Source organism: Cucurbita pepo, chromosome LG10 (assembly GCF_002806865.2).
Source record: "Cucurbita pepo subsp. pepo cultivar mu-cu-16 chromosome LG10, ASM280686v2, whole genome shotgun sequence".
Taxonomy (NCBI): domain Eukaryota; kingdom Viridiplantae; phylum Streptophyta; class Magnoliopsida; order Cucurbitales; family Cucurbitaceae; genus Cucurbita; species Cucurbita pepo.
Window position 1 is genome coordinate 8498751 of NC_036647.1, and position 70260 is coordinate 8569010.

Here is a 70260-nt window from a genome sequence, read left to right on the forward strand (position 1 = left end):
TAATAACAAAAAAAAAAAATGAGAATATAAATCGCGTTATGAACTAAACGAGAATTATAACATACACCTTCATCACAACTTACAACTTACAACTTACGACTTACGACAACATCAACCACCTCTAGCTAAACAAACAAAAACAAATCTCAATCTTTCTTTCAAAAGTTGTCATTATGGAGCTTGGGAAGAATTCAAATAAAAGGATGATTTTTCAAATTTATTCAATATTATACTTGACATAAAAGAAGAACAGCTAGAAATGACGAAAACAAGTGTATGTATTCAATAAAGTTTTTTTAAAAAAATTTGATCAACCCGATAACCCGACCCAATCCAATCTGACTCGTACATTCCTATAAAAAAAAAAAACTATTTTTTAAATAAAAAAAATAAATAAAAATGGAAAAAATAATTCTCTCAGCCTATATATTTTTTATTTCACAGTTGCTTTTTAAACTATATTAATTTTTTTAATAACTTAATATTAATAATTAAAAAGATGGAGATGGAGAGGTGATGAGCTGGAGAATTTATTTAAAATGAGCTATTTTTATTTTATTTTAATATTATATTATTATTGAAATTTTTGAAAATTTAAAAATATTTTTTTTAAACAAAATTCATTGGTATTTTTATTAATTTAACCTAAGTATATGAAATTTCAATTTTTTTTTTTAAATACTGTTTTAAATTTTCCTTCAAAATACATAAATTTTGTGTGTATGTTTTTGTTATTATTATTTTTTATTTTTAATGATTGTTATTCATCATTACTTTCCCCGAAAATAGTCCGAGGAAATAGAGATGGTCAATGATATACTGAAACGATCATCATTAGGATAAAAACTGCCAATAACTGTATTTTTTTAACCTTATGTTCTTGTCCCATACAAAAAAAGTCATCGCATGCAAATCTATTTTATATAATTTAATGGTGCCTAGCAATCTTACATATAAAATATTACACAATCTATAAAATTATAATTATACCCCAAATTAAACATCTTAAACCCTTTCGACTCATATTTAGAACCGTCATTGATATTTAGGTTTGTAACAATTCTTACTCAACCCACCGCTAGCAGATATTGTCTTCTTTAAGCTTTTCTTTCAAGAATTTCTCCTCAAGGTTTTAAAACGCGTCCATTAGCGAGAGGTTTTCACACTCTTACAAGTCGTTTCCCTCTCCAACCGACGTGAGATCTCACAATTTACCTCCCTAGAAGGCTCAACGTCTTCGCTGACACTCCACTCGGTGCTTAACTCTAATATCATTTGTAACAGCCCTAACCCACCACTAACATATATTGTACTCTTTTGTCTTTTCCTTCAAGGGTTTCCCCTCAAGGTAATAAAATGTGTCCACTTAGAAGAGATTTTCACACCCTTAAAAGTCGTTCCCCTCTCCAACCGATGTAGAATCTCATAATCCACCCCACTTCGGGGCCCGTTTGACAACCCTAACCCACCACTAATTTGGGCTTTCCCTTCAAGGATTTCTCCTCAAAGTTTTAAAACGAGTCTATTAGAGAAAGGTTTCCACACCCTTACAAATTGTTCCCTTCTCCAACCGATATAGGATCTCACAATCCACCCTTCTTGGGGGCCCAACTTTTTCGTTGGCACACCGTTCAATGTCTAACTCTAATACCATTTGTAACAGCTCTAACCCACTATTAGCAAATATTGTTCTTTTTAGGATTTTCGTTCAAGGGTTTCTCTTCAAAACTTTAAAACGTGATTACTAATAAGTCGTTTCTCTCTCCAACCAATATCCGATCTCACAAAGTTAGTTTATAGTTACAGTTAACAGACAAATTTATAATTAAGGTTAATTTGGGATGACCATAGTTCATAGTCAACTTGAAAGTTATGTAGTTTATCACATGAAAAACAAAATATATTATTAAAAAAAACATTTTTTTTTCTTCTTAAGTAAATGAAGATATTCAGTCAAATTTCTTTTGAAGGGACCAAAATTATTATTTTATATTATTATTTGGGATGATTCTTGAATTATAATAACCATTTATAAGGAATATAAATAATAAGATTAGACCATTGGCCTCTCAAAATAAATAATTTTTTTTAAAAAAATAAATTAAAAAAAAAACACAAAATCAAAAGTTAACCCAATTAGTACTCCCTTTTGGTGCATTCTCTCTCCTCCCAAATATCAACCATTTCTCTCTCTCTCTCTCTCTTCAATTTCATCTTCTTCATTTCCCAATTCCATGTCTCACCCATGTTCCAACTCATTAGCAAGTGTTCCAAAATTCATCTCCTTCCACCACCATTCCTCCCCATCACAACCATCAAATTCCTCCCCAAATATGTCTCACAATTGCTTCTCGTATCCCTACCCGAGCTCGATCCCGAGCCTGAACCCACCTCCACCGTCATCTCCGCCGCTCCGAGAGGCTCTTCCGCTACTCAGGCTAATGTCTCCTCCCGAGCAGAGACAAGAACAAGAAGAAGACGACGATGATGGAGGTAGCAAAGATGACAACGCGTCGGTCACCGTGGCGTTGCACATAGGGCTACCAAACCCTAGCCCAGCTGAAATAGCTTCCTTGATGTGTGGCTCTTCATCTGAGATTGATCAAGAACATGAGTTTGGACAGTCCACCAAAACCCTAATTAAGGGACAGTATTGGATCCCAACTCCTTCTCAAATCCTCATTGGTCCTACTCAATTCTCTTGCCCTGTTTGCTTCAAAACCTTCAATAGATACAACAACATGCAGGTAACTAAATTCATCCATTCATTTGGTAAAAACTTGAGCAAATTTTTTGTTTTTTTGGGTCTTATAATTTTTTAATTAGATCCAATCGAAATCTAGATTCGTTTTTTCGTACAGACTATTGAAGAGATTTAACAAAAAGTAAACCAGATCAAACTGAGAAACGGGTTAGACGGGTCGATGTATATTAACATAAAAAAAATTTGAAAGAATTGTGGTTCTATTCTTTCAAGGTGATCACTTTGTTGCCTGATATGAATCTTCACTTTAGATATCCTTTTGAATTTTTTAATCAAATTTGATAGCTATTTGTTTGCATGATCATGAGTTGAGGGATTTTGAATGCTTCTCTCTCTAGATTTCTCTCTCTTTTTTATATCTTTTAATCAGTTCTTTGGAGTATGTGTTTCAATGAATAATTGTATGCTTTTCTTGGTTGATTTTTGTTCATCCCATGAAATTATCTCATGATTTTACAAGAAATATGCTTAAGATATGATCAAACCAATTATATGAACAATTGGATTAGTTTAGGGTAATCCCTAATTAGTTCTACACGTGATCCTAAATTCTTCTACTCTACCTATATCTGAATACGAGCCTTATTCAGCTACGTTCACGAGAGCGGCATGCCGAAAAAATCAAGAAAATAAGGCGAGGAGAAGATAGGAAGATCGAACCTAAATTTTTGTTTAAATATGAAAGATATGAACAATTGGATTAGCAAATCCTTCTACTCGACTTATATCTGAATACGAGCCTTATTCAGCTTCACCCATCAAAGTGGCATGCCGAAAATATCAAGATCGGAAGAGTTTTAAGCAGATTTAGTGTTATCCCTCGTCAAATTCATCCATTTGTGGAAGGGTTCGGCATCCATCTCCGCAGATATTTTCCGATCTATAAAACATGTTTTGTTACATTTTTCATGTTAATGACAATTTTATGCTGTCATCTCTCATTATAACATGAGCTGAATTCTTATTGTTGTGTTTTTTTTTTTTTTTTACTTCAAAAAAACATCAACCTGTCTCAAATTTTGTCACTCGATCATTTTACACGTGCTTTTTTACAGATGCACATGTGGGGGCATGGATCACAATACAGAAAAGGCCCCGAGTCCCTCCGGGGCACGCAGCCAACGGGCATGCTAAGGCTTCCTTGCTACTGCTGCGCCCCGGGGTGCCGCAACAACATCGACCATCCCCGTGCCAAACCATTGAAAGACTTCAGAACTCTTCAAACACATTACAAGCGCAAGCACGGGCTAAAGCCCTTCATGTGCCGAAAGTGTGGCAAAGCGTTCGCCGTGCGTGGCGACTGGCGAACGCACGAGAAGAATTGTGGTAAGCTTTGGTACTGCATTTGTGGCTCGGATTTTAAGCACAAGCGCTCGCTCAAGGACCATGTCAAGGCCTTCGGTAATGACCACGCTGCCTACGGTGGAGGCGGGATCGATGTGTTCGGAGATGAAGATGATGAGCCTGCTTCTGAAGTCGAGCAAGATAACGATGAACGATGAATGAAGAACTTATTATAGCCAACATTTGAGAATATGATTATTGATTTACAGAATTATTGTTATATTGTATAATGAAACTTACTTGATATATACTGTTATCATATTATATGTGTAATTAATTAGGGGAACTTTGTTTTATTGGTTTGGCTCTCATCGATGAAATGAAAAAGAAAATGTATAAATTAAAATATTTTTATTTTCTGATTATCCAAACATAATTAAGGACACTCATGTGATCTTTAGGATACTTTAAGGTTTATCTTTGTTAGTTTAATGTTTATAGTACCATGTTGATTATATTGTTTGGGATGAGATAATTAAAATGTGTCGGGTGGACTAATTTTCGAAGCCCGCCAAAGTTAAAGACTCAACATTGTCTCGTTAATTAGCTAGCTTCAAATTTAGTTCACGTTGTACTCTTTACCGTTAATATATTGATGAAAATTATTGATTCTTAATACTATATCACCTCTAAGAGAAGATTATCATAATTCTTACGAGACTAGTTTGAATTTGATTTGATAATTTAGAATTGTTGGGTAAATTAGATTTCGGTATGTTAAATTAAGATCATTAATTTTAGAACATATACAAGTATCGTCAATTTAATTTTGTTCGACTAATCGAATTGATGTCGAGAGAATATTTTGTCCCTATTAATTTAAATTTCGAACGTTTTTCTCTTTTATTCCCATCTTCGCAACCATCCGTCACATCTCTCAACATATCCATCATCTCATAACGTTGTTAGAGGTGTTCATATGACTTGATAATCCGTCATCTCAGACTATTCAACCCAAACTATAAAAATTAGTTTGGGTTATATTTTTTCGATTTAGGTCCGATTGAATTTTTGTAAAACAAATATAATGTTCCGTTTACGAATTGACATTTTATTGGTGAGGTCTATCCAACTAACTCAAAAAAGTAAGGTCGCTACCCAACCCTACTCTTAAAAGATTAAAAATATTTAATAACCATAATCAATGCTAGTGACATACTCTGACTTGTAAATGTTTGATATTTGAATTTTATGAAATTTTAGTTACTAAGATAACATCACATATACAGTGGACAAAAAATGAAAATAAAGGGTTGGGATTGGGTTAAATTGAATACTTTATTTAGGTTGCTCGGGTCACTAATCTAATGAACCCAAAATTTCAGAATGGTCCAAAAGATTTTTCTCAACCCATCTACACAGCTAAGTGCTTGTGTCGTCTACTGTATCGCACGTTGACAAAATAGTAAAAAAAACAATCCAACCCAAATTGAAAACAGAGTGTTGGGTTGGGTCGGATTGTATACTTTATTTAGGTTACTCGGATCACTAACCTAATCAACCAAAAATTTCAGGATGGTCCAAAAGATTTTTTTAGCAAATATACACACTTCATTTCTGGTGTCGGTGTCGTCTGTTGTATTGCACGACCACAAAATAGTAAAAGAAAAAGAAAAAAAAACAATCCAACTATCCAACCCAAACTGAAAGTAGAGGAATACATACTTTATTTAGATTGCTCGAGTCACTAACCTAATCAACCCGAAATTTCAAGATGGTCCAAACGATTTTTTCAACCCAATTACACACTCAAGTGCACACGGTGACAAAATAGTTAAAAAGAAAAACAATCTAACAACCTAACACAAACCAAGAATAGAGGGTTTGATTGGTATATTTTATTTAGGTTGCTTGAGATACTAAGCTAATCAACCCGAAATTTCAGGATAGTCCAAAAGATTATTTCAATCGATATACACACCTACGCACTAGCATCGAACAAACAACAACCCAACCTAAATCGAAAATAGAGGGTTGAGTTGGGTCAGATCGTATACTTTATTTAAGTTTCTCGAAAACCTAATCAAACCCGAAAGTACTTGCACCATCGCACACAGACAAAATAGTACATAACACGAACAAATACATTACATTTGAAAGATTTTAGTTTTAATCGATCAAAAAAGGGGAAAATTTCTGAATCAAAGGCTTTATTTTTTGAACAGAGGTGTCATTATTTAGGGCTTTTTTTTGGGGGGGGGAGTTACAAACTGTAGACGAATTGGTGCTTTAATGATGCTCTGAAAATCATATACTTTTGAAGGTGAAGAGACAATGATGATGACAACTTCATGCATATAATAAAACAATTCTTCATTCAAATGAAACTGTGTCTTTGTACAATCTACGAGGTGTATAAAAGGAGAGATTTTGCTGTGAAAAAGTGATCTTTAAAGTGTTTTTCTTTTATGTTATAAATTTTTATAAATGGAAGGGAAAATTATGTCAGTTTTCAGTCTTTCAAGAGGCAGTGAAAGAACTACACTTAGTGTTTGTGGCACCCCACACCCACATTGCTCTCCTCAACTTGCTTGTCTTTGTTGCCTTAAATTGTGACATTTTAATTAGGTCTATACTCCTCAATCTTCTGATACATCCTTTCAATCCCTCTCTTACTAGGGTCTACTATCTCTCCTCTCGAGAAATTATTCGGGTCGTGAAATGATTTGTGGTTTGGTGATTCTACACTGTTGGATGTACCAGGAATTTAAGGGTTCGGTTGAATTAGACCTGGATTGAATAGTTATTAGGGTTAGCTCTCGTGTTCTGTCTTAATTAAGCTTATACTCCTTAGTTCTTGCTACTTCATCCCTTTTTCTTTCTTCTCTCGTTGTATTTGCATGTGAGAATCTTCACCTCATGTTCGAGATTCAGATTAGGATTTGACATCTAGATTTAGCATCTTATGGTCCTGACATTCCTTTAACATAGTCACGTTATCTACTTCATGCTTTTAAGAGTGAAGACCAGTCCCACAACCCAACACGGGTGTTTTCCAACATGTTTTGTTCTAACTCACATGTTTTCTAGAAAATTTTACAGGAGGTCATTCAACAAAGAATTGTTTTAATCAAAACATGCTTAAGTTTTGAGTCAGTATAATTGAAACATAAAAAAGAAAGGTACACCTTATTGGTATAAAGAGTAATTTTCAATTATTTTTTTTCTTAATCATCATATCCTCAGGATTGCTCTCAGTCGGATATAGTCCCGGTTCATTCATGTACTTCCTTTACTCAGGTGTCACACGTTAGTTCTTGTTGCTCAACCGCTCCTTCTTTCTTTCTTCTCTCTCTTTGTATTTTGGTTTGAGAGTCTTACTCCTTTCCAATTGAAAAAATCATTTATGGAGTGAAATACTATAGGATTGACAATTTTATTGTATTAGATATATGAGAGAATTTAAATGTGCACTTCATATTTTGAATATGCAATGACGTTCGTAAGGGTGTGAAAACCTCTTCCTAGGAGACACGTTTTAAAATCGTGAGGTTGAGAACGATATGTAACGGGCCAAAGCAGTCCACTAGCGGTGGGATTTAGGCTATTACAAATGGTATCAGAGCTAGACAAAAAGCGATATGCTACCGATTACGCTGAACTCCCGAGAGAGGTGGATTGTGAGATCCCACATTAGTTGGAGAGGGAAATGAAGCACTCCTTATAAGGGTATATAAGAGTATGAAAACCTCTCCCTAGTAGACGTGTTTTAAAACCATGAGGGTGATGCGCGATACATAATGGGTCAAGACGGACAGTATCTGTTAGCGGTGGACTTGAGCTGTTATAGAAATGCTCTAAAAAGATAAAAAGAAACGACTTACAATTTTACACCGTTTGATAATAAAAAGTAATTTAAAAAGTACTTCGAAGTTATACACAATTAGAAAATAGCTCAGACACTTGATTACGCTGGCCGTGACAGTTTCATTAAATAATTTTTTTCTTCGATTTAATTAAATTAATAATAATAATAATAATATTGGTTAGATGTGGGGCTCTCTCTCATTGAATGTGTGGGTGTGTGCATGTGGGGTTGTGTGTATGTGTGTGGGGGTCTTTTCTCCACTCTCTCTTCCTGTGATGCGTTCGAGCATCTCTATCTCTTTATCTCTACGCTTTCATTTATGATTCTTATATTATATGGAAAAAGTGTCTCTTTGCAGCCTTTTCTCCTATTGATATGATACTATGTGTTCATAACGAGCGGGTGTAAAAATAAAGTTGCTACTACATGTAAAAATTTTTCCGAAGCGTCTCACCGTTTGGTATTTATAAAACTGATCTTGAGGGTAGTTTCGTTATTTTCCTCTTGGTTCATACTCCAATCACGTATCGTTGTCAGCCTCACAGTTATAAGCGTCTCGCCGTTTGGTATTTATAAAACTGATCTTGAGGGTAGTTTCGTTCTTTTCCTCTTGGTTCATACTCCAATCACGTATCGTTGTCAGCCTCACAGTTATAAGCGTCTCGCCGTTTGGTATTTATAAAACTGATCTTGAGGGTAGTTTCGTTCTTTTCCTCTTGGTTCATACTCCAATCACGTATCGTTGTCAGCCTCACAGTTATAAGCGTCTCGCCGTTTGGTATTTATAAAACTGATCTTGAGGGTAGTTTCGTTCTTTTCCTCTTGGTTCATACTCCAATCACGTATCGTTGTCAGCCTCACAGTTATAAGCGTCTCGCCGTTTGGTATTTATAAAACTGATCTTGAGGGTAGTTTCGTTCTTTTCCTCTTGGTTCATACTCCAATCACGTATCGTTGTCAGCCTCACAGTTATCTGCTAAGAAGAGACTTTCACACCCTTCTAAGGAATGTTTTGTTTTCCTCTCCAACTGATTTAAGATCTCACAATCCACTCCCTTGGCAGCTAGCGTCTTCACCAGCACACCGCTCAGTGTTGGACTCTAATACAATTTGTAACCGCTAAAGCCCACTGCTAGCAAATATTGTCTATTTTGGCACGTTTGCATATCATCGTCAGCCTCATGATTTTAAAATGAGTATTTTAGGGAGAAGTTTTCACACGCTTATAAGGAGAGGTTTCCACACGCTTATAAGAAGAGGTCTTCACACCCTTATAAGAAATACTTCATCTCCTCTCCAAACAACGTGGGATCTCACACCTTTATAGCCTTTGAAACATCTTATAATTCTTATAGGGGTATTTTACTCCTTTTAACATCCTAAATTTTGATTTAAGTCTTGAGGTCTTCAAACTTTTATAATCCCTTTGACTATGAAATAAGGCTTTTTTTTCTTTTAAATTTCATATCATTTACTCTTATAGTTTAGAAATTAAGGATAAATTCAAACCATCCAATTTTGTTAATTATTTGCATTTACTCTCAAAATATATATATATATATATATATATATTTTTCGATCTAAACTTTAGAGCTTGTGTTTAAAGGGTTATGAACACTATAAATATTTAATAAAAATATCTAACGGGTTCTTAAACTATTTGAGTTGGGTTGAATTTTTGGTCTAGTTGGACATTTTTTTGGTCAGATAATCTGACCAATTTAAAAATAAGGTTACAACTCAATCCAACCGAACCTACTTTTAAAATTTTATGAAAGTTAAAAATATGAGTTGGGTTGAATTTTTGGTCTAGTTGGACATTTTTTCGGTCAGATAATCTGATCAATTTGAAAATAAGGTTACAACTCAATCCAACCGAACCTACTTTTAAAATTTTATGAAAGTTAAAAATATTTGACGATTTGTAACCGATGTTAGTAGTGTATTGTGACTTATAAATGTTTCATAATTGAATTTTATGAGATTTTATTTACTAATATAACACACACGGTAGATATGTAGAATCTTCTAAATAATTAAAAAAAAACCCGACAAATTAAGATTGGGTTGTAAACTCTGTTTGGATTGCTCATATTCTAATCCAATCAACTTGAAATTTTGAGTTGTCCAAAAGATTTCTTCAATCCAACTCAATTTAACACGTATACGCCTCTAAGATGAATATTTAAAACACTCAATAAATAGCTCTATTAACAGGTCAAATATGCACATACATCATATTAGACAATACGTTGGGACCTCAAAACTTATTTACTTACCCCGTTATTAAGGGCTAAGGACTACAATATTAAATGTAAATGTGACTATCCTAACTTCGTTTTCATAGACTTCACTGTTATTTTGTCATTGATACATGATTGTCTTACCTTTATATGATTGTCTTACCTTTATGACTTAGTATTTAAAAATAATTGGTAAGTAACCTTACTATTGAGGTTAGGAAATACAATTACATGTAATCATGGTGGACCTATCTTTTCATAAAACATCATAGTCTTGGTCTCTATTTTTTAGTCCGAGCAAGATTGGATGTATAGTACTTCTCTATACACGATCCACACACACGCACATGGACCCACCAGGTAGGTTGGTATACACCCCTAAGTCTATTTGTGGGTTAGCGTACATTTACGATGCCGATAACCACGGAGGAAAAAAGAACACACATAATATCGTGCCATTACATACAAAATGCATAATATCATGAAGTATCCCAATGTACATGACACACAAAATGCTAATTTTGCTCCTTGAATCTCAATTTCACCTAAAGAGTTACACGACATCATGTTTCATGTTAACTCATTTAATTCACCTAAGGACATCAATTAACCCAACCTTTTGGTTCAAAGTACTTACCTCAATTGCCTCAAAGTGTCAAAAAAATGGCTCCGAAAGGGTTTAAAAAATATCAAACCCGAGCCAGATCAGTCGAATAGTCGAGCTGGAGCCGTCAAAACATAGATTCTTTGATTGGCTCCAAATTGGCAAAAGTAGATGAAATGAAGTAGTTGTGATTCTCACGTCAAGAAACCTCTCTTTTGTATTAGAGTCCAACTCTATCTCACTTAATTGGATGGACGAGGGACAACTTATAAATAATGCATAATTTTTTTTACCACCGCAAGGATTTCAAAATCAAACAACAACATCCATAGGAAATTAGAGTACAAGTTGCTTAGCTAGCCAAGATGACGGTGCTTAGTCTTCTAATTTACCGAGCACAACATAAATATAGTGGAATTCTATAGAGTCCTCAAACAGTCTCTCACACTTGAGTCACTTTTGACTACATTTTGGAGACTCACAAATTTTCACAATGGTATGATATTGTCCACTTTAAGCACAAGCCCTCATGGTTTTGCTTTCTTTTCCCCATAAGATCTCATATCAATGGAAATGTATTCGTTACTTATAAACTCATGATCTTCCCCTTAATTAGTTAATGTGGGACTCCTTTCTCATCAATCTTCCCCTCGAACAAAGTACATTATAGAGCCTCCCCTGAAGCCTATGGAGCCTTCGAACAAAGTGCACCTTTTGTTCGACACTTAAGTCACTTTTGACTACACTTTCGAGACTCACAACTTTTTTGTTCGACATTGAAGATTATATTGGCATGGCTAAGTTAAGGGCATGAGAGTTTTTGGTCACCTGAGCTAACTTAGTGGTGTAGAAGTCATTAAGCTCTTTTTTAGCCCAATCTAGTTGGTTAGTTCTCATAGTTTGTTCTTGGAATTTTAAGGAATCTTGATTAGATATTCTACTAGTTCCTTTTATCATCATGGTAATCAACTTATATCTTATAAATACTTGATGCGCAGCCCTAGTGCTGGCCCCAATTTTTAGTTTTCATAATACGGCTATGGACATTGTTTTCAAATCTCTTGTAGGGTTTAGTTGACATCTCCCTCGTAGGCTCCATAACATAAACATCATAAAGGTGAGAGCAACCTCCAATCTAGCCAACGCTCATTTATCTATGTGGTCCCTTTCTCTCATTCAGACAAGATCACGATTAGGGAGTGGTTGTAGACCAGCTAACCACACCCATAAGACTGCTCATAAAGTTCTTATAAGATTCATGCATCTAGTTCTACCAACTCATAAAGGTACTATTGTAGACACTTGTGAATTGGGACAAGTTAACTAATAGGAAATGAACGGACAAACCCTAATAGTCTCCATAAGGTATAAGTCAATCATAGCCAGTTCAAAAAAATTTATCCGGACGCTCGATAATCAACCAAGTTCATTTCATTTAATTTCTAATTCGTTTCTATAATGATCCATACCTAAGAATTGAAATCCAAATTTAGCACCTGATGGTCCCGAAATTTCCTTGCATCCCCTACGACATGGTCACACTACTAATTCCTCGCTTCTAAGAGAAAAGAATAACCCCTCAAACCAACACGAATCCTTCCATCATAATTTGTCTTCACTCACATGCATGGTGGGAAATTCCTAAGAGGTCTCCCAATATAGAATTGTTCCATTCAAAACATGCTTAACTATGGAGCTCCTATAATTGTGCTATCGAAAAGGTGCACCCTGTTAGTATAAGTAGTAACTTTCAATTATTTTAAACATTTCTTAGTTATTCTATCCTCAAAATTTCTCTTATTTAGATATGGTCTCGGTTCATTCATGTACCACTCCATTACTTAAGTGTCACATATTGTTTTCTTTAAAATGGAGCATACAATGTTTCAACATGCTTATTATCAATCAAATTAGCTCATTTCAATTCTAAAGTATTATAACATACTTCCATATGTACTACCGCTCGTCTTAATCCAAAGTTTCGAGGTGTTATTTACTTTGTCCGATTGCTAATTTGATGCTTAGTTTGAGTCTTTTAACTTGCTCTATTATTCAAATATCTTAAGTCAATCCTGTGTTAATGGAAAATATTATTACCATCAAAATCAGATGAAAACGCTCCAAATGGCATAAAAATAGACTAGACTAATCGATTTGATTGTATCGAACTTGCTTGTCCAGCTAGACCTGTCTTCTTCAACCTCTAGTCACCCTTCACGCATTTTTGGTCCATTTAACTTTCTCGTTTCCCTTCTCGCTTTCTAGACTTCGATAGCTCTCGATTCCTTCTACAAACCTATAAATCTCTTCGAGCTAAGTTTAAGTCCTCGTTTTCACAAAACCAAGATCAAATAGGGTTGTTTGGATATGACAATATACAATTAATACATTAAATATCTAATTAATACAAAGAAGGCATAAAAATTTCAAACTTTTCACTACAATTATTTATATGAAAAGAAAACAAAGATATAATTTGTTGTCATGTCTACTTTAGGATTTGAATGCAAAGGAGAGGGAGGCCTTTGTTTTGTAGGGCCCTACCCCAAAAAGAAAAGGGAATAAAATTGACCAGAATAACTTTTATGAAAGGAAAATTATTGGAGGAACAAAAGGAAACAAAATCCTTCTTTTTGGATTTATACCAATGGAGTGGAGGGCTGTGCCCTTTGCAATAATTGTGTATAAACACATTCATCCACTATGCTAAACCTATTTTTCTTTATTAATGCTCTCCCTAGGGTAACTTGCCACCAACATTCTCCAACTCGTTGACGGAACCCAATGAATCGAAAAATTTGATCAACCTAATACTTTAAGCTGAATTATGAACTAAATTAGGTTGGATTCAAATAAATCGAAAAATTTGATCAACCTAATACTTTAAGCTGAATTATGAACGGATTTAAACTAGGTTTGATTCAAATAAATGAAAATTTTATAAATCTGATTGATTAATGAGTTCATCTCATCTTTGTTAATTTTAAAATATACATTTTTTTTCTTATAATCAATTATATAAACACATATTATTTTTTATTATATTCACTTAACTGGAAGTTAATTTTTTAAATATACATTGAAATTGAACGGTGAATTTTAATTAAAGATCGGAAAATAAATTAAATAATTTTTTTTTACGAATTAACATTTTACTTTTATTAAAAATAAAAATTTGAATGGATGATTTGAATAACGTGAATGTCTTAACTCAATCCATGAATACCCTAATAAATAAGTGATACCATTAACTTTGGGTTCGTAATAGAGTTCTAAAATTTTCAATGTAATTGCACGAACTTAATAGAAATAGTAGGTATACGTAAGAAATTTTGATAGTATTCTCGTGTAACACTAAACATATTTATGTTTAATTTTTATGTATTTTATTTTTGTATATCTTATCGTAATAATAAAATTGTAAACTTGAGTATAGTTCAATTGATCATCAGATATGAGATTGATAAAGAAATTAGATTTTTTTTTTTNTTTTTTTTTTTTTTTTTTTTTTTTTTTTTTTTTTCTTTTCTTCCTTTTCTCCTAGGTCAAACCCAAAACCCATCAAGAACTAGATTCTCATATTCGTTACATTATTCCCACTACATTCTTCTCAATGAAAATGCTTTTAATTTTAAGAAAAAACTAGCGTTATGATGTATCTTCTCACTCAAATTCTAAAATTTCGATATGGACCTATATGTTAATTGTTTCAATGTTAATTTACCTTTTTGCCCCTCGTACGGGGAGAGTTTTTCTTCAGCCACGACTGGAAGTTTGTTGTTGTACAGGTTAGGTTGGAGAAATCTTGTAGACAAATAGTTGGTGACCCGAACAACTCGAATAAAGTTCACAACTCAACCCAAATATCTATTTTCAAGTTCGTTTCGGTTGAGTNTTTTTTTTTTTTTTTTTTTTTTTTTTTTTTTGTAATGATGTTCAAAAAAAAAAATTATTTATATACAAGGCATGTTAAATTAATAACTAAAATATGTAGAGTTCAAACATCAAACATACATAAGTCACAACATATCACTAACATCGGTTAAAAATACCAAATATTTTTTATGTTCATAATAATATTAAAAGTAGGGTCGGGTTGTAACAATTTTTTTATTTTTGAGTTAGTCGGATTAACCGGATCAAAAAATGTTCCCGCAAATGACCCAAATCTTTTATTTTTCCAAATTCAACCAAAAAAAAAAAAAAAACTTCCTAACCTAATGGCCCCAGCATCCTCTGGGACATTGTCCAATTACTTACTCCTTGCTTCTAAAAGTGATTTATGAGTGAAGACTATCTCCCTCACATCACCCAACATAGAATTGGTCTAGGCAAAACATGCCATGGACTTCCTATGATTAAGCTACCAAAAAAGGAAGGTGCACCTTATTTGTATAGGTAGTGACTTTCAATTTTTTTAAACTTTTCATAGTCATCTATTCTTTGGATCACTCTCATTCAGATGTGATCTCGGTTCATTCATGTACCCCTCCTTTATTCAAATATCACATATGAACTCCTCACTTAAAATGCACAAACTTTAACCTAATTTAGCCGGTCAAAACATCCTCAATCCACAACAAGTGGAGGTGTGAGATTTGAACATTTGACCTCTTGATTAAGAGCACATGCCAAAAGAGAGATATCTTGTTATAATTTCACTTTCTTTTTGTTTTTTTCACTAGGAATCAAGTAAGATAATGCAATATGTACCCATTAATTATTTTAATGTGTTAAGAATTTGACATTTACTAAGGTGTAAGTTATGGAAAAAAGTTAGCTGCCCAAGCTCATCTCTATTGGTTGTCGTTTGATTAAGAAAACATCGTACTCCTAAAATTGATCTAACCTTAATTGCATCAATAATCAAATAAAATATAGATTATGTAACAAAAAAGAATAATATATAGTTTCAAAAAAAAAAGTGAGAAAGGAAATCTAAGTCTTACCTATGATTTCATAATGTAAAGGACAAGTAAACTAAAGAAAAGGTCATCATTGTGTCAAACCAAGCGTGGACAATATGTCTCAACTCGATCAAATAATAATTTAGGGTTTGTTCGAAAAATTCGAGCTATCATATAAAGATAAATTTGTTCGGCCTATAATTCTAAAATAAAAGAGTGATAGAATGTATATATACATTGCCTTTTGTTGTTTCATGATGTACCTATAGTTCTCTTTGTTCGTTAATATTTCCATTCAAATAAAGGCGAAGATTAGGATTTATAAGTGATATTCGAGTAATTGAAAGTACATGAATGAACTGATATCACATTCAAATGAAAACGATTTTAAAGATAGCATAGCTAAGATATTAATAAGGTACATTTTCCTTTTTGGTAATTTAATCATAATAACTCAAAAGTTAAGTGTACTTTGCTTATATCAATTCTATGTTGGGTGATCTCCTGAAATATTTTTTGAGAAAGCACGTGAGTGAAGACAAAGTATTCTAAAAGGATCCGTGTTGGTTTGTGGGGATAATTTTCACTTTAAAAAATGAGTAACGTGACCCTATCGGGGCCATTATGTGCCACAAAGTATGTATAATTTTCACTCTAAAAAATGAGATGTAAGTAGCAGACCATGTCGGGGTGGATTCAAATTTCAAATATATGTTGGATGACTTCCAAATTTTTTTTTTAAGAAAACATGTGAGTGAGGACAAAATATGTTAAAAATGCTCGTGTTGATCTGTGAAAATAGTCTTCAGTCTAAGAAACGAGAAGTAACATGACCATATCGAGACCATCAAGTGTTGGACCTAAATTTTGAATCCTGATCCACGACATGAAGCTTGCATATAAACTTTCGTATTATAATTTGTAATTTTTTACAAATTTCAAAAACTCTCGAACTAGATTATGATTTTGAATATTCACGATAAAATATATATATAATCTAATGTAAAATAAATTAAAAAGTTGGAATTTAAACCTAATATAATTTAGATAGTGCCCATAGAAATAAAATAAAGGAACAAATCTATGAGTGTCACGAAATTCAAGAAACCCTAGTTTTAAGAGAAAGAGCCGACAAAAATACGCTCCCCAATACCCCAAAAAGTCTAACTTTTTTGCTGTCATTTTCATCAGCCCTCCAATTGGATTCAATCATGATTGTACTTAAAAACACACAACCTAAAGTAGAGTTATTTGTATAAAGTTTTAATTTTTATTATATATATAGGTCGAAGAAATTTTTTGGATCAATTCAGAACTATCATGATGTCTCACAATCCACCTCTTTTGGGTACACACCGCCTGGTGTCTATAACAGCTGAAGGTCACTTCTAGCAGACATTCGTCTGCTTTGACCTGTTGTATCGTCGTCAACCTCACGGTTTTAGAACGTGTCTACTACGGAGAGGCTTCCACACACTTGTAAGGAATGTTTTGTTCCCCTTTCTAACCGATGTGGGATCTCACAGTTAAATTGGTGGCTCGAGCAATCCGTTCCCACTCCAACTCAACTCTCTATTCTCAAGTTTGGTCATTGAGTTTTTTTTTTTTTTTCTTCTTTTTTTTTATGATTATTTTTTAAAAAAACGCTTACTTATTTACCAGAGATATTACATTAGTTACTAAAATCTCATAAAATTGGAATATCAAACCTTCACAAGTTACCATGTATAAGTGAGATTGCTTACAAAAATTAAATATTATTAATTTTTAAAATAATCTTAAAAATAGGGTAGGATCGAGTATTTTTGAATTGGTTGTGTTGGTCGAGTTGACCTAACAAAAAAAAAACAAAAATGTCAACTTGCAAACGTAATTAATTTTTTGGTTATTCAAAGATTCAGCCCAACCAAATTGAAAAACATCTAAACCAACCTAATTTTTAAGGTTTGAGTTGAGTACTCTAAGTTGATCGGATTTTCGAGTCATATGAACACCCATAATTTTTTCAAAGTCTTCACAAGGTCTTAAACTAAATAAGATTTTGTGTAGCTCTCGAAAATTATTGTTTGTTTAATAGATTATTTTTTGTCAAATTGTAGTTGACGTGGTATTATTAATACTAAATTAATAAAGTTCATATTTCGATGTTCGAAAGCATAATATAATAATATTCATAAGTGAGATGGAGTATATAGACATTTTAAATTTTTTAACAACGGATTAAATTACTAAGCCTCGTTCGCTTATGAAAGAGATTATTGATAAGAATGGGTAACATCGGATATGGATGTTTATGGCTTGATTTCAGTTGGGTTCAGACATTTTTTAGAATCAATCTAATTATTCTAATGGTAAATTTTTTCAACTCAAATAAATCTTTCTCAATAGTAAAAAAAAAAAATTGGGTTGAATTGGTTTTGGGTCGTTTAGTTTTTAGTAGTTTGTTTAAATTTTTATTTTTAATAAAAGTAAAAGTTATCGTGTAAAATATTTAACTAAGATTTGTTGGATGAAAGTCTCACGTCAGCTAATTTAGTGAATGGTCATAAGTTTATAATCAATGAATACTCTCCCCATTGTTACGAGGCCTTTTCGGGAAGTCCAAAGCAAAGCCACAAGAGTTTATGCTCAAAGTGGACAATATCATACTATTGATACAGGTTGAGTTGGGTTGGGTATGCGTCCCGACATAACCCTACGGCATGGTCGCATTATTTACTTCTTGCTTCTAAGAGTGTACCTCAACATTCACTCTATCTTCACAAGCCAACACGAGTTTTTTCAACATGTTTTGTTCTTACTCACATACTTTCTATGAAAATTTCCAAAAGTCACTGAACTTAAAATTGCTCCAAGCGAATCACATTTAAGGTTGGAGTTCGTATGATTGAACCACAGAACAAGAATAGGCACCTTATTGATATAAGAAGTTTTTTTAGCATTCTATCATTAGGATTGCTCTCATTAGGATGTGGTCTCGGTTTATTCATGTACCCTCCCTTTACTCAGGTGTCACAAGTATACATGATATATAATGATAAGATATTACAAAATAGTTGTACAATATCGTAGCTCCAGCCCACCGCTAGTAGATATTGTTCATTTTGGCCTGTTATGTATCGTCATCAACCACCACCCTTATAAGAAATGCTTCGTTACCCTCTCCAACTAATGTGAGATCTCACAATCCACCTTCCTAAGGGGCACAGCGTTCTTGCTGGCACACCGCTTAGTGTCCAATTTGACTCGTTACGTATCGCCTTCAACCTCACGATTTTAAAACCTATCTGCTAAGAAGAAGTTTTCAGACTCTTATAAAAAAATGTTTCGTTCTCATCTCCAACCGATGTGAGATCTCATGGTAAATGTAGCTAGAATTAAAAACCGGTAAAAAAAAAAACTAGTGTTTAATAATCTTCCATGTCAATCATCAATGTGATATCGACATCAACAGTGAATTATAAAACTAACCAATCAATATAAAAGTTTTTCAAATTTTCTTCCAATCACATTCACATTCTAAATTGAGTGGGATTATGAACATTTAGTAAATTAGACACTTTTTATCATTTCAAAAGTAGATATCTGATCTCTCCCGATCAGTTTTGAGCTTTTGAATTACACAAAGTATTATGCTTTGGTAGCCCTTCCTTTCATCTCAAAACATGTTCTTTTCTTCCCCGTGCTGTCTTCTCAACGTGAACGGTTGAAATTCAATCCTACATTATTTGAGTATCGATAGACCATGTTAAAAAATATATATTTATTTTTATTTTATCTTTGACGAATAAAATTTAGAAAAAGAGACGTTAATTCGAATTTTTAGATAATTTGTCTACTTTGAACGAATCTAATTCTATTTATGTTATTCTATCAATCATATAAAGGTACACTACGAACGATAAAGCTATATAGGGGCCGAGGTAGTACGTGTCCCCTTCCTCGACCCTAAGTTTTTTATTTTATTTCTTGAAGAAAGAATTATTAGTGAATGTTTTTCTTTAAAAAAAATTAAAAATTTATGTATAAATGAATATGTTTCTGTTTTGGTAATTCGATTTTGATTCATAACTTTCATTAACTATATATTTAGGTAAATAGGTGCTCGTGGCCGTGGAACTCCAGCATTTCTGTCGCATGCATTCTTTTTATGTGTAACAACCCAAGCCCACCGCTAGTAGATGTTTTTCTTTTTGAGCTTTTCCGTCCAAACTCATCGCTAGTAGATATTGTCCTCTTTGGGTTTTTACGGGGTTTCCCCGCCCAAGCCCACCGCTAGCCGATATAATCTCTTTGGGCTTTCTCAGGGTTTTTTTTTTTTTTTTTTTTGTAACAGCCCGAGCTCACAGCTAGCACATATTATCCTCTTCAAGCTTTCCCAGGGCTTCTCGGCCCAAGCTCACCGCTAGTAGATGTTGTTCTCTTTGGGCTTTCCCAATGCTTCCCCGTCCAAGCTCACTGCTAGCAGATATTGTCCTTTTTGGGCTTTCCCAGGACTTCTCCGCCCAAGCCCACCGCAAACAGATATTATCTTTTTGGGCTTTCCCAGGACCTCCCTCAAGATCTTAAAACGCGTCTACTAGGGAGAGCTTCGTTCTCTTCTCCATCTGACGTGGGATCTCACAATCCACCCCCTTGAGGGACCAGTGTCCTCGGTGACACATCGCTCGGTGTCTGGCTCTAATACCAGTTATAACAGCCCAAACCCACCACTAGTCGATAGTGTCCTCTTTGGGCTTTCCCTTTTTAGCTTTCCCTCCATGTTTTTAAAATGCGTCTACAATGGAGAGGTTTCCATACCCTTATAAAGACTGTTTTGTTCCCCACTCCAATCGATATGAGATCTCACATTGTATCTGTCCATATCGCAATGGTCGGTCCATGCTACTCGAAGCATTACACCACAAACAAGAATATTCGAGTTTCTGACCAGAATAAATACCTAACAGAACCTACTTCAATAAATCTTTTTTTCTTTCTTTTTCTTAAGTGATAAGGGAGGATGCATATGGAATACAAAGATTATAAAAGGATAATACCCAACTTAAAAGTTGAATCTGACTTAAATTTAAAGGTAAAAGTTGACCCACCATTTTAATGGACAAACATAAGTTTATAAACCTTAGGGTTAAGCAACTCAACTTTGTATGATGTATTTGAATTGCACCGTTAGTAATCACAAATCTCTACAATTGTGCGATATTGTCCACTTTGAGCATAGTGGACAATTCTCCCCTCGAACAAAGTACACTATAGAACCTCCCCTAAGGCCTATGGAGCCCTCGAACAGCCTCCCCTTAATCGAGATTCAACTCCTTTGGAGTCTTCGAACAAAGTACACCCTTTGTTCGACATTTGAGTCACTTTTGACTACACGCTCAAAGTGGACAATCCTACCCTCGAACAAAGTACACTATAGAACCTCCCACTGAGGCCTATGGAGCCCTCGAACAGCCTCCCCTTAATCGAGATTCAACTCCTTTGGAGTCTTCGAACAAAGTACACCCTTTGTTCGACATTTGAGTCACTTTTGACTACACCTTCGAGGTGGAACATTTGAGGATTCTATTGACATGACTAAGTTAAGGACATGACTCTAATACCATATTAGGAATCACGACTCTCCACAATGGTATGATATTGTCCACTTTGAACATAAGCTCTCATGGCTTTGCTTTGGGCTTCCCAAAACGCCTCATACCAATGGAGATATATTCTTTACTTATAAACTCATGATCATTCCCTAAATTAGCCAATGTGGGACTCCCTCCCAACAATCCTCAACAAGGATTGTCGAACAATTTGATCTCATGCAACCTTTAGTTTGTTTTTATATTAAGCTGACTTACAAAAAAAACTAAACCTAGGGGTTAGAGTTTAGGGTTTAGCTTGTAAATTAACAAATTTAAAGTTCGAGATAAGAAACGAACCCACATACTCACATTATACAAAGTTTAGAGACAGTTTTAAAATACTCGATTCTAAATGCAAAAGACCGTAAAACGAAGAACTGAATTAGTAGATTGAACTAGCTTTTTTATCCAGTTGAGGATTATTGAAAGAAGTAGTCACACGTTGGCTAATTAAGAGAAAAATCACGGGTTTATAAGTAAGGAACACTATCTCCATTGACACGAGACCTTTTGAGGAAGCCAAAAGCAAAGCCACGAGAGCTTATACTCAAAGTCGACAATATCATAACATTGTTGAGGAATCGTGATTTTGTTCGGTTCATAATTGGGAGTGAAGGTTGTGAAAAGAAGTGCTTTTTTGGCAACTTTGTGGCATCATAAATTTAGCTTTTCCACATTCTTTGTCCTACACTTTTGTAACTTTGGGATACCCAATCAAAGCTGAGTCTTTAGCTTTGATGAAGGGAACGTGACTCACCAAAATCTTACTTTATTGCCTCCATAAATATCATCTTTTACAATCTCTTGGTTGGACCCTCTGAATTCTTCACTCCATCTCACAAAGATGCATTCCCCAATCAAGTAAGCATACCGTCTAGGATTTTGGTTAGAATTTCAGATGGAGACTTTGACAACTTTTTATCTTTGTCCCGTCTTGACGTTTCTATAGTAAGAATCTTAGTTCTCGAGAATGCTATATGAACCACGTTACTTTCGTAATAACGAATATGTTGATTTATAAACTATTGTGACGTCCTGAGTGAATGAGAAATACATAAATGAACTGAGACTACGTATAAATGAGAGCGATCCTAAACATATGTTGTTAAGAAAAGGTTAAAGGTACACATTCCTACGGGGTAACTTAATCATAGGAATTCTAATGTTAAGTGTATTGTCTAATTTGTATCTTGGACATATGACATTGTCGAGTAGAAATAAGGTTCCATGGGCCTAAGGCTTTATGGGCCCGATGAAAGTAACTTAGACTCGAATTTTCCCAGCATGGGATAAAGTTTTATAACCTGGTTCGAGATCCCCTTTTGAGAGGAGAATTGATAAAATTACTCACGAATGTTGAATTTATGGAAAGACGAGAAGAAATTAAATGTTGTAAGGAAAGACAACGGTTAGTGATGGTTTACTTGTCAAGCCTACCATCAACAAAAATGATGCTCGGGGTCGGACAGGGGACAATTAGTCAGCAAAATATTTGACACTATAACTACTAGAAAAGCAATATTAACCAAATCTATTATAAGAGTGCACGTATAATATCAAATCATTGAACATATTTTTTTAGAAAGATAGGATCATTCAAATGGTATTGATAAAACCTCTTGTGGAGTGATTTGAATCACGATTTTAGAAACGAACTTTCTTTACTCTTGATCTTGATCATCAAATTTGCTCCAAAACTTTCCCTTGGGTTGATTCTTATCGTTTTTTAAATTTTTGGATAATTTAGATTTAAAGGTCTCGTTCTTCAAGAAGGAAGTTTAGATCGAATTCCAAGAGTATCATAACATTTGGTATCTGGGCATTAGGCTATTTGGTCNTTTTTTTTTTTTTTTTTTTTTTTTTTTTTTTTTTTTTTTTTTTTTTTTTTGAGTTTGTGTATCATGGTCATATTTTGTCTAAAAAAATATATTACTTTTGTTCTTTAATTTATATTGACAAATTTTATGAAGTGTTATATCTGGATTTTATCAACACTTTTTTTGTACCTCTTTATGATCTTCTAAATCAATTTTTTTTTATGGTAAATTGATTAGATTTTGACAATCGACATATACTGTAAAGTGTTAGAGGATTATTACAAGGAGATGAATACATTGATGGATCAACCTGATCTCGATGAGGACATGAAGGCTCTCATGGCACGGTTTCTTAATGGGTTAAACACAGAGATTGTAAGACAAAGCTAATTAATAGCCTTATTCTGATATCGAGGAGTTGTTGCACATTGCAATTAATATTTAGTGACTTGACGATCTCTAAACACCCAAATTAAGGAGGAAAGCCTAAACCAAAGAGAACTTATTTCAAACTAGGTGTCTTCTTCAATCCGTACCAATGTTTTGAGTTCCATTCTAGTCAAGAGACTTAATTTGAAGACAAAACAACATTCAACACCCTACCAGCTTCAATGGTTGAGTGATCGTAGGGAAGTAAATGTAACTCAACAAGCTCTTGTTTCTATTACTATTGAAAAAATATATGTTGATGATGTTTTATGTGATGTTATATCCATGCATGTTGGAGATTTACTTCTAGGGAAGCCTTGGCAATTTGATCGTCGGGTAATGTATGATGGGTATGCAAATCGATACTCTTTTACTCGCAATGGTAAAAAAAAATTACTCTAATTCCATTGTCTCCAAAAGATAACAAGAGAGTAATACTCAGTCTCGAGAGAAGAAAAAAAGAGAGAAGCAAAATCATTGAACTTGTATATTAGATCAAGTGAGGCTATGAATGTTTTGCCCTTTCACCGGATCATTATTGTACTTATGTATGTGCAAGGGGTCTTGTTACCTTACAAACACGCTTAACCCTTCTTTGCCTAGTGATTTTGTTGTGCTTTTGCAAGTGTTTGAAGATTTATTTTTCGAGGAGATGCCTAGTTGTCTGCCACCACTTATTAGAGGGATTGAACACAAGATTGACTTCATTCCAGGTGCGCTCGTTCCAAACTAACCAACATATAGGACGAACTCAAAGGAGGCCAAAGAGATACAAAGGCAAGTGAGTGAGCGTGAAAGTTTGAGTCCTTGTCCTGTATCAGTTATTCTTGTGCAAGGTTCTTGGCGTATGTGTGTTGATGGTAGGGCTATAAATAAGATAATATAAAGTATAGGCATCCAAACCCCATATTAGATGATATGCTTAATGAGTTGCATAGATGTAGTGTTTTTACTAAAATTGATTTAAAATCTGAGTTATCATCAAATTAACAAACCTATTGAGAATGAATGGAAAACAACTTTTAAAACATTTTTGGATTAACTATACACATTTATGAGATTAATGAACCATGTCTTACGAAAATACTTAAGTCAGTTTGTGGTTGTTTATTTTGATGACACCCTGTTTAATCTAAATTCTTAGATGATAATGTTACGCATGTACGCAACGTGTTGACAACTTTGAGAAACAAATGTTTGCATGTAAATATAAATAAATGTAGCTTTTGCATGGAAAAAGTTAACTTTCATGAATTCGTAGTTTCATCTGATGGTGTTGAAGTTGATGAGGAGAAAGTAAAGGCTATAAAAGAATGACCTACACCTAAAAGTGTACGATGTGAGAATTTTTCATGGTCGTGCAAGTAAGTTTTTACGGTAGATTCAATAAGGATTTTAGTACAATTGCTTCACCCTCGAATGAACTTACTAAGAAAAATGTATCCTTTGTATTGAAAAATATCAAGAACTTGAACTTTTGAAATTGAATGTGGTGCCCGTGGAGTAAGGATAGGTATTGTACTAATACAAAATCAAAGACATTCAATCTTGTAAACTAATCGATACCTCAATTGAAAAAAGAGAGAACGGGAAGGAATAACCAATCGATGAAGGAACATGAAACCATTCTATTTCTAGTTCCAGAGAAATTGTTACTCCATAGATAAGAAATTAAGCAGTGCAAATAATTCATGAAGTTTTCAGAGCAGCATGCGTTCCATGAATGCAGAAGATACAAAAGCATAGATAGTTCTTGAAAGGAAGCTCACAAAAATAACAAGATGTTCCTCTTTCAAACGCCAACGCTTTGATCATGTGTTTGTGGCTCTAGTGTATATTAGCTGGCTAGCATGAGCAGATACGAGCCTAATAGAGCCTCTCGCCATTAAATCCTTTATCGCCCGACGAGCCAACGATCCATTGATCTGATGAACAGTAATGAACAACGAACAGAGAAAGATTTTTAGCAATTTACCATCTCAACATCGATCCATCCAAGTAGAACCAGCCACAGTTCGGTTTGATTACATGAATGACATGCTAACCAAACGAATACGTCTAAAAAACGGGTCATATGGAGGACATTTGGCACTTTATATTGACTAGAGATATCAGATACTTCACATCAAGGGATAGTTACAAAAGATATCCAACTCTTATGGTTTAAGAATAATTGCTTATACACATGGATTAATAATGAACGCAATACAACACCTTGCTGACATGAAATCAAACCAACAGATATCACTTTGTAATTGTGTTACCCATAGGGATATGTAGTTTAAACATGGGAGTAGTGCAACATCTCAAATAAACGACACATTTGGAATATGGTATGAAAAAACAGAAGACAGAAATTATGAAAGTGTAATACAATGCAACTATTTAAATCATCGCTCGAATGAGTCCGATTATGTTTTAGAAATGGATAGAAACATGATTACATGCTTAATTAAATGAAGATTTAACAAATAAAGGTTGATCTATAACATTATAGTACAAGAAGTTCTTTGACTTGGATGTGATATCATACATTGGAATTCATAAAAGCAGACAAAAAAAAAAAAAAAGCTCAATGTATAATCATCCGCCCCCAACTTCTTTTCCATTTCGTTTTTAGTGGATAGTGGGGATTGGTCTTGTAACAGCCAAAGCTCACAGCTAGCAGATATTTTCTTCTTTGGGCTTTCTTTTTTGGGCCTCTCCTCGAAGTTTTTAAAACGTGTCTACTAGGGAGAGATTTCCACATCCTTATAAAGAAGGTTTTGTTTAGGGTTTATGGTTTAGGGTTTAGCAGCTATTATCTTCTTTGGGCTTTCCCTCAAGGTTTTTGAAACACGTCTGCTATGGAGAGGTTTCAACACTCTTATAAACAATGTTTCGTTCTCCTCCCCAACCGATGTGGGATCTCGCAGGTCTTATTAAAAAAACTGATTGAAGAGAGAAGTATTGTAGGGGACACAAATTTCAAACAAACATTAAGACGCATGGTCCATATTCAACAATCCAAAGACATGCATTTACAACATGTGAAGATACAAGCTTAAATGGAATTAAGCAAGCCATACCCTTAATCTGTCTGAAAGGATGGAAGGAGTAATAAGCTTGTATTTTGGAACTTCTGAAAGAAGCTTGTCATAGCTTCCCTGATCAAACAATACCATGTTGTTCACCTTCTCCTTTTGCTTTCCCTTGCTCCATTTCTATGCAATAAACAACATAAGAAATAAAATAACAGAACCAAAAGTAAGTAACAGGCCTGAAAGAAAGATGTACCTGAATACTCACTAGCCCTAATGACTATGGTCTCATTTGATAACGATTTTGTTATTTGTTTCTTTTTTAATTGTGTTTATTTCCATACCATTTCTTTACTATGATTTCACACTTCTTGAAGAAACACTCGGATGTCAAGTTCCAAAAAAAGAAAACAAGTTTTTAAAAAAAGATGATCTTGTTTGATGACCATTTGATTTTTTATTTTTAGTTTTTGAAAAATGGGCTAATTTTCTCATAATTTATTTACATAGGTTTTCATCATCATTCATGACAAACATTTTGAATTCATAACTAAATTCCAAAACAAAAACAAGTTTATAAAAACTACTTTTTCAGCTTCCAAAACTTGACTTAGATTTTGAAAACATCTGTAAAATGTTTATAAAATGGTTATCAAACAGGCCCTACGTTTTTTAGTTTGCAAATTTTGGCTTAGATTTTGAAAAACATATTTGAAAACAAATTGTTTTATGGGTGGAAGTAGAGTTTATGAGCTTAATTTTCAAAAACCAAAAATTAAATGGTTATCAACAGGCCTAAACATTAAAAACAAAGCAGTCCTCACAAAACAAATTACCTTCTTCTTCTGCTTTCCTCCGCCAGATTTAGCGGGCTTGGAGGACGGAGGAGGAGCCTTATCCTTCTTCGGTGCCTGCCAGATGGATACCAAGTAGGAGAAAGTTTACATCACTCGTGTTCATAAATCAGATAAACACTTAGAACTTCCCAACTGTTCCACACTAAGTAACAACATTACTTGTAATTTTACCATTGGACCTTACGAATAGAAAATTGAAACAGATAAATCGTCTTAAATCATTACACAAACACACAACAATCATATCGCAAACCTAATGTGTCTATTCTGCTTTGTTTTCGAGTAAAATAACAATACTATAGAACGACGAACTCCGACAATGACTTACGCCGCAAATTTTCACAAAACCAGACAAATACCCGGAGATCTAGCATAGCTTAAACTACAGAATGACAATGGAGAAAAATTGCAGCACATCGCAAGATGATTCTACACCAGCCTTACTCGATTCCGTAAGAAAAATGAAGTAATACAAGGAAAAAGAAGATAATTTGTAGGATTTTGAAGCAATAACATACCATGTTGAGGGGTCAGCCGCTGAGAATCTGGTTGGAAGACTACGAAGAACGTTGATTACAGAGGCGAAGAACTCTGGCTGGAGAGCTCAAACCAGAGGAAAATACAGGTACTTAAAAAAGTCTAGGGTTTCCAAAGGGTTAATTTTTTTTTTTTTTTTAAATAATAATAATAATAATAATAAACAATTTTCACCCATTAACTTTTCACTCATTTTTTAGATTTTTACCTTCCTAATTTACACTTAAGTTTTTTATTTAAAAGAAATAAAAAATAATAATAATTTAAAAAAAAAAACTTTTTATTGTATACATTTTTATTTTTCGATATAAACTATTAATTGCTGTTAAGGTTGTACATCTAACCCGACAACCCGAACTAACCCAACCCGAATTATAGAGGTTGGGTTGGGTTGGATTAGTCTTTTGGGTTGGGTTGGGTTAATTTTTCTAAACCTGAAGTAACTCAGTTTGGTTTCCGGTTCATAGGATAAAAAACTCGGGTTGACCCGAAATCGAATAAAACTTATAAATAACACTGAGAACGATGTCGTGTTTTTTATTACTTTATTATTTTGTTTGTTTCTTTTATAATTTTTATTATTATTTTTAAACACATTATTTGCATATCTCACATTATTTGTGTTTGTTTGAAGTTTTAATATTTTTTATTTAGGATTATATCCAATAATTATGAATTGGGAATAAATAAATAAATAATTTAAAACTTAAAAAAAGTTAGCAACCGGAGAACCCAACCCGAAAATAGAGGATTGGGTTTGGTTGGGTTGTGAAATTTTTTAGGTCGGGTTGGATTACCAATCCAACCAATTCGAACTTTTGGATTGGGTCAAAAAAAATCTCTCAATCCAACTCAATCCGGAACATGTATACCCCTAATTGCTGTTGATTTGCTCCTATTATTAAAAGTTTGAGTTAGAACCACCTTATTATAAATTATTATTTGTAAATAAGATCACTTCATAATAAACAAAATATAAAATTAATTTATGTCTAAATTATAAACAAATTTTTTCAATATAAACTATTAATAGAGGTTTGATTCACTCCCTCGTGGTTGGAAATTAAAGTTGAATATCCATGTTGTAAATTATTATTTGTATAGTATAATCATGTTATAGATTATGCTATAATATGATGATGCAAGATGAATGTCGTGATGATTATTATGCATACATGACTCATACGTGTACTATGATATGAACAAAAGGAAGAACGAAATGATTCTTATTATATATTATGATTTTAAACTATGGGAACCTCATGCATTTATGTATGTCATGTGTATTGGGATACTTTCCTGTTATGTTATGTTAATACGGAGGCATACTTTCGATATTTATGTTCATTATAATGTCATGCGATCTTTCCCTTCCATGGTGTACAGCGACGCGTCAGCGTGTTTAGTCCAATGAAGCTAGGCCTAGAGGGTACGTATATGAGCCCACATGGTGGGTCTATGTGTGCATGCGTGGGCTGTGGTGTGGAGAAGTACCACACACACATCCAACCCTGCCCGAAATATGAAAGAGCTCAAGATCATGCTATGTTGTTGCATTACCTGACTCCAACAATGGGGTCAGTTAATGAGTATTTCTTAAAATACTTTAGTCACGTGCTATTCTTAGCTTTCAAGTAAACACAAGACAAGACACTGCTCTATTTTAGTAGAAAAATAAGGTTGTTACAGCTGAACTGATTAAAACATATAACTTCAATCAAGAAAGCTCAAATCTCTCACCCACAGGTTGAACTAAAAACATTTTAACAAAGAAGTATTAATTAACTTGAATATAGTTCAACTAGTTAAAGCATATATCTTTAACTCGAAATCAAGAGGTTAGAGATTCGAATCTCCTGCATCACTCAGACTCAGAGTTGAACTAAAAAAAACAAACAAAATAAAAACTTATTACATACACAAAAGTAGTATGTGCGTGTTGGAATACTATCTTCATTGGTATGAGACATTTTGGGGAAGCCCAAAGCAAAGCCATGAGAACTTATGCTCAAAATGGACAATATCATACCATTGTGGAGAGTCGTGTTCGTCTAACATGGCATTAGAGTCATGCCCTAAACTTAACCATGTCGATAAAATCCTCAAAGGTCGAACAAAGAATTGTGGGTCTCGAAGGTATAGTCAAAAGTGACTAAAGTGTCGAACAAATGGTGTACTTTGTTCGAGGGCTCTAGAGAAAGGAGTCGAGCCTCGATTAAGGGGAGGCTATTCGAGAGCTCCATAAGCCTCAAGGGAGGCTTATAGTATACTTTGTTCGAGGGGAGGAATGTTGAAGATTATTGGGAGTGAGTCCCACGTTGGCTAATTTAGGGATTGATCATGGGTTTATAAGTGAGGAATACTATCTCCATTGGTACGAGGCCTTTTGGAAAAGCCCAAAGGAAAGCCATGAGAACTTATGCTCAAAGTGGACAATATCATACCATTGTGGAGAGTTGTGTTCGTCTAACACGTGTATAGTAGAATGCCCCGTCATAAGTAAGCTTTATTTCATACCATTTCTGTAAAATGCTTTATCGACAAATTCTACTTGGGTTCTGACCTTTTCAAATAAATGCATCACTTGGTGTATGATACAATATTAAATTATGTATACCTGTAGAAATCAATGTATGAATAGGCAGATAAATTGTCAAGTGCCAATATAAGGACCTTGAGTGGCGAGGGGAGGGCCATATGAATATCTCCATTCCCCACAAGCTAAGCATCTATCTGCATCAGTACTGTTGCTGAGAGTACAGAACTTGCAAGCCCAAGTCTTTGTGTTCATTTTGTTCTTACGGTTCCCACAAGCTTCACAAGTCAGAGTCAATGGCTGCAATTCAAGTTTACAAAGACAAAACGAGACATAAATCAACGCAAGTCGTGTTAGTTAATCCATATAGTTTCGAACTTTTAAAGTTGTGTTTACTTACTCCATTACTTTTAAGAAATTTCTAACAGATCTCTGAACTTGCTTATACTAATACCGATTTTATCAACGGTATCCAAAAGGATTAAATCTTTTATTTGAGAACTTAGCCACTCTTGCATCAAAACGTTAGGCATGCTACACGAGATTCCCTTGACTATCTATTTATCTCCCCTACCTGCTGCCCCTATGTTTGAGAGCATAAGAATCACAAATACGCAACTTCAGTAATTGTGTGAGATCCCACGTTGGTTGGAGAGGGGAACGATTCTTATAAGGGTGTGGAAACCTCTTCCTAGTAGACGCGTTTTAAAATCGTAAGACTAATAGTGATATGTAACGGGCCAAAGCGGACAATATCTGCAAGTGGTCGACTTGGGTGGCTACACTTCTTTCCCTTACTCCCATGGGGTATCCTCTTGAAAGGAAAAGAGAACTCTATGGCTAAATCATGTTCGGACTTATTTTTGGTTCTTGTTGGAACGCAATGCATGCATACTCTCTGACAAACAACAGGACCAATCGCTTTATTTAATCAACATCTCTTTTGACTAGTTCTTGGAGTAAACTGTCTTCTCCGTTTTGTGATTATAGCTCATCTACCCTTGTTTTTCATTGGAGGTGTTTTTTGTAATTATTCCCAGATAAGAGCTTCTTCTGTTTCCTAAACAAAAAGGTTGTTGATTTTGTAATGACCCAGATCCACCGCTAGAAGATATTGTCCTCTTTGGGCTTTCCCTTTCGGGCTTCCCCTCAAGACTTTAAAACGCGTCTGCTAGGGGAAGGTTTCCACACCCTTATAAATGGTGATTTGTTCTCCTCCCCAACCAATGTGGGACATCACAGATTTAAACAAGATTCTGAAGGACCTCTCGATTTCTTGATAATTTTGAATCTAACAAGTCTATTTCATTAACTCATGTATATCGATGCATGTCATCAAATGCCTAAACCTACCTGAAATAAACGGAAACAGCCCTAGCAGATATTGTCCTCTTTGGGCTTTCCATTTTGGGATTCCTCTCAAGGTTTTTAAAACGCGTCTCTACTAGAGAGAAGTTTCCACCCCTTAGAAAGAATGCTCCGTTCCTTCCCCAACAGATGTGGGATCTCACATAAACCCACCACGTAATCCATACCGTTCACATGTCATGTGAGCATTAAATTATCAAAGTTTATTAGATACAAAATTAAAAGTTCAGAGATCAATTAAAAACTTCATACTAACCAAATAGACATAATTTTAGAAGTTCAAGAACCTAGGTAAGTAATAACGAGGCTTATTCTCAAATACTCATGGATCGAACTTATAATTTAACCAATATAAGTACGGGAAAAGGAAGCTAGAGAAACTTACCTGGTTTAGAAGGGTACATGCACTGCACTGCCAATTTTCCAGATCAGACATGGCTTCCTGAGGAGTAGCAAAGGAAGCAGCTGATGGAATTTGGGATGTAACAGGAGTGAAAACATTTGAAGTTCTGGAGGGTCCAGTGGAGGAACTCATATTTTTGGCTCTATCTGAGTTGTTCTCCAAGGACTTGGAACCACACCACAAATCATCTTTTAATCTTCTTTCTGCTGCCATGGCAGCTGCTTGTACAGGACTAAGCACTGCCTTCATTTTGCTGTCACCACCTAGGCGCTTAGGTCCTGATGGAGCACCTCGAGCTCGATTTTCAGCAGCAGTTAAGGTAGTTTGCCGGAGGGATGATAGAGGTAATTGGTGAGAGATCCCACCTAAACGTCTCCCACGAACATCGAATCCCTGCCCGGTGCCGGTGATACCTTTACACATAAGTTCTTCACATTCCTGAAGAAACAAAAAGAATGGAAGGTGATTAGCATATATCAGAGTGGCAAAAGGCAGAGCAAATTGAATAAGCAATCCAAATGAGCAAATAATGGCCCATACTTAAGTCAATTCTTAAAGCTTGTCATAGTTTAGCATTGATAAAGTAACAGAGCCTTGTAATATGCATTTATAGCCATGGTTCAAGTTGCAAGGTGAACAATTTAATTAACTGACACACACACTCCAACTCGAACCGTAACAGTTCAAGCCTACCGCTAGTAGATATTGTCCGCTTTATCCCGTTCCATATCGCTGTCAGCCGCATGGTTTTAAAACGTGTCTATTAGAGAGAGGTTTCCACACCCTTATAAAGAATGCTTCGTTCCCCTCTCCAACCGATGTGGGATCTCCCACAAACACTAGTAGAATTATTAGGATTTGTGGTTCCACTGCAAAAATGTTAATTTCCTTGTGTTTTTCTTGAATAATTTATGCATGCTGTTTTTTTCTCTTTCGGGCATTTCTTACGAGTTAAGACATATACGTACCGAAGCCAACCACAATAAAATCAAACTACCAACTGTAAAATGAATTTGGAACGACTCGAAAAGAGACTTTTGAGTGAAAACGCTTCTTCCATAAGCACTTTTAGAAAGAGAAAACACTCTTCACTCTCCCAAGAGCCATTTCAAACTCACCCTTAATCCGTTCATATGAGAAAAGTCCTTTCCAGCCATTTTGAACTGGAATGCTAAATGTGGTATAGTTATTCCAATTGAAGAAACTATTTAAAATAATTCATACCATTTGGGCCACTTACCAACCAAGCAAGCAAAAACTTAATAGCTTTCAACAAACTGCAGGCAGAAAAAGAAAAAATCACCTTTCTGAGTTCATCTAAAAGGTTGTAGAAATCAGCATTATGAGGACCATGAACAATATGGCAAAGCTCATGAAGCATTGTGTCAAGAATCTGCTCATAAGGGAAGAAATCCCACTCACTATTAGGCCTCCGAATTCTAAGTTTTATCTCCTGACCTCCTGCTATGTTCACTCCCATGAGACCCGGATTGTCAGGACTGCAATCCAAATTCAATATTATAAAACACGAAGAACTAAAATCTCAATTAATTGCATATTATAAGAGAATCAAGTGAGTACTAGAACTCCGAAAGAGTTTCCACTTTCCATCTGCGTTTGCGCATGATAGGTTGCACCTGTTTAGCTATTTTTTCAAGCACTTTCCGAGCATCATCTTCCCCAATCTTCTTCAAAGGCTTAATTTCCCAAACCTTGTTGAGATCGTTAAGATCCATAAGCGATAAAAGCTGCAAAGCAATGAAACAGCAAGTTCAAGCAGCTAGGTACACTGTTATCCTGCAATTTTACGGGAACCAGAGGATAAATCGCACTGAATCTAAACACAAAAAAACAAAAAACCAGCTCTAATTCGATTACGAATTGGCAAATTTAAAGAATTAAACTCGAAATCAAGAAAGTTCCAGAGATGATGAGAAGCAATTCAATTTGAACTGATCATCAAAATGAACTCAAGTATTGTTCCGCAATTAGATGAATGAGAGGACTAAGTGACTAATCTCGAATCTAAAATCTCAAATGTCCAATAGTTTTGAGAGAAAGAGAGAAAGAGAGGCACCTTGTCGTCGAAGAAAGATGATTGAAATCCACTGCAATTGNATAATTTAACATTGACGAAGACGAACAAGAATCGCGTTCAAACTAAAATATATATATATATATATATATATATTATAATAACAACTCTGGTATGATATTGTTTTCTTTGAGCTCTTCTCGCTTTATTTTGGACTTTCCAAAAAAGGAGTATATTCTTGGATTATAAACTTAAGATTATTTCGCGATATTTTACATTTTTTAATAGAAATTATATAAAAAAAAAAAAATTGAAATGATCTATTAAAAAGTTGGTTAGAAATGAATCTAACGGACAATTCACAACCTAAGTTTTTCGTTACCAGATATTTTCTACGTCTGTTTTAGTCTGTTACGCATCGTTCTGAATCTCATAGTTTTAAAATGTACGAGAGAGGTTTTCACACCGTTATAAGAAATGTTTTGTTCCCCTCTCCAACGAAGGTAGAATCTCACAATTCACCTTCCTTGGGGGCTAACGTCCTCGTTGACACACTTGATACCATTTAAGTTCAAGTCAACCATTGGCAAATATTATCCGTTTTGACCCGTTACACATCATCGTCAATCTCACGATTTTAAAAACGTGTCAATTAAGACGAAGTTTTAGTTGTAGTTTTTTTTATTTTATTTTAGCATATAAGACATGATAGAAAATTTGAACCAAGTATTGTGTTGCATGCTAGAAGTCTTTTTACTTGCATATACTCAGATTTTTCAAAAGGTTCGATTTTCATATTCTTTAGATCTTTGAAGTTTTCGAGGCTTTTTCATTTCCTAAACTGAAAAAGCATACACATAAGCACCCGAGGATGCCGAGTCATCCATTGAGGAGTCAGATTTTGCTCTTTAAATAACAGGGGTCCCCTTTATTTATAGGATTTTAGACGAGATTGAATTTATTCGATTGTGGGTCTACTACCACGTTACTCGAAACTAGAATACTGGAAAGGACTTTTCGAGAGAGGGAGGAATAGAGAGAATGCAAATTAGGGATTTTAAAGGAATTTTTCTGACGTTAACACAAAACTGTCGGGAAAAGCTACTTTTCCTAATGCCTTTAAGTTAACGATGGGAAAAATTGTCGTTCCTAATAGAATGCATAGTGTTGGGAAAGAGAACTTCTTTCGATGATAAAAACAAACCGTCAAGAAAAGTGAGTTCCCGAATACTTTTAAGTTATGCAATCGAGTTTGAGAAAAGTTAGTCGAAGATTGTGAAGAGTGCTATGGTGGTAGCATGTGACAAAATCTGGAATTTTATACACCAATGCACGGTGTATAAATACGGTTGTTGTCGCTGAGAGTACTTCAAATTCAAGTCTATGACACAATTAGCAAACATAAACAAGTTAGCTGCGGTTGGAAATGATCCATATAGACGTTTGTGGATCATCTCCAGTTCCATCCCTTGGTAGATCAAAATTCTACGTCACCTAAATCTCGAGTGAGTTTAGTAAGAAGCTAGAACGAAAAAAAAAAAAAAAGTGAGCAAAGTTGCAGGTTGACCTAGAGAGAGCCGAAATAGAGATACTAGTCACGATACACGACACAACTCGAACAGTTGAGTGTTCAATTGACTTTTCGCCAAAAAATAGGAGGTCAATAAGATTGTAATAATTCAACTTCTATTATCCTAATAAACGAAAATGATGAAAACTAATTAATTTTATATCATTGTTCTGAGCTTTCATGTCGATTAAATTAATAAAAATATCTTTAAATTTTATCTTTTATCTAAAAATAAGTAAATACTCTTTTTTTTTTTAAAAAAAAATATAAAATATCTTTTAAAATTAAAAGTTTCAAAAATACTTTTAATTTAAATATTTTTTTTATTAATACCCTTAAATAAATAATTAAAATTTTCAAGAAATTCAAAAATATATTTTAATTTTTTTTCAAAAATTAAAAAACATTATTATCGTTAGTAACAAGTTTCGTTAATATATCATGGTAAGAATTTTGTAAAAAATGTTTTTATAAAAATGGGAGGAGTTAATGCTGTTGGAGGATGAAAGTCCCACATCGGCTAATTTAAGAAATGATCATGGGTTTATAAGTGAGTAATACTAACTCCATTGGTATGAGGTTTTTTGGGGAAACCCAAAGCCCAATATCATGGCATTGTGGAGAGTTGTGTTCGTCTAACCGATGCTAGTTTTAAAATTATTATTTTTTTTAATAATATAAAACGCACCGTTTTACAGAAAACCCATCCTCACCAATCTCCCGCTAATCCATTGGAGTAACAAAACTGACCGAAGTCTCTCTCTCTCCCACTCTTAAACCCTCGTTCGCCCTCTTCTCTCTTTCGTGGCTAAGGTCTAAGAGAGGCGCCGATGGGGAGCTGAATTCACTACCCTTGCAGTTCTGAACAAATCTCAAGTCATGTTTACGGCTTCAACTTTTTCTCAGCTTCTTTTCATTCCCAGGTTCTCTGTTTACTCCATTCTGAATTTCCAATTTCGTTCATCTTTAAACGTTTCTAAATTCCCCGTGAAGTAAATGTGATGTGTTTTAGCGTTTCTCAGATTCTTGTTTGGTTGTTTGTTAATTGACATGAACAGAAAATGAGAGGAAATTTAGAATTGCATTCTTAGCTGGGTTTGATTTGTTTGCGGAATGTTGTGGATTTGAGAATGTAAGAATGTTGAATTTGTGCTTTGAACTTAAACAGATTAACTTGCTTTGAATCATCGTAGTTTGTTTGGTTAAGATTGTTTGATATGAATTTTTGCCAATTCAAACTCTTTGTTTTTTGCTTCAAATTTCCACTATGTTTTAGTTACCAAGTTCAAAATTCTTAAGTCGTGTTTGGAATGACTTTTTAAGTTCTTTGAAGAGTTTTGAAGTACGAAAAGAACGTTTTTAAGCACTTTGAATGTCAACTCGAGCACTGAAGTACTTAAAAATTGCTCAAGTTGTGTTTGGAATGACCTTTTAAGTTCTTTTATGTGTTTTGAGGTACGAAAAAAATATTTTTAAGCACTTTGAATATCGACCCGAACACTGTAGTTCATGAGTTCAACATTCTTAAAGTGCTTTTGAAAGGCGGTTCGTTCAAGCACTTTTGAAAGTCGTGTTTGGAATTACTTTTCTAAGTTATTTCAAGTGTTTTGAGGTACGAAAAAAATGTTTTTAAGCACTTTGAATATCGACCTGAACATTTTAGTACATGAGTTTAACATTCTCAAAGTGCTTTTGAAAGGCTGTTTGTTCAAGCACTTTTGAAAGTCATGTTTGGAATGACTTTTTAAGTTCTTGTAAGTGTTTTGAGGTACGAAAAAAATGTTTTTAAGCACTTTGAATATTGACCCGAACATTGTAGTACATGAGTTCAATATTCTTAAAGTGCTTTTGAAAGGCTGTTCGTTCAAGAACTTTTGAAAGTCATGTTTGGAATGACTTTTTAAGTTCTTGTTAGTGTTTTGAGGTACGAAAAAAATGTTTTTAAGCACTTTGAATATAGACCGAACATTGTAGTACATGAGTTCAACATTTTTAAAGTGCTTTTGAAAGGCGGTTCGTTCAAGCACTTTTGAAAGTCGTGTTTGGAATGACTTTTTAAGTTCTTGTTAGTGTTTTGAGGTACGAAAAAAATGTTTTTAAGCACTTTGAATATAGACCGAACATTGTAGTACATGAGTTCAACATTTTTAAAGTGCTTTTGAAAGGCTGTTCGTTCAAGCACTTTTGAAAGTCGTGTTTGGAATGACTTTTTAAGTTCTTTTAAGTGTTTTGAGGTACGAAAAAAAATGTTTTTAAGCACTTTGAATATCGACCCGAACACTGTAGTTCATGAGTTCAACATTCTTAGAGTGCTTTTTAAAGGCCGTTCGTTCAAGCACTTTTAACATAAACACTCTGTATGTACTTTCTTATGTTGTTACTCTCCAACAGCCCTGTAAATCCAAACATAGCTTTGATATCAGTATACTCTTCAATGATGCAGATGCGAGTCAAGTTTGTCATTTCACTGCTACCCATACCTACGCTTAAACCAACATCAGGATCTTAAACTACACAATAAATGGGCTGTTAAAGCTATTTCTAAGAGGAAAGTTTCAGATAGCTTAGCTCAAGATGGACTCAATGACCAAGAGATTGCGAAAAAGAAGAGTCCTAGAACACCTAGAAGCACCACCAAAAGAACTAGAAAGAAAGCTTCAGAAGATGCTCCGAACCGAAACGATGAATTACTATCTTCAGTGAATGAGACCGAAGTTGAGGAAAACGTTGTTAATGCATCTATTGAAGATTCTAAGACAGCCTCGAGAATGTCTCGAAGCAAAGGTACGCTTTTATCCAAGTTTTATTCTCGATGTGTGCCATTGAGATTATTCGTTCCTTTTTATATCTTGTAAGTGCTGAACCAATAATTGAATTCATAGCTGCATCTACTTCAACTAACGTGGACGATGATAAACCTGTGACGAAAAGGCGAGGGAGGAAGCCAAAGAAGAAGGATAACAGTATGGAGCTTCAGTTAAGTGAATCTGAAGTTAGTGATGACGAAAATTCCTCTCTCATTGTTAACGATGTTGATGAGAGTGACGAGGAATTAGATTTCGGTACTGATGAGGGAGATGATGTTAGTATCACGTACGGTTGGCCTCCTCTTGTTTGTTGCTTTGGAGCTGCACAACATGCTTTTGTGCCTTCAGGAAGGCCAGCAAATAGACTTCTCGATTATGAAATTCATGACAGAATGAAAGATGCATTATGGGCCCCGGAAAAGTTCGTTCGGGCACCTGGGGGGTCTGCAGGAACTGTAGCAATTGCCCTTTCAAGCTTAGGTGGAAAAGTTGCTTTTATGGGAAAACTTGGGGATGATGACTATGGTCGGGCAATGTTGTATTATATGAATGTGAACAATGTCCAGACTCGATCAGTTCGAGTTGATAGTAAGCGGGGAACAGCTACGTCACAGATGAAAATTGGCAAGCGGGGTCGCTTGAAAATGACTTGCATCAAACCTAGTGCAGAGGATTCGTTGTCAAAGTCGGAGATTAACATAGATGTGTTAAAGGAGGTAAAAGATACAAAATTTACCGTATTGAAAGGATTACACTAACCTGAATTCCATTCCTTTTTTCCATGAAAAACCTGTGGGCTCTGTGCATATTATATATTGAACCTTTTAATTTAGTAGCTGTAGAGCATAGTCTGCAATATTCTATCTCAGGATTCTGGTCAATATTCTGATATTGTTCATGTAGAATATATTCCTCTTTTATGTTCGAATCTATGGTTTTGGAGAGCGTTAAAATTTAGTCCCTTCGGGAACTATTTATGAGTAATAAAGCATATGGACTAAATTCTAACTTTCTCCATATGTAGGACGAATTTTTTCGTAAATTAATCGATATTACTTATTGTCTCTGGAGGTTGATTATAAACTTATATGTTCTACCTTACCTTTCACATCCTGTTTTGCAGGCTAAAATGTTTTACTTCGGTACACATTCCCTCCTGGATCAGAGTATGAGATCAACTACAATGAAAGCTATTAAAATCTCCAGAAAGTTGGGAGGAGTTATTTTTTATGACTTGAACCTTCCGTTACCGCTCTGGAACTGTCGTGATGAAACAAAAAAGTTCATTGAACGAGTCTGGAATCTTGCAGATATTATTGAGGTCACGAAGCAAGAGCTCGAGTTCCTTTGCGGGATCGAGCCATCAGAGGAATTCGACACCAGAAACAACGATAGTTCGAAATTTATCCACTATGAACCAGAAGTTATTAAGCCACTTTGGCATGAGAATCTCAAGGTCTTGTTTGTTACTAATGGTACTTCTAAAGTACACTACTATACAGAGGAGCATGATGGTGCTATTCTTGGAATGGAGGATGCCCCAGTTACCCCTTTCACTTCTGATATGTCAGCATCTGGAGATGGTATTGTTGCAGGTAAACATTCTTATATATTTCTTTATTTTTTGTTTAAAAGCGAATCAATGTAACTGTAACGATCCTAATTTCCCTCATATGCATGATGTGATCTTTTTATGCGGAAACATTCATATTATACTCTTATGTTACAAATGGTATCAGAGTCATGCACCGGGTGGTGTGCCAGTGAGGATTGTAATAGTCCAAACCCACCGCTAGCTGATATTATAAAACGTGTTTACTAGAAAGAGGTTTCCACGCTCTTATAAAAAATGTTTTGTTTCCCTCTCTAACTAATGTGGGATCCTCCAATCCACCCTCCTTCGAGGACCAGCATTCTAGCTGGCACACCGTTCGCTGTCTGGCTCTGGCTCTGATACCATTGTAACAGCCAAAGCCCCCCGCTAGTAGATATTGTTATCTTTGGACTTCCTCTCAAAGTTTTTAAAACGCGTATGCTAGGGAGAGGTTTCCACACTCTTATAAGGAATGTTTCGTTCCTCTCTCCAACCAATATAGGATATCATAAGGATGCTGGGCTCCGAAGGGGGTGGATTGTGAGATCCTACATCGGTTGGAGAGGGGAACAAAACATTTATTATAAGGGTGTGGACACTTTTGCCTGACATATGCGTTTTAAAAAAATTGAGGGGAAACCCAAAGAGGACAATATTTGCTGGCGGTGGACTTGGGCTGTTATAGTAACGACAAGCTAAATCTCGGATAATCTTATATTTATTGGTTTTTAACCCCTTGCTCGGGCATCATTGCAGCTCTAATGAGAATGTTATCAGTTCAGCCTCATCTGGTTACTGATAAGGGATACTTGGAGCATTCAATAAAGTACGCGATCAATTGTGGCGTAATCGACCAATGGTTACTTGGCCGAACACGTGGCTATCCTCCTGAAGACGACGATACAGAAGAAGTGACCGCCGATGAAAATGGCATACGGTCTATTACCGAAGTCGAATACCGCACAGTTGCCACTGTAAGTTAGCTTTATTGTTGCCACTGATGGATGTAGATTATTTGTTGTATGCCATAGAACAGGAGTATCTGCTTCCTTATCATCAAACTGCTATGAGAAAATATGTGTTTTCCCACTTGACTTGCCTATAACTTAGCTTTATTGCAATAGAAATCTTGTACTCTAGGCTGGGATGTTCTGTTCCCAGTCAATTCTTTCAACAAAGGAGCAATTTTGTTAAACAAACTCAGGTCGGTTTCTCGTTGTGAATTATTTTTCTTCTCGAGTCGCCAGCCAATCACGCTTTCAATATGATTGTTTCGTGTCGTAATGCTATTGCTACAAATCTTAGGAGATGGATTTATCTAGCTTTTTAATAACTTGTGTGTTTGAATCCTCCCGTATCTTTAAAATTGCTTAAATTTAGTTTATATACTTGCATTAAATTTTAAAATTAGTTTAGAAGTTAATTTTGATCAAATTTGGTAAAATATTACAAGTTTAATGTTCGGAGATTTTTATTTATTTTCTCCATGGACCTTTCATGAGAGTTTTATCAAATTATAAATCACATCATAAGGACAAAATTAAAATGATAAAATTAATTTTAATTTTGTAAACTAATTTTGTAATTTAACCTAGTTGGACGTCAAATTTAATTTTAAAATATTCAATTTTTATTCATTTTAGTCTCCGTATTTATTTTATATATATTTAGAGACCAATAAGAAAGGCAGGCTCTATCTCAATGACGGATTATCTCCAAAAAAGAAAAAGCATCGTGAATAATCTATCTGCAATCTTCGTGAACGGACTCCTCCTTTCTATGCTCCACAAGGCTCTGATCAAGACCTTTGCCGGCTCCGGTGTAGTATAAGCTATGTTTTTAATTCTTTCATACTACTTGCGCTCTCTCTCTCTCTCTCTATATATATAGTATATACTGTTAAGATATTATATGACGAAAAAAACACGGTCTTCTAAAATGATAAGTACGAGTGTTCATATGACCTGAGAAATTGACCAATCTGAATTATCCAACCCAAATCATAAAAAGTTATAGTTTGAGTTAAATTTTTGAAAAATCGATAAAATTTCAATNATATTTTGGGATAGAACTGCACACTGAAAAATAAAATAAAAAATTGAGTTAACAACCCAACAACTTTACCCTACTTTTAAAACTATTATAAAAATAAAAAATATTTAACGCTTGTAACCAATCTCATTAATATATCGTGACTTGTGAATATTTGGTATTTAAGCTTTATAAAATTTTAAGATTTTTTTAAATAATTTAAAAAACCCCGACCACCCAATTAAAAAATAAGAGTTGGGTTGAGTTGGGTTGTAAGCTCGAAATTAGGAAGTTTAAACCTAAAAATAATTAAAATAAAATATTTGTTTTTAGCCAATTAAAAAGGAAAATAAAAGTCAACGGTCAATCCTCGTACTAACAAACTCTCCACCATTATTGGAGAAAACTGTTTTAAACCTAAAAATAGTCAAAATTTCACCCTATAAATATGTTCTCCCCATCCTCTTCTTCCTCACCCCTGCATTCAATTACTACTTACCAATAAAACCCAAATAAAAATAAATAAATAAAAAGGGAAATTTCCCTCTTGTTCTTCAGCAACAGGCCTTTCTCTTAACTCCCTTTTACCCCCCCTTTTCATCATGGAAATGAAGAACTTCGCCTCCGCTGCCATCGTCGCCGTCGTCGCCGCCGCCTCCCTGACCATGGCTTTGGCCTCCACTGAAGTTGCAGCCCCAGCACCCGGCCCCTCCAGCGCTGCTGCTGCTGCTACCGTCCCTGTCGTTGGCACGTTGCTAGGTGCCTCTGTTGCCTCTCTTATTGCCTTCTACCTTCACTAACTGAGCTTGGCAGCTTGAGGAAGGGGGAGAATAAATCAATGTGGGGTGATTCTTGTGATTCTTGTGATTCTTGTTCTTGTTTTTAAGTTTTTGATTCGTTTCTTCAAACACATTGTGTAATAAATTGATCCCTTTCAATGAAATGAATTGTTTCAACGGATATATGAATCTCTCGTAACTTCAAATCGTTAATCAATCAATCAATCAAACGAAAGCGTTTGAAAACTCCTTAGGATACTAAGGTCCGTCGTTTGATTTCTGCGACGATATCAGACTCTTTGTTAACCAGATTGCTGTCTCTCTCGACGATACCGCTTCTTCTCCAAATGGACTCAGCACACCAGCAAGTTCTTCGAGCTTGTCTTGCTTGAGTAACCGTGCACATAGCTCGAGTAGAGACTCGAGAGCATCGGCTCTTCTCTGGCTTGGATATTTGGATTCCGACGACATAGAATCTGCCTGTGTTTCTTCTGTTTGTGTACTACGAGCAACTTCTCGATGCCCTTTGAAGCTCTCCTGGTTTAAGCAGCTTCTCGGTTCGACATTGAAGCGTTTATCATCAGAAGATCCGGACTTTTCAGCGCTGCGTACGGAGGATATCGATGATTCCATTGAGTTCCTTTCACTAGTTTCCTCAGCCTTCATTACCGGTTTGTTGCAACTTGTTTTCGGTACGTCCTGGTTTACCGTCTCCAATCGAGGTTGTTTCTGCAAAGAATTCGTACACCGGATGCTGTTTCCACCATTGCAAGTCGATGTCACAGACGCAGAACTCGTTTGCGCATCACTATCAACAGCATTTGATGTGGATATTTCATCAGGAAAGGATGTAGGATCGACCATCTTCGTCTCGAGTATGTCTTCTGAAATAGCTGTTAACGACATGTTTTCATCAGTTGACGAGTTGCTATTATGTATGTCAGCACTTCTGGCCACCAGATCGATATTTTCCAGCAGGTTGAAAACTACGCTCGGTTTGGCTCGGCTCTCATGCCCACTATTCAACTTGTTAGATGGCGATTTTCGCGGTGTTTTATTCTTCGAGTCGGGACATATTGGTAGTATATTAGCCGAAGCGTTGCGGCATTGAAGAACATACGGTTGGATATGTGGATGCCTCAATAATTCAGCAGCCTAAATATAAATTAAGCCATGGATTAGAAGCAAAATGATCATTCAAAGAGTCGAAATCGCATCACTCACCGTCGGTCTGTGTCCGGGATTCTTCCGTAGCATGCTCTTGATGATCTGTTTCCTGCAAGTCGAAACGAACAGTCTCGGAGTCTTAAAATAGCGGAAAATACACTGTTTTTAGCTGAAAAATCAATAGAAATAGCTTACAACGCAGAGGAATAAACAATTGGGAGAGGAGAAATGGAGGATCTGTTAATTTTATTGATAAGACCAGCCATGTCCTGTTGAATTAAGCATAAATCAATCAGGAGTCGAGCAAAACGGATGAAATTCACGAGACCGAAGCTTAAGCTTACCGGAGCTCGAAATGCAGGTTGATGAGCAGAAATTTCAAACATACAGCAACCTGGAAAAAACACGGTTTATTACTATCCAAGAACACGGATATCAACCAAGAATCGTGTCTCCATGAACGCTTACCAAGTGACCATATATCGGACTTGTAGCCATAAGGTATATCTGTGAGGAGCTCGGGGCACATATAATTAGGAGTACCAACAACCTACAAGCGTCGAGTACAATCAAACTATTATTCCTGAACTATTACGTAATTACTTATAAGTGGGAATGAAACATTCTTTATACGTTTGAAACCTCTTCCTAGTGAGGACAATATTTGCTAGCGGGCTTAGGCTTTTACAAATGGGAGGGGGTGGATTGTGAGATCCCACGTCGATTGGAGAGCGAAACGAGTGTCAACGGCAATATTATTTGCTAGCGGTAGGCTTGGGCTTTTACAACTGGTAGGGGGTGGATTGTGAGATCCCACATCGATTGGAGACGGAAACGAGTGCCAGCGAGGACGTTGGGCCCCAAAGGGGGGGTGGGATTGTGACATCCCACATCGATTAGGAAGAAGAACGAAGTATTCTTTATAAGGGTGTGGAAACCTCTCCTCGCTGACGCGTTCCCCTCAAGGGAAAGCCCAAAGAGAACAACATCTGCCAACGGTGTGCTTGGGCCGTTACATTAATAATAGTTTCCTCCATTCTGCTTGCTCCTCCCCTAGGAGACACGTTCCCTTCAAGGGAAAGTCCAAAGCGAACAATATCGGTCAGCGGTGGGCTTGGGCTATGAAACCACGACCCTCCACAATGATGACATTTTCCACTTTGATCCTAAGCTCTCGTGGATTTACTTTTGATGTATTCCTTACTTATAAACTCATGATCATCCTCTTAAATAGCCGATGTGGGACTCCCCCTCAACAATCCTCCCCTCGAACAAAGTACACTATAGAGCCTCCCCTGAGACCTATAAAACCCTCAAACAACCTTCCCTTAATCGAGGCTCGACTCCTCTAGAGCCCTCGAACAAATTACACCATTTGTTCGACACTTACTCGCCTTTAACTATACCTTTGAGACCCAACAACTTATTTGTTCGACACTTGAGAATTTGATTGACATCGCTATACCATGTTAGGAATCACGATCCTTCACAAAGGTATGATATTTATCCACTTCGAGCATAAGCTCTCAACCCATGATCATCCTCTTAATTAGCCAACGTACAACTCCGTAAGTTAAACATTCTAAGTCCTTTGTCAGACCCGATTTTAACAGCATAAATGATACGTTTGTTGATTAAAACGCTTTCTATCGCAAAATAACTACAGACGATGATTACATCCTTACCGATGAAGCAAGATCTTCCGTATTCAGTAGTTTTGCAAGTCCAAAGTCCCCTATACATGCCACCCATTCAAGATATTAGCACTTTTCCAGAAGAAATAGCTATCAAAAAAACATGCCACCCTATACAAATTGGAAGCCATCATACCAAGCCTGATATCATTGCCCTTTGTAAGGAAGATGTTGGAACACTGAAATGAAGAACAAAAGATCAGAATCATTAATGAGATTTTTGTAGGCTAATAATACGGAATAGATACCTTAAGATCTCTATGTAGCACTCGATTCGAGTGGAGGTAGTCCACAGCTAGTAACAACTGCGCTAACCACTTGCAAAGTTTCTGAGGAAAAAAGAATTGGTCATCGGGCATAGATTCGGTAGAGAAAGAATAGTTGAGAACGTGCTCGACTTACTTCCTCGGGAAAGTATGTTCCTTTCGCCTTTTTGATCAGTTCGGACCTGCTCAACAAAAGAAAATGGGGCATACCATTAGTCTTAGAGTTTTCTTCTCATTCCTTTATCCATTCGATGTTAAGTAATAAGATTAACGTTGATTTTTTTTCATCAAAGAATTTTAATTTATGACGTTGGGCCCCGAAGGGGTAGATCGTGAGTTCCCACATCGGTTGGAGAGGGGAATGTAGCATTCTTTATAAGGGTGTGGAAACCTCTCCCTATAGACGCGTTTTAAAAATCTTGAGGGGAAGTCTGAAACGGAAAGCACAAAGAGGACAATATCTGCTAGCAATGGGCTTGGGTTGTTACTCCCTTGTCTGCTTTGGCCCGTTACGTATCGCTGTCAGCCTCACTGTTTTAAAACGCGTCTATTAGTGAGAGGTCTCCACACTCTGATAAGGAATATTTCGTTTTCCTCTCCAACCGATGTGGGATCTCACAATCCACCCCCCTTGAAGGCCAGCGTCCTCGCTGACACACCACTTGGTGTCTAGCTTTGATACCATTTGTAAACAGCCCAAGCCCACCGCTAGCAGATATTGTCCGCTTTGGCCTGTTACGTATTGCCGTCAGTCTCACGATTTTAAAACGCGTCTACTACGGAGAGGACTCCACACTCTTATATGGAATGTTTCGTTTTCCTCTCCAACCGATGTGGGATCTCACAATCCACACCCCTTGAAGGCCAGCGTCCTGACTCTTATATGGAATGTTTCGTTTTCCTCTCCAACCGATGTGGGATCTCACAATCCACACCTCTTGAAGGCCAGCGTCCTGGCTGACACACCACCCGGTGGCTGGCTTTGATACCATTTGTAATAGCCCAAGCCCACCGCTAGCAGATATTGTCCGCTTTGGCCCGTTACGTATCGCCGTCAGTCTCACGATTTTAAAACGCGTTTACTAGGGAGAAGTTTCCACACTCTTATATGGAATGTTTCATTTTCCACTCCAAACGATGTGGGATCTCACAATCCACCCCCCTTGGAGGTAGCATCCTCGCTGGCACACCGCCCGGTGTCTGGCTTTGATACCATTTGTAACAGCCCAAGCCCACCGCTAGCAGATATTGTCCGCTTTGGCCCGTTACGTATCGCCGTCAGTCTCACGATTTTAAAACGCGTTTACTAGGGAGAAGTTTCCACACTCTTATATGGAATGTTTCATTTTCCACTCCAAACGATGTGGGATCTCACAATCCACCCCCCTTGGAGGTAGCATCCTCGCTGGCACACCGCCCGGTGTCTGGCTTTGATACCATTTGTAACAGCCCAAGCCCACCGCTAGCAGATATTGTCCGCTTTGGCCCGTTACGTATCGCCGTCAGCCTCACAATTTTAAAATACATCTACTATGGAGAGGTCTCCACACTCTTATAAGGAATGCTTTGTTCTCCTCTCCAACCGATGTGGGATCTCACAACAGGAAGGGAAAGAGTAAAACGAGAGACAGTGAGAGGTTGAATTTTGTAGCCGTTTTCTTTTGAATTTATACCAATGGGAAGGATTTTTTTAATCAAATTTTTATCCTGTTCATATGCAACAGTGGATGATAGTGGAAGACATGAGAAGGTTCATGTAGTTGGAAAAATAAATTGAACAACTTTTGTTCTCTAATTAAGTCAACAACAAACAATTAAGCTAACGCTTTAAAGGTCGTAATGAAGCACACTCCAAATGGTGTAAAATTAAATGGCTCACTTACATGTCTCCTCCTTCGCAATAGCCCGTTACGATGCATATACAATCACCCTACAAAACAGAACGCCCGAAATATGAAATGTAGAGCAAGTGAAAACGAGAAGGCAGAGAAATCACCGAGGTATAAGTACGGCTCAAGCCCACCGCTAGTAGATATTATCCTTTTTTAGCCCTTTCGGACTTCCCCTCAAGGTTTTTAAAACTCGCTGATGTGTGATCTCACAATCCACACCCATTGGGGGCCCAACGTCCTTGTTGGAACACTGCCCGATGTCTGGCTCTGATACCATTTGTAATAGCCAAAGTCCACTACTAGCGGATATTGTCTTCTTTGGGCTTTCCCTTTCGAGCTTCCCTCAAGGTTTTAAAACGTGTCTACTAGGAAGAGGTTTCCACGCCCTTATAAGAAATGTTCAGCCAATGTGGGATCTCGCAATCCACCCCCCCGGGGCCCAACATCCTCGTTGGCACATTGCCCGATATTTGGCTTTGATACCATTTGTAACCGCCAAAGTCCATGCATATATTGTCCCTTTTGAGCTTTCCATTTTGGGCTCCTCCTCAAGGTTTTTAAAAAAGGTTTCCATACACTTATAAGAATGTCCAACCAACGTGGATCTCACAATCCACCCCTTGGGAGCCCAATGTCCTCGCTGGCACACCTCCCGATATCTAGCTCTGATACCATTTGTAACCATCAAAGTCCATTGCTAGCAGATATTGTCCTTCTTGGGCTTTCCGTTTTGGGCTTTTCCTCAAGGTTTTTAAAACGCATCTACTAAAAAAAGGTTTTTATACTCTTATAAGGAATGTCCAACCGATGTGGGATCTCACAATCCACCCCCTTAGAAGCCTAACGTCCTCGCTGGCACACCGCTCGGTATCTAGTCCACTGCTAGCAAATATTGTCCTCTTTGGGCTTTTCCTTTCGGGCTTCTCTGCAATGTTTTTAAAACGCGTCTACTAGGAAGAGGTTTCCACGCCCTTATAAGGAATATCCAACCGATGTGGAATCTCACAATCCACCCCTCGGGGCCCAACGGAAAAGGTAAAAGAAAGAAAATCTACATATTATACGCAAAAGGTAGGCTAAAAGGAAATCTACATAAGAACTAAGAAAACAAAAGAAAGAGTTCTTAATGTAAAAGAAACAGATTCAGTCCAGATTTGAATAGTAGGAAAAAGAAAGAAAATGTACCTTATCCACCCATGAATCTTTGTAGTCCACAATATATGGGTGATTTAGTGTTGCAATCAAATTCATCTGAAATTGAGAAGATCACATGAATAAATATATATATAGTTACACATCAACTAATTATGTTAATTCCGACAAGAAAATACGCCAAGTTCATGCCGAGGATGAAAACGAGGTATCCATTTCTTTCGATTTCGAGCTAGCTAAGCACACTCGACTTGTCATTCACGACAACCCCCCAATCCAACAAGACATAATATCAAGAAGCTCCTAAGATGTTCAACATCCTCTATGTTAAACACTATAGTTTGAAAAATGAGCTTACTATCTAGGTGTTCAACTTGCCCCTTTAACCATTGTACCAACCCAAGATATCTTATTAGTTACAACTCGAGATAAGTGAGAGAGTTTGCCATGACGGGGGAAGTTTAGGAGAGATGGAGAAACCCAACAGCTGTCGATCGGGGAAAACCAATCCTATAGCTCCTGCGCTTCCCATTCTTTCTATTATCCCATTTTCTTTCGGATAGGCGGCTAATACTAATCTAATAAGTTCAGTGGTCATCGTCTGACCAATTGGCTCGGACACCAGACCGCTCGTGTCAGCCCCCATAACCACACGGGCTCGCCCTAAATGGAATGGCTCTCTTAGTTACGCTACACCCTAACCCAAGTCCCCATGTCCGCTCTTCTCTTAGTTACCAACACAACATATCCTAAACTTGTTCCCTATGCCCACATTTGTAGACATAAACTTTCTTCTTTCTCAACTTTCTATGTGATATATTTTGGATCGTTAATCACTGATGCAGGCTGTAACGCCCACCGCTAGCAAATATTGCCCTCCTTGGGCTTTCCCTTCGGGGCTTTCCCTCAAGGTTTTTAAAACGCGTCTACTAGGGAGAGGTTTCCACACTCTTATAAAGAATGCTTTGTTCTCCTCCCCAACCGATGTGGATCTGTGACTCATAATTCAAACATTTCTCATATAAGTTTTCAATAAACTAACCTCCTGGTGTGCAGTGCGCTTGAACTTCTCCGTTTGTTTAGCCAAGCGAATTTTCTTGAGTACATACCTATTTCAGAAAGAAGGTAAATCTTAAGAGAAGCACTACATACGCCAAACGTTTCGTGGTGCCACAACACCGAACCATTTGCTTCATTTCAACGCTCAGAAAACAAGGTATCGATCTCGAATTACCCTTTTCTCAAGTCTTTCTTCGTTTACAGTGAAAGAACAGAAAGAAAAGATTCGAGACCGAGTTTAGTTCTGAAGATAAGGGTGGTTCCATTTGTTAGGAATCACGAACCTCCACAATGGTACCATATTGTCCACTTTGAGCATAAGCTCTCGTGGGTTTGCTTTAATTAACCGATGTGGGACTCCTCTCCCGACAACCCTCAACACCGTTAACAACAGAGAACGAAACTAACCATGATCTCTCAATTATTACATGGAAATATGAACATCAGGGTATATCACTTACTTTTTCTTCTCAATCTTATGGTAAACAAGAAAAGCTGATCCAAAAGCTCCCCTCCCAATCTGCTCAAGAACTTCATAATCTTCCATCCTGTTCTTCATATCATCATCATCACACTCCATGTCGTCCTTCAAACGCCAAAAAACACAGTGTTAAGGCCAAAAACCCCAAACAAAAACCATTTCGAAATCGAAACCATTATGCAAAACTCTCACATGGCGAAAACTTCTTAACAAAAATGAAAATCCAACACCAAATTGGGTAAGTTTGAACCAAAAACTTCCCCCAAAAGCTATAAGTCTTTCAATTATAAGTGGAATTTCCAGAATCTACAGAGACACAATCAATGAGTAAAGCAACCGTGAAATTATGATGATGTTGTAAAGAATGTGAAGGGAATGACAAACTCAAAAGAGAAAGGGAAAGTGGGAAGTTAGGAAGATGAAAGGGAAAAGCAAACCCAAAAGCGTTGCTTCGATTAGCAGATTCATAAGAGCTTCAAATTGAGGGCAGGCAGATGAGATGTCGACAAACCCATTTGAAAGAAGAACAAAATAATCTTACCCTTTTGGAAGAAATTGATGATGGCCCCAAATTCCCACTTCCGGAATGATTTTTCAACTGTTTTGCTCCACTTTTTGCCTCTTTTTTTATGGAGCTTAGTAAGAGATGCGTAGGAAGCAAGGTTTTGAGAACAAGACCCGGGTTTCTCTCTCCTCTTTCTTATAAACTATTCCCACATCGGAATTGATTAATTTATTTGATTAAACGAAATGGGTTTCCTTTGATTTTCAAGAAATTTTTTTTTGGCACGAGTTAATCATACATGATATGGGTTTATGCTCGATTTTGGTCGGGTGGGTTCATTGTCCTCGAGCAAAGTACACTTAGAATATAGTTGAAGTGCTGTCGAGCTGAGCACAGTACGATTTTGTACCTTTAATGGTTATAGTGTTCTTCGATTTATATTGGGCTCTTCTGACATTCCCTTAGAGCACATGGGGAGATTATGGAATGTTATGGTGAGGTATCAAGGTAGGTCTTTTGTTTAACAGGGGGGACGTCTTTGGCTTGGTCGTTGTAGCCTTTGAGGCGTTCCTTTCCTTTTCTAGACATGTGGGCTTCAAGGACTTGATGTCTCGAGGAAGATTGTCGAAACAAAGAGTTGTGTGGCTATGCATAAGTTGTTGACATTATCGTAACTATTCTCTATGATAATTGTGTCTCTCGAGAGGTGTTATTTCATCTTGGCACTTGTGCTTATATACTGGACTTCTCAAATAGTTGGAATTCCAAGTTTAAGATACTTTCGGGGACGAAAGTTCATTTTAAAGGTGTATTTTGTAATGATCAAATTTTTTATGTATAGTCGACACTTGCTCAAATTTCGGTGACGGGCCGAAATTTTTGCAACCATTCAACCACTTCCCAGATCGCAACCCGTCTCTCACACCTAAACCCCTCAAAATTTCTTTCACAAATCGTATTCTATTAACATATTACAGGAATTCTATCACAATGAGAAAAAAAACTTCGTCCAAAGATTCATCACCTATAAGAGTTCTGAACATTTTCTCCTCTCAAATTACCTTGAATAAGGTTCATAGTTTCCTTTCTAAGTAATATTAGTCGTTGTTATGATATTCTAGTAATTTTTTTGTGATGCATGTACTTCATTTTATTGATCATGTTACACATTCATACGATTATATTTATGCTTAGAGAGACGCTATGATGTACCATGTATGTACGAAGGAAATATCATGAACATGTATTCACGTCTCGTGAGGAATTCATGTCATTATAAATATGGAAATATAATTCACATAATTTCACAGAACCATGATTTTCAATACGACACCTCATTCATGTGGTATCTCACATGAGCATCGTTTACTTCTCTAGTATGTTAAATGCATACACGTACACTATAATATCATACGTGTTCATTATTTTTTGTTGGTTTTCGGAAGCATGCTTTAGCCATAGTCAAACCTAGGGAGTATACATACGAGTCTACCAAGTGAATTCATGCACATGTGTGTGAACCATGTGTAGAGAAGTACTATGCATTCAACCTTACCTAAGAAATAAAGTAGAGTCCAATAAAACAAGAAATATAACAAAGTTTTCGCCAACAATTTAATCATCGAGTTTATTTCGATATATTAGTAAATTACTAGACGTGTTCATGTGATCTAAGAATTCGATCAATTTAGATTATCCAACTCAAATCATAAAGATTAGACTGTATTAGATAATTTTTTTCAGTTTGGTTTATGTTGAATTTTCTAACGACAGAAAATTTCGTTGGTTTGCATGTTGACATGTTCTTGTCAAGTCAACCCGACCAATAAAAAAAATAGGGTTAACCGATTTTAGTGATGGATTCCACTGTCCCTGAATTGGTTATGCCCACGACTTGTATGAGAGAGTGCTCCAACGACATTGGAGGCACAATTGAGATGTCATTTTGGGGGTTATCATAGAGGAACGGTCCAATATAAGACAAGTGATGAGACAGAGGAATTCCCCACGATGAGAGGGATGACCTCGGTCCAATGCCACTCAGAAGCAGAAGTTGTGGGCTTCCGAGAGCCCCAACACAGAGGATCACCTCTCCCTTTTCACGCACCATTGCATGGCCCTCTTTGGTCACGAAAAACAACCTCAATTGCCTATTGCCTCGATCAGCGGAGAAGAGGCTAAATGACTCGTAAATGTTTTGATATTTGAATTTTATGAGATTTTAATTATTAATATAACATGAATAAGTAAGATTTTTTTATATAATAAAAAAAATGACTTGACAACTCAACCCAACACAACCGAAAAAACATATATATAATTTTTTAATATATAATTTTCGTACTTTACTTTAGTTCTTAAACTTTGGAGTAATTTCGATTCGAAATAACATATATATAGAAATTTTGAAGACTCATATTATACAAACAAATGCCAAACCGAGAATGTCTCGGTGGGGCGTTTAGGAGAAGCTAAGTACCAAATGTATGTCGCAAATGAAAGCATATGATATATAAACTGTGATATACCTATAATTTGTCTCTAAAACGTGATTTGAGGCTCGGGTATATGTCGATATTGTCCGTGAAGTCCAAATTTTACACGACTGACTCGTTTATTGGGTTAAAACAACTATCGCATAATCCATGTCGTAAATATACTGTCATTAGGTTGTCTTGACAAGGATCTAACTTTTTCTTTTAAAATATGTTACTACACGTATGCAATGACTATTATGCGTGGAAAATCATTTAAAAAATATTTATTATAAACATTGTCATGGACTCACCGACGCATAAATTCTTTACATATATAATCAGAGTAAAATAATAATAGCATGGTTGAGAACAGAAGCATAACATCTCGTATCAAAGTTTTGAGATAAAATGCTCGTGTTGTACTCAACATGATTATTACTTGGGCTCTACTTTCTTTTTACGGATAAGGTTGGATGTATAGTACTTTTTTACATACAATTCACGTACACGTGCATGAACCGACTAGGTGAGCTCGTATACATATCTTCTAGGTCCGACTACAAGTAGCACATACTCATGTTGCCGAAAACTAACATAAAGAAATGAGCGTGTATCATATCATGGTATACATATACGTACAAAAACATACTGGAGATAAACCATATAGCATGTGTTATGATACACATCATACTTTCATATTTTTCATGACATAACCTTCCTATAAGACACATACGTGTTCATGATATTCATACTTAACATATATGGCTCATCATTGTCTCACAGGACAAATATGAACATGGTATCATAACAAACATGGATCGATATTCTGGAAGTCCATACATCACAAAAAAATTCATAAGCAAATCATAATACAAGAAGTAACATGTAGATAAACCACATAGCATGTGTTAGTCATACATCCTACAATTCATCCAACCTAACTAGAAGATTGTTGGCCTTAGCTCAAATCACTTAGTTGATGTTCGTTTAGTCTTGCTTATCGGGGTATGGTTCCAAGATTGTTGGACTGTTTATTGGATGTATGGATTAATCTTGATCATGGGATTAAGACTTTTAAACAGTGGTGGGGTTTACTGAGCATAAAGTAGACCGTTGATCTTGCTGCATTAAGGAAAACCCTAAGTGTAATGGTCAAAGGCTACCGCTAGCAGACATTGTCCTTTTTCGATTTTTCCTTTCGGGCTTTCTTTTAAAGTTTTTAAAACGCGTTTGCTATGGAGAGGTTTCCGCACCCTTACAAAAAAAATGTTTCTTTACCCATTTCGATCGATGTAGGATCTCACAATCCACTCGATTGACAATCTTGGGCCTCGCTTTCTATGAATTATGGGCCTATATCAAACCCATCTTGAATCTCACCCTATGAACCCGAGCTCATGTTTGAATTCAAAATTTGAAGAAAAGCAGCACGGAAACAAACGAAGCAAGTTTTAAAAATACACGAAAGAGAGACCCTAAAGCCTCTTCACCGTCTTTCTCTCTCAATTACGTCTCCGGTCTCAAATTCTCCGATTATCAGAGAGTTTATCTCCTTGCAATAGGGTGTGTTCGGCCTTACCCATATCATAATTTCTTGTTTTTGTTTTGATTTTGATTAGTTTATGGCTACTTTCATATGTTTGATCTTGTGGGTTTTTGATTTTTGTTGTGATGAAGCAGATTTTAAGCTTTGTTTTTCCTCTCCAGGATCATCTGAGCTAACAGGTTAGTTGTCTGCCTCTGTATCTTACTCTTGATTGACTGTTCGTCGATTTTGTTTACATCTTTTTCAGATGGGGATTGGGTTATTATTTGCTTAGTTGATTTGTCTGTCTAGCACGTTTCTTTCTGGATTTCTGATGTTTGTAGTTATGATGAATTAGTGTTTTTACCGTGGGAATTTGGTGTTAGGAATCACGAACCTTCACGATGGTATGATATTGTCCACTTTGAGCGTAAGCTCTCATGGTTTTGTTTTTGGTTTTCCCAAAAGGTCTCGTACTAATCGAGATGTATTCCTTCCTTATAAATCCATGATCAACCCCTTAATTAGCAGATATGAGACTCCTTTCCCAACAATTCTCCTCTCGAACAAAGTACAAGATAGAATTCAGCCCTCGAACAACCTCCCCTTAATCGAGGCTTGACTACTCCTTTGGAGCCCTGGAACAAAGTACACCCTTTGTTTGACACTTGAGTTACTTTTGACTCCACCTTTGAGGCTCACAACTTCTTTGTTCGACATTTGAGGATTCTATTGACATGCCTAAGTTAAGGGCATGGCTCTGATACCATGTTAAGAATTACGAACCTCCACAATGATATGATATTGTCTACCTTGAGCATAAGCTCTCATGGCTTTGGCTTTGCTTTTGGTTTTTCCATAAGGTCTCATTCCAATGGGGATGTATTCTTTGCTTATAAACCCATGATCAGCCCTTCAACTAGCAGATGTGGTACTCCTTTCCCAACAATCCTCAACAATTCTCCCCTTGAAAAAAATACACCATAGAGCCTCCCCTGAGGCCTATGGAGCCTTCTAACAACCTCCCCTTAATCGAGACTCGACTCCTTCTTTGGAGCCATTGAACAAACTACACCCTTTGTTCGACACTTGAGTCACTTTTGACTCCACCTTTGAGGCTCACAACTTCTTTGTTCGATATTTGATGATTCTATTGACATGACTAAGTTACGGGCATGAGTTTGATACCATGTTAGGAATCACGAACCTCAACCATGGTATGATATTGTTCACTTTGAGCATAAGCTCTCATGGCTTTGCTTTTGGTTTCCCCAAAAGCCCCGTACTAATAGAGATGTATTCCTTACTTATAAACCTAAGATCAACCCCTTAATTAGCAGATGTGGGACTCCTTTCCCAACAATCCTCAATAATTCTCCCCTTGAAAAAAGTATACCATAGAGCCTCCCCTGAGGCCTATGGAGCCTTCTAACAACCTCCCCTTAATCGAGACTCGACTCCTTCTTTGGAGCCATTGAACAAACTAACACCCTTTGTTCGACACTTGAGTCACTTTTGACTCCACCTTCGAGGCTCACAACTTCTTTGTTCGATATTCGACGATTCTATGACATGACTAAGTTACGGACACGAGTTTGATACCATGTTAGGAATCACAAACCTCTACCATGGTATGATATTGTTCACTTTGAGCATAAGCTCTCGTGGCTTTGCTTTTGGCTTCCCCAAAAAGCCTCGTACTAATAGAGATGTATTCCTTATTTCTAAACCCAAGATCAACCCTTAATTAGTAGATGTGGGACTCGTTTCCGAACAATTTTCAACGTTGAGCTAAGTTGTTTGAATGGAACATAAATTCTAAGTTGGCCAATTAGACTTTGCTGAGAATAAGATGAACTTCAAGTGTGGACTTGTTTCTTTTTACTTTAAATTTGTTGAAGCGATGAATGTCGATTTTGTGTCGAAAGTTTAAACAGAACGACGCTGTATGTATTGCTGCTATCATCTCTTGCAGGAGGTTTGAGAAGATGGAGTCTCATGACCAGACAGGATGCCGAACTCCGGAATGCCCCACGCCTTGCATTAACAACTGTGGCTTCTTCGGACGGGGATCGACGATGAACATGTGTTCTAAATGCTACAAGGACGCTCTGCTCAAACAAGAACAAGAAAAACTTGCAGCCTCATCTATTGAGAACATTATGAATGGAAGTTCCAGTAACAACGGGAAGGAGCCTGTCGTTACAGAATCGATCGATGTACAGACCGGAGTAACGGAGACAGAGATATTTTCAATAGAATCATCCAGCATTTCCTCCTCGAATAAGAGCTGTGAAGAAGTCAGCATGAAAGAGCGCCCGAACCGATGTGCCACTTGTAGAAAGCGCGTTGGTTTGACTGGGTTCGATTGCAAATGTGGAAATCTCTTCTGTGCTGTTCATCGTTATTCCGACAAACATAACTGTGATTTTGATTATCGTGCTGCTGCTCAGGACGCCATTGCTAAAGAAAATCCTGTTGTTAAGGCTGAGAAGCTCGATAAGATTTGAAGTCGATGCCCAACGCTTTAAGACCTATGTGCTACGCATCTCGGTCCAAGCTGGGCGTTTCGTTTACCAGGCGTCGATGGTATTAGATCACGGAAGTCGTGATGGGTGGATCTTTGGAGTCCTTCTGGCCTTGGCAAAGGTTCCATTGTTGGCTTCATTGTGTGATTTCTTACTGGATTTAATGAATTCATGAATTTCCTCTGCAATGACATTCTGCTCTGTATGCATTTCTTTACCCATTATGTTAAATGGTATCTGCTGCATCTTTTAGTTTGCCCCTTTTACTTCTTCGCCTTGTCAATGATTGATTTGGAGCTTGTTCGGTCAAGGACATTGTGAGATCCCACGTTGGTTGGAGAGGAGACCGAAGCATTCTTTATAAGAATGTGGAAACCTCTTCCTAGCATATGTATTTTAAAATCGTGAGGTTAACGATGATACATAACAGGTCAAAGCGGACAACATCTACTAGTGGTGGGTTTGAGCTGTTACAAATTGTATTATAGCTAGACACCGAGTAGTGTGCCACTGAGAACGTTAGACTTCGAAGGGGGTGGATTAAATAAGTCTATTTTACCCACGGGTCACCCAAATAGAAGGGGGATTCCCCGTTTAGACAGAGAATAGGGGAGTGAGTGAGAAACATTTTTTTTTCTCTGTTTAGCTAAATGGGGTCGGGGATAGGATTATATTTTTCGTCCCAGTGTAATTCTCGGTCTCGACCCATTTAATATAAATATATATTCAACACATATTATTATATATATTAAAAAATTTAATGGGTTAATTTTGTGACTCTAATTATAATTTAAATTTTTAAAAATATTCCAATAGAATATTTTACTTATGTGATGTATTACAATTTTTTTAATTATATTAAAAGAAGTAAAAACTTTAAGATAACAATTTTTTTTTTAGAAATAATAATAAATGAATGAGAAATTTTGTGAGGACGAGAAATGAAATATGTGATGGAATGGGGACGGGGGAGGTGCTAGATTTCTAACGAGCCTCTGAAAATCTCGTGTTTCTATCAGGTACATGAATCGAGATTTGAAATGTACTAAAAGTATTTATGAATCTAAAAAATTCGTGAATGAAATCGTCTTCACTCTTAGAAGCAAAAAGTAAGTAACATGATCATATCGTACCGAACATAAGAGTCTCAAATATCAAATCTCGACTCGAATCTTAAATATATATAAATTTTATATCGGAAGAAATGATGTACAAATTGTAGATGAGAAAGCTTGTTAGTTACAAAAGTAATAAAATGATTTCAAATCATATTTCAATATGAAATATAAATTATTTANAAATATATATATTATTTTGTCAATTACTTTTGTTTGGTCATTATATTAAATTTTAAATAATTTATATTTCATATTGAAATATGATTTGAAATCATTTTATTACTTTTGTAACTAACAAGCATACATTATATATTGCCACAAATGTCAAATCAAATTACTATTTTAATATTTTTAATTATTTTGTCTATTCCTATGTTTTTTTATTAGGGTATTTAATTTTAATAACGAATTATATAGTTTTATTAGACATAAATTAATAAAAATATTACTCCCAATAATCTTCAACAATATGAGTACCCTATAAGCCTCCCCTTAATCGAGGCTCGACTCCTTTCTCTGGACTCCTCGAACAAAGTACACCATTTGTTCGACACTTTAGTCACTTTTGACTACACCTTCGAGGCTTACAATTCTTTGTTCGACACTTGAGGATTCTATTGACATGGTTAAGTTTAGGGCATGACTCTGATACCATGTTAGGAATCACGACTCTCCATAATTGTATGATATTAACTTTTAAAATTTTGAAATGTTAGTCCTGGATAGAAACCGTTGCAGTTAGTTTTGGATAGAAACTGTTAATATTTTATTTAAAAAATATTCCAAGAACTTTGGAAAAATTTTAAAAATAACCTTAAACTTTTAAAATGGTTTTAAAATGTGAGGTCCCACATTGGTTGGGGAAGATAAGAAGTCAACTTATAACAGTGTGAAAACCTTCCCGTAGCATATAATTAAATAAAATTTATTATTATTATTATTATTTTTAATTTAAAGCAAATTTTAACAGTATTTGTATTAATAGGTGAAATAAAATAAGGGTAAGAATCTTGACGCAGACAGGGTAACAATTTTGGCAAGATCTTGCCGGGGAACTGCAGCTTTTAACTTTTACCCTTACTGTCAGCAGTAAAACCACCGCCACAAACTAAATAAGTCAGCGTTCCCCAAAGCTCAACTGCCGCCCCCTTTCTTTTTTTACCGTTTCTCTTTTCCACTTTTTACCGTCCTTACCTTTGTTTTCTTGTTTTTTTTTTGTTTTTTTTTTAATCCGACCGTTTGTCAGCACGGAGTGATCGACGTAGAAGGAGATAATTGTGAGATCTCGTCTCGATTGGAAAGAGAAACGAAACATTTTTTACAAGAGTGTATTTTAAAAATCGTGAGGCTGACGGCGATATGTAACGGATCAAAGCGAACAAGCTATGATGTGTTTGGGCTGATATTGTCCGCTTTGGCTCGCTACAGTAATTCACACATGTGACTATGTCGAACTAGCTACGATGCGCTTTCGTGGACGGACAAAAGAAAGGAAGTTACAGAACGGGGCATACCCCGCTCAACATTCTTAGAAAACAATCGAATGGCAAATTAGTCATTTAATCTTGTAAACCAATCAATGAAGGAATGCATCCAACATTGTTTTGTCTCATGGGTCCTCTCATGCTAGAATTGACTCAACAATTACAGTAACTCACACATGTGGCTATGTTAAACCAGCTATGATGCTTAAGTCGTTAAGGCGATGGCTCATGAGAGGATTATACGTCGGTAGCACCCTTGTTTTTGTTCATCGTCTAGTCGAGGTCTTACCTAATTGATAGATTGTAACAACCATACTTTTTCTTTTAAAATAAGACTGCTACAACATGTTGGTCCTATGACCTCCTCAACTAACGTTATCATCCGTACATATGACCTAGTTGATATTATTTGGTTCTATCTATAGGGACTGTTAGAGGGTTGTCAACTAATTTCTTGTCGTTAACTGTGTAGATAGATAGAGTATGCATATGTATCTCAGTAGTCGGTTGAGATACATGATTGCTAACCTCTAATAGTGATTGATCAGGCTAAATGTCTCTTAGGGGTTCAGCTACGAGGTTGTGTCTCATATATTCATTACGATTCTCATGCGACAAAAGAGGCTTAGCCAATTACCCACCTCGACTGCAGCTAGAGCCCACGATAATATTATTAGTAATTATGGTTTTGCAAGTACGCTAAGAAAGGTTGAAAACTAGTATTCTATATGGATGTTCGAGAGAAGGTCTTGAATAAATGCCTTATTATTCCCATTCACATCGCTTCCATCCGCCACCGACCAAAGTTCTAATGTAGAGAGCTAACCTACTAGTTGACTTACTTGCTTGTTAGAGGACTAGCGGGACCTATAGAGATGAGAGTTGTTTTTATATATTTGACGGAATCCCTAAACCCATTAAAGATATATTGTATTAAACCGTTTAACGAGTGACTACGTACGAAAAGACGGGTCGAAGAAAGTAGAGTGGTTGAGGAAAGTTGAAATGTGTTTAGGGTTTAGGGTTTAAAAGGGTAGGTGGAAGGTCAGATCTCTAGTTCTTTTTCTTTTTATTAATAATATCACTTAGGATTCTTTTTCATACTTTTCTCATAACATAATTTGAAATTAATCAAAACGAATTTCAAACATCACTCGATTATTCACACCTAATCTCTCGACCTTTTAAAATTTGAAATTATTTATAAAAAAATTGTAGATTTTATTTGACCTCGAACCGAACAAAAAAAATTATATTATCATTAGAGGTTCGAAATGTTGACCCTGTTGATCGAGAATTTGAGATACTGTCTAACTCATGTCGTCTTGTACTCTCCAATCTTACTTATGCCTCAACTTGTCGTTAATGCATACTCTTCTTGGTGTGTTAGATGATGCATCACCCTCCTCGATCGCATCATGACACTTATCTATCTCGACTTTCATATAGTTGGTGTGACGTTAACTGAGGGTTGCCATCTTGTCGGTCTGTATGTGGGATTCACAACCTACTGTCTTCTTAATGAGATTGTGACACCTAACACCTGCTTCACTCAATTAGTGTAGTGGGAAGCTACCTAGTTGGTGTGTTAGATGATGCATCGTCCTCTTCAATCGCATCATAACACTTATCTATCTCGACCCTCACATAGTCGGTCTGACGCCAACTGAGGGTCGCCATCTTGTCGGTCTACATGTGGGATTCACAACCTACTGTCTTCTTAATGAGATTGTGACACCTAGCACCCGCTTCACTCAATTAGTGTAGTGGGAAGCTACCCAGTTGGTGTATTAGACGATACATCATCCTCTTCGATCGCATCATAACACTTATCTATCTCGACCCTCACATAGTCGATTGGACACCAATTGAGGGTCACCATCTTGTTGGTCTACATGTGGGAGTCACACCCTACTTTCTTGTTAACGAGGTTGTGACACCTAGCACCTGCTTCACTCAATTAGTGTAGTGGGAAGCTACCCAGTTGGTGTGTTAGATGATGCATCGTTCTCTTCGATCTCATCATGACACTTATTTATCTCGACCCTCACATAGCCGATTGGACGCCAACTGAGGGTCGCCATCTAGTTGGTCTACATGTGAGAGTCACAACCTACTATCTTCTCAATGAGGTGTGACATCTAGCACCTGCTTCACTCAATTAGTATAGTGGGAAGCTACCCGCTCGAAAGAGCTAGCTAAAAACTCTGCTTCTTCCTTTCTTTCACTTAGTAAAGCGATTTTGCTCCTCGCTCGAGACAGAAAATGTTGAGATTTGAAACCACTATCCGGATCTTAATAAATAAATAATTTTATGAAGCATAGATTTGAGATGAAAGACGAAGACTTCTTGTTACAATACAAAGAAAAATGAGAGATATTATTATAATTTCTCCAAATGTTTCAACTTTTTGTCATTTATTCGCCAAAAAAAAACCATACCCGTGATTCAAATCAACCCTTATATTATTATATGATTCCCAAGGTCAATTTCCTTCCCCCAAATCACTTTTCTCAAGAAAATTGCCCCAAAGTAAAAGGGTCGAGACTTTTTCAACCTATATATATATATATATATATAATGGAGTACTGAAGTACAGAGCTCACTCTGAGTCCCTCCCATGGCTTCCCCCTTGAAACCGCCATTGTTGCTCTCATTAGTCTTTTCTTTCTTCGTTTTGTGTTCTTCATCCTCTGAGGAATCGACCCTTTTGACCTTCAAAGCTTCCATTAACGATTCAACGAACTCTCTCTCGAATTGGGTTTCTTCTTCTCCAACCCATTTCTGTAATTGGACTGGAATTTCTTGTACGAGTTCTTCTCCTTCATCGCTTTCGATTTCCGCCATTGTTCTTCAGGGTTTGAACCTTTCCGGTGAAATTTCATCTTCCATTTGCGAACTCCCTCGTTTAACCCATCTTAATCTCGCTGATAATCGCTTCAATCAGCCGATTCCTCTTCATCTCTCGCAGTGCAGCGCGTTGGAGAGTTTGAATCTGAGTAATAATCTCATTTGGGGAACAATCCCAGATCAGATTTCTCTGTTTGATTCTCTACGTGTTCTTGATTTTGCGAGGAATCACATCGAAGGGAAGATCCCTGAAGGCATTGGGGCTTTGAAGAATCTTCAAATTCTTAATCTGAGGAACAACTTGATTTCTGGTAGAGTACCCTCTGTTATCTTTCATAATCTTACTGAACTTGTTGTTCTTGATTTGTCTGAAAATGCTTATCTGATGAGTGATATTCCTAGTGAGATTGGGAAGCTTGAGAAGCTTGAGGAGCTATGGCTTCAAAGCTCTGGTTTCTATGGCGAAATCCCTTATTCTTTATTGGGTTTGAAGAGTTTGAATGTTTTGGATCTTTCTCAGAACAATCTCACTGGAAAACTCCCTGAAATGATGGGTTCTTCTTTGAAGAATTTGGTGTTCTTTGATGTTTCTGAGAATAAACTCATGGGGGCTTTCCCAAATGGGTTTTGTAGTGGAAAATCCCTTGTGAGTTTTAGTGTTCATACCAATTTTTTCACTGGGAATTTGCCTAATTCCTTGAATAAATGCTTGAATCTTGAGAGGTTTCAAGTTCAGAACAATGGGTTTTCAGGGGATTTCCCTGAATCCTTATGGTCATTGCCTAAGATTAAGCTAATCAGAGCTGAAAACAATGGTTTCTCTGGTGAAGTTCCTGAGTTCATATCAATGGCTACTCATCTTGAGCAAGTTCAGCTTGATAACAACAGTTTTTCGAGTAGAATACCCCAAGGTCTCGGATCGATTCGAAGCTTATATCGATTCTCTGCCTCGCTTAATCGTTTTCATGGTGATCTGCCACCGAACTTCTGTGATTCTCCATTGATGAGTATTATTAATCTGTCTCATAATTCTCTTTCGGGTCGAATTCCCGAGCCGAAGAACTGCAAGAAACTTGTCTCATTGTCCTTAGCAGGGAATAGTTTTAGTGGAGAGATACCTAGTTCCCTTGCAGATCTACCTGTGTTGACTTATCTTGATCTTTCTGATAACAATCTCACTGGCTCGATCCCTCAACGACTCGAAAACTTAAAGTTTGCGCTGTTTAATGTTTCGTTTAATCAACTATCGGGCGCTGTTCCGTTTTCTTTGATTTCTGGATTGCCAGCTTCTTTTCTGCAAGGAAACCCTGATCTTTGTGGCCCTGGTTTGCAAACTCCTTGTTCACAAGGCCATCCAGTAAATGATATGTCTGGACTTAACAAAATGACATGTGCCCTTGTCTCTATAGCTTGTGTTCTCGGAGTTATGAGCTTAGCTGCTGGGTTCGTTCTGTATTACCGGTCGTTCAAATCGAAATCCCGTGTCGATAACTGGCATTCGGTCTACTTCTACCCTCTTAGAATCAGTGAGCACGCGTTGATCATGGGGATGAATGAGAAAACTGCACAAGAATGTGAGGGAGCTTTTGGTCAAGTGTTTGTTTTAAGCTTACCGAGCCGTGAACTGATTGCCGTGAAGAAACTTGTTAAGTTCGGGAGTCGTTCGTGGAAGTCGTTGAAAGCCGAGGTCAAGACGTTGGCTAAGATCAGGCATAAGAACATCATCAAAATTCTGGGGTTTTGTCATTCTGATGATGCCATTTTTTTGATCTATGAATTCTTACATAAAGGAAGCTTGGCTGACTTGTTATGCAGAAATGATTCTTGTTTGAATTGGAATGTGAGACTAAGAATTGCTATTGAAGTTGCTCAAGGACTTGCTTACATTCACAAGGACTACGTCCCACGTTTGCTTCATCGAAACGTCAAATCGTCGAACATTCTACTGGACGTTGACTTGGTTCCGAAGCTCACGGATTTTGCTCTCGACCATATCGTTGGAGAGTCGGCGTTTCACTCGACAATCGCTTCGGAATCCGCTCATTCTTGCTATATTGCACCAGGTACACAAAAGTTTACGATAGTGTGTTAGGAATCAGGGATCTCCATATTAGTATGATATTGTCCAGTCCACAATCCTCCTGTCGAACAAAGTACACTATGGAGCCTCTCCTGAGGCCTATGGAGCCCTCGAACAGCTTCTCCTTAATTGAGGCTCGACTCCTTCTCTGGAGTCCTCGAACAAAGTACACTCTTTGTTCAACACTTGAGTCACCTTTTGACTACACCTTCGAGGCCCACAACTTCTTTGTTCGACATTTGAGAATTCTATTGACGTGGCTAAGTTAAGGACATGACTCTGATACCATGTTAAGAATCACGGATCTCCACAATGGTATGATATTATCCACTTTGAGCATAAGTTCTAGTGGCTTTATTTTTTGATTCCCCAAAAAGCCTCGTACCAACGTGGGACTCCCTCCCAACAATCCTCCCCTCGAACAAAGTACACTAGAGAGCCTCCCCTGAGGCCTATGAAGCCCTCGAACAGCCGGCTCGACTCCTTCTCTAGAGTCCTCAAACAAAGTACACCCCCCTTTGTTCGACACTTGAGTCACCTTTTGACTACACCTTTGAGGCTCACAACTTCTTTGTTCGACATTTGAGAATTCTATTGACATGACTAAGTTAAGGGCATGACTCTAATACTAGGTTAGGAATCACGGATCTCCACAATGGTATGATATTGTCCACTTTGAGCATAAACCAACGATCATTCCCTAAATTAGCTAATGTGGGACTCCCTCTCAACAATCCTCAACATAGTGAACCCGGCTGTTTCAAAAACTCGATAACCCGAAAAATCTATCAGTCCAGTACAATTTATTATAGTCGAGTCGGGTTTTATAGGTTTCTTTTGTTCAAAATGTGTTGGTAGTAAAGCGATCTAAAGAGTCTTATTACATCTATCATTTGGAATGCAGAATGTAAATACAACAAAAAGGCAACAGAGCAAATGGATGTGTACAGCTTTGGAGTAGTGTTGCTAGAACTGGTGACTGGAAGACTAGCCGAGCGTTCGGAATCGACAGACGCTCTCGACGTGATCCAGTGGGTGAGGAGGAAGGTGAACATAGCGAATGGTGCTTCCCAAGTCCTTGACCCGAGCATATCGGAGCATTCTCAACGAGGGTCGATGCTGGAAGCTCTAGACATTGCCCTCCAATGCACTTCTATGATGCCTGAAAAACGACCGTCGATGCTGGAAGTCGCCAAGGCGCTTCAACTGATCGGCTCGACAACGAACCTTCACGATGCTGCTGTCTTCTCGGCTGCAGAGGATGATAGTTCGGTGTCGAGCTGAAGACATGTCTTAGCTCCATGGCTTGTTTTCTGTATATCCAAATTCACATATNGTCAGTTTTTCGGCAACTGAGTTTTTTTTTTCCCTTTTCTTTTTCCTTTTGATTTTAAAATGAAGATGCTTAAATTTTGGTGTTATGTAGCTTTGGGTTTTATGAGAATCGTTTTTGTAGGGGCGTGTACGGGTTGAGTCGGTAAAATCGATTGGACTAACATGAAATTTTTAGTTTATTTAGTTGGTGACCCGAACAATCGGAATAGAGTTAGTTCACAGCCCAATTCAACCAATCTGGTTGGGATTGGGTTGTCGGGTCGTTTTTATTATTTAAAAAAATCATACTTATCCACGATACATGTTATAATATATATCAAACATTCACAAGTTACAATATATCACTGACATTAGTTACAAACGTCAAATATTCTTGATGTTCATAATGATCTTAAAAGTAGAGTATGGTAAAATTGAGTTGTAACTTTATTTTCGGGTTGGTGGGTCAAATGTCAACCTACAAATTGACCAAAATTTTCGGTTTTTTATAAATTCAACCCAAACTAAATAGAAAAAAAAATATAATCCTACCTAATAACGAGTAGGGTTGTGAGATCCCACGTCAAAATATAGGATGTGGAAACCTCTCCCCATTAGACACGTTTTAAAACCGTGAGACTGACAGTGATACGTAACGGGTCAAAGCGAACAATATTTGCTAGTGGTGGTGATATGGAATTAACCCAAGGGAAAGTATGGAACAGATTACCTTGATGATCAAGAACAAGAGTAAAGAAAACTCGTTTCTAAACTCGTGATTCGAATCACTCCACAAAAGATTTGATCAATACCACTTGAATGACTCTAACATGAGTTCCAAACACAAGAATTTGCAAAGAAAATCTTAGCTCTCAACAAAGCTAAAAAAAATAGAAATTCTATTCTTTTTAATTCCAAGATGTGATATCCCTCGTCAAAGAAAAGAAGATTTTGTATAGCCTTTACAACCTTAACTTATGTGATAGGTAACTCTCAAATTAAATTGACTAGTAAATGAGAAATACTCATAACCTTCGTATTAAAATGGTTAGTTAATGATAGAATGTGTTACATTATAACCTTAACTCCTATATTAAAAATTACTCAAATATGTACTTAAATTATAATGACTAATGAATGAAATGTGCTTATTAGTCATCTTGGACTAGTTCCATAAATTCAGCTGAGTTCATTAAATGCAACTTAAAGTGCATTTAGCACAAATATATGAGAGAGGTTTCCAACGTCTTCTAGAATCTCTTTTGATGAGCTCACCATACCTTGAATATAAGTGTACAAGATTTGTTGCAGCTTCTTGGCTCTTGTCCTTGTAATTGGACCTTGAGGTATAAAAATTCCTTGATCGTGGTTCATATCAGGTGGGCTTGAGCTATTACAAATAGTATCAAAGTCAAACACGGAGCGGTGTGGCAGCGAGGACGCTAGGCTCTCAAGAAAGATAGATTGTGAGATCTCACATTGGTTAGAGAGGGGAACGAAACATTTTTTATAAATGTGTAGAAATCTCTTCCTAATAAACGCGTTTTAAAACTGTGAGTCTTATAGCAATATATAACGCAGACAATATCTATTAGCAACACATTTAGGTTAGTCGAATTTTGGTCATATGAATATAAACTGACAGAGAAATGTTAATTTAATTTTATATAAGATAATAAATAAAATAATATTACAAAACAATAATACTTAAAATAAATAAATAAATAAATAAATAATAAATCGGAGTTGAAACGGTTTCTGAGAAGGTTTAAGAAACGCCACGTTCTATTGACCCATTCTGATCCGCCATGAAAATCTGAATTGCAAGCTTTTTTTCACTTTCTCCATTTCCTCCTCCTATTCTCTCTCCATTTGACAGATTCACAATCCCAATCAATCTACGACGCGGCTTCCACAAGAAGAAGAAGAAGAAGAAGAAGAAGAAGAAGAAGAAGAAGAAGAAGAGCAAGGAGGAGGAGAAGAAGTTTTTTGTTGTTTCCTTTGCCTCAAGGAAAAATGGAGGTGGTATACTGCTGGAAACGCATCTTTAATTTTCAATTTCTTACTCGAATTTCACGGCTTAAGGATGAAGGATTATGTTTGTGTTGCAGGAATCTCCGAATGTGGATCTTCCGACGACGGAGAAAGAAATCGTACCGGAGAAGATTGAGGATGAAGAGATCAAAGATCCTTTGTGTCATTGCGATCTTTGCGATGCGGAACTTGTGCATAAACTCGCTCAGCTTCTTCTTCCTGGATTATCCACCGCATGCGTCGATAATACGACTGGAGGTATCTTTCGAACCCCTGGCTCCGTGGCTGCTGATATGAGGAAAGAAATGGTAGATTATTTAACCTTGAGGAGCGAAACTTTTGTTGCGGAATCTGTAATCTTAGAGAATGCACCGGATGCGGAGTTATCCGATCATCCTTACGATATCATCTCTGATTTTGTTGAAGATTTTTCTCTGTCGAAGAGAAATTTTTTTAGTAGAGTTTCAGCCTGGGTTCTGAGTGAGAAAAGAGAGGACAAGATAGACGATTTTGTTCAGGAAATGGACGTCAATGGCTTTTGGCCGCTTGACAGGAGACAAGCAATTGCTCAGGCTTTGCTTAAGAACGTAGATTTCAAGAGTGAGTATCATTGTGACAAGAAATTCCACTCTGCAGAAGAATTAGCTGAGCATGTTGAAATCTGTGGGTTTAGAACCTTAACTTGCACAAATGAAGGCTGCACTGCACTATTTTGTGCAAACCACACAGAACAGCATGATTCCATTTGCCCTTTCAAGATAATTCAATGTGAACAGAAGTGTTCTGCCTTTATTATGAGACGTGAAATGGATCGCCATTGCATAACTGTTTGTCCAATGAAGCTTGTGAATTGCCCCTTCCATAATATGGGTTGCCAATTCCCTGTTCCTTACTCTTTGATTGCGCAGCATTGTACAGAGAGTTTTGATTCTCATTTGCTGCACATTCTTCACTCTATTCACAAGGAAGCCAATGAAGAGACTCTTAAACATCGACGACAACAGCTTGAAGAGGTGAGGTATTGCAAAGTTATTTGAATTCATATATAATTTCTAATGGGAATTTGCTTTGTTCATTCAATGATATAGTTAACAGACATTAAAATCCTTTAGCTGTCTGACCGAACTGAGAAAAACATGCATATATGAAAGTATGATCTGATATAAAATGTGTTCGTTGTCTGTTATGTAAAAGTTTTCTGCCATATTGAATGTATTATTTGGTATTCTTTAGCTACTCATATCAAATGTGTAAGCTCCACACTATGAACCCGAATTGGGTTCGTTAACCGCACACAATCACGTGATTTTGATATCACCTTTGGGTCGTCACACTATGAACCCAAATTGGGTTTGTTAACCGTACACACAAGTCTTGATTTTGATATCGCCTTTTAACTGATCTTTCTATGGGAACAAACTCAACAGATTGTTCTTTCAAATGTCACTGTTGAAACTTCTTTTGGGAAATATTATGGTAATATGGTCATTGTGATTGGTGTAACCTTGAGCCCAATACTATTTGTTATATCAATGTGATTCATTATT

The 70260-nt window shown here is 36.5% G+C and overlaps 8 protein-coding genes across 15 annotated transcripts in view; 5 read left to right on the forward strand and 3 right to left on the reverse strand.

The window, feature by feature from the left end:
* The first annotated feature begins 2184 nt into the window (after window positions 1-2184).
* LOC111803419 (zinc finger protein WIP2-like) lies at window positions 2185-4417 on the forward strand. Its single transcript, XM_023687803.1, has 2 exons — window positions 2185-2747; window positions 3820-4417. The coding sequence occupies exons 1-2, from the start codon at window positions 2235-2237 to the stop codon at window positions 4264-4266; spliced, it is 960 nt and encodes a 319-aa protein (XP_023543571.1). The 5' UTR covers window positions 2185-2234; the 3' UTR covers window positions 4267-4417.
* A 20740-nt stretch (window positions 4418-25157) lies between these two features.
* Window positions 25158-29311, reverse strand: LOC111803439 (40S ribosomal protein S25-like). The gene is made up of 5 exons (XM_023687843.1): window positions 29293-29311; window positions 27945-28021; window positions 27406-27480; window positions 26618-26752; window positions 25158-25474 (listed from the first exon to the last, which is right to left on the reverse strand). The coding sequence occupies exons 2-5, from the start codon at window positions 27945-27947 to the stop codon at window positions 25361-25363; spliced, it is 327 nt and encodes a 108-aa protein (XP_023543611.1). The 5' UTR covers window positions 27948-28021; window positions 29293-29311; the 3' UTR covers window positions 25158-25360.
* Window positions 29312-29359: 48 nt separating this feature from the next.
* On the reverse strand, window positions 29360-34387 carry LOC111803415 (DNA-dependent metalloprotease WSS1-like). Of its 3 annotated transcripts, XM_023687798.1 has the most exons (6): window positions 34348-34387; window positions 33852-34018; window positions 33574-33769; window positions 32253-32708; window positions 30637-30799; window positions 29360-29474 (listed from the first exon to the last, which is right to left on the reverse strand). In XM_023687798.1, exons 2-6 carry the CDS (start codon window positions 34004-34006, stop codon window positions 29386-29388), a joined length of 1059 nt encoding a protein of 352 aa, XP_023543566.1. In that variant the 5' UTR covers window positions 34007-34018; window positions 34348-34387; the 3' UTR covers window positions 29360-29385. The 3 variants fall into 3 exon arrangements, with proteins under 3 accessions (XP_023543566.1, XP_023543568.1, XP_023543567.1); XM_023687800.1 differs by lacking the exon at window positions 34348-34387 and having other exon boundaries at window positions 29389-29474; window positions 30581-30799; window positions 33852-34325; XM_023687799.1 differs by lacking the exons at window positions 29360-29474; window positions 34348-34387 and having other exon boundaries at window positions 30442-30799; window positions 33852-34325.
* A 2208-nt stretch (window positions 34388-36595) lies between these two features.
* On the forward strand, window positions 36596-41475 carry LOC111803403 (fructokinase-like 2, chloroplastic). The gene is made up of 5 exons (XM_023687781.1): window positions 36596-36798; window positions 38319-38659; window positions 38758-39398; window positions 39806-40277; window positions 41033-41475. The coding sequence occupies exons 1-5, from the start codon at window positions 36755-36757 to the stop codon at window positions 41257-41259; spliced, it is 1725 nt and encodes a 574-aa protein (XP_023543549.1). The 5' UTR covers window positions 36596-36754; the 3' UTR covers window positions 41260-41475.
* Window positions 41476-43222: 1747 nt separating this feature from the next.
* Window positions 43223-51469, reverse strand: LOC111803405 (serine/threonine-protein kinase Nek6-like). Of its 4 annotated transcripts, XM_023687785.1 has the most exons (15): window positions 51235-51325; window positions 50990-51103; window positions 50778-50902; window positions 50300-50366; window positions 49291-49356; window positions 48097-48143; window positions 46350-46395; window positions 46196-46276; window positions 46084-46126; window positions 45939-45988; window positions 44722-44803; window positions 44598-44647; window positions 44449-44522; window positions 44311-44362; window positions 43223-44241 (listed from the first exon to the last, which is right to left on the reverse strand). In XM_023687785.1, the coding sequence occupies exons 3-15, from the start codon at window positions 50894-50896 to the stop codon at window positions 43345-43347; spliced, it is 1674 nt and encodes a 557-aa protein (XP_023543553.1). In that variant the 5' UTR covers window positions 50897-50902; window positions 50990-51103; window positions 51235-51325; the 3' UTR covers window positions 43223-43344. The 4 variants fall into 4 exon arrangements, with proteins under 4 accessions (XP_023543553.1, XP_023543554.1, XP_023543555.1 ...); XM_023687786.1 differs by lacking the exons at window positions 50990-51103; window positions 51235-51325 and adding an exon at window positions 51339-51469; XM_023687787.1 differs by lacking the exon at window positions 50990-51103 and having other exon boundaries at window positions 51235-51326.
* Window positions 51470-55186: 3717 nt separating this feature from the next.
* On the forward strand, window positions 55187-58098 carry LOC111803433 (zinc finger A20 and AN1 domain-containing stress-associated protein 8-like). 2 transcript variants are annotated; one of them, XM_023687834.1, is made up of 3 exons: window positions 55187-55342; window positions 55460-55504; window positions 57280-58098. In XM_023687834.1, the coding sequence occupies exon 3, from the start codon at window positions 57293-57295 to the stop codon at window positions 57812-57814; it is 522 nt and encodes a 173-aa protein (XP_023543602.1). In that variant the 5' UTR covers window positions 55187-55342; window positions 55460-55504; window positions 57280-57292; the 3' UTR covers window positions 57815-58098. The 2 variants fall into 2 exon arrangements, with proteins under 2 accessions (XP_023543602.1, XP_023543603.1); XM_023687835.1 differs by having other exon boundaries at window positions 55202-55342; window positions 55487-55504.
* A 4894-nt stretch (window positions 58099-62992) lies between these two features.
* Window positions 62993-66694, forward strand: LOC111803393 (probably inactive leucine-rich repeat receptor-like protein kinase At5g06940). Its single transcript, XM_023687768.1, has 2 exons — window positions 62993-65348; window positions 66270-66694. The coding sequence occupies exons 1-2, from the start codon at window positions 63056-63058 to the stop codon at window positions 66647-66649; spliced, it is 2673 nt and encodes an 890-aa protein (XP_023543536.1). The 5' UTR covers window positions 62993-63055; the 3' UTR covers window positions 66650-66694.
* Window positions 66695-68467: 1773 nt separating this feature from the next.
* Window positions 68468-70260, forward strand: part of LOC111803401 — a 5858-nt gene continuing 4065 nt past the window's right edge. The window contains exons 1-2 of one of the 2 annotated variants that reach the window (XM_023687780.1): window positions 68468-68701; window positions 68791-69678. In XM_023687780.1, the coding sequence (XP_023543548.1) occupies window positions 68696-68701; window positions 68791-69678 (894 nt within the window). In that variant the 5' untranslated portion in view covers window positions 68468-68695. Of the gene's footprint in view, window positions 68702-68790; window positions 69727-70260 lie in introns of both variants that reach the window. The other variant, XM_023687779.1, reaches the window with a different exon arrangement.

Bases quoted from the DNA above. Each gene is read 5' to 3' on its own strand.
- LOC111803393 (XM_023687768.1), top strand. From the start codon at position 63,056: ATGGCTTCCCCCTTGAAACCGCCATTGTTGCTCTCATTAGTCTTTTCT. The intron at 65,349-66,269 runs GTACACAAAAGT...TTTGGAATGCAG, and splicing joins TTCTTGCTATATTGCACCAG to AATGTAAATACAACAAAAAG.
- LOC111803415 (XM_023687798.1), bottom strand. From the start codon at position 34,006: ATGGATCTTAACGATCTCAACAAGGTTTGGGAAATTAAGCCTTTGAAG. The intron at 33,770-33,851 runs GTACTCACTTGA...TTTGGATTGCAG, and splicing joins GAAACTCTTTCGGAGTTCTA to TCCTGACAATCCGGGTCTCA. The intron at 30,800-32,252 runs GTAAGTTTCTCT...CTTGAATTGCAG, and splicing joins CATGTACCCTTCTAAACCAG to CCATTGACTCTGACTTGTGA.
- LOC111803433 (XM_023687834.1), top strand. From the start codon at position 57,293: ATGGAGTCTCATGACCAGACAGGATGCCGAACTCCGGAATGCCCCACG.
- LOC111803403 (XM_023687781.1), top strand. From the start codon at position 36,755: ATGTTTACGGCTTCAACTTTTTCTCAGCTTCTTTTCATTCCCAG. The intron at 38,660-38,757 runs GTACGCTTTTAT...TTGAATTCATAG, and splicing joins GAGAATGTCTCGAAGCAAAG to CTGCATCTACTTCAACTAAC. The intron at 39,399-39,805 runs GTAAAAGATACA...CCTGTTTTGCAG, and splicing joins ACATAGATGTGTTAAAGGAG to GCTAAAATGTTTTACTTCGG.
- LOC111803419 (XM_023687803.1), top strand. From the start codon at position 2,235: ATGTCTCACCCATGTTCCAACTCATTAGCAAGTGTTCCAAAATTCATC. The intron at 2,748-3,819 runs GTAACTAAATTC...GCTTTTTTACAG, and splicing joins ATAGATACAACAACATGCAG to ATGCACATGTGGGGGCATGG.
- LOC111803405 (XM_023687786.1), bottom strand. From the start codon at position 50,896: ATGGAGTGTGATGATGATGATATGAAGAACAGGATGGAAGATTATGAA. The intron at 44,648-44,721 runs GTAAGCGTTCAT...TGTTTTTTCCAG, and splicing joins GTCCGATATATGGTCACTTG to GTTGCTGTATGTTTGAAATT. The intron at 44,242-44,310 runs GTGAGTGATGCG...ATTTATATTTAG, and splicing joins ATCCCGGACACAGACCGACG to GCTGCTGAATTATTGAGGCA.
- LOC111803439 (XM_023687843.1), bottom strand. The intron at 26,753-27,405 runs GTAATTTGTTTT...TTTATTGCATAG, and splicing joins GAGGAAAGCAGAAGAAGAAG to AAATGGAGCAAGGGAAAGCA. The intron at 25,475-26,617 runs GTATGGCTTGCT...ACTGTTCATCAG, and splicing joins TCCTTTCAGACAGATTAAGG to ATCAATGGATCGTTGGCTCG.